This window comes from Ochlerotatus camptorhynchus, unplaced genomic scaffold, assembly GCF_037179485.1.
Source record: "Ochlerotatus camptorhynchus isolate MF236.1 unplaced genomic scaffold, CSIRO-AGI_Acam_v1.1 ptg000645l, whole genome shotgun sequence".
Lineage (NCBI taxonomy): Eukaryota > Metazoa > Arthropoda > Insecta > Diptera > Culicidae > Ochlerotatus > Ochlerotatus camptorhynchus.
This window is the reverse complement of record NW_027041124.1, coordinates 2,323-74,411: the sequence shown is the minus strand read 5'-3', so window position 1 is coordinate 74,411 and position 72,089 is coordinate 2,323. Positions and strand designations below refer to the sequence as shown.

The 72,089-nt window shown below is 38.2% G+C and overlaps 1 protein-coding gene and 1 long non-coding RNA gene across 2 annotated transcripts in view; one reads left to right on the top strand and one right to left on the bottom strand.

The window, feature by feature from the left end:
* The window catches only part of LOC135714428 (uncharacterized), a 12,592-nt gene extending 3,317 nt beyond the window's left edge, over positions 1-9,275 (top strand). The window contains exons 1-2 of the mRNA XM_065237781.1: positions 1-343; positions 9,261-9,275. The exon at positions 1-343 is cut by the window's left edge and continues 3,317 nt beyond it. Coding sequence (XP_065093853.1) covers positions 1-343; positions 9,261-9,275 — 358 coding nt within the window. The remainder of the gene's footprint in view (positions 344-9,260) is intronic.
* Positions 9,276-44,652: 35,377 nt separating this feature from the next.
* Positions 44,653-70,216, bottom strand: LOC135714429 (uncharacterized). Its single transcript, XR_010518822.1, has 3 exons — positions 70,030-70,216; positions 69,837-69,971; positions 44,653-44,812 (listed from the first exon to the last, which is right to left on the bottom strand). It is a non-coding gene; the product is annotated as an uncharacterized LOC135714429 (long non-coding RNA).
* Positions 70,217-72,089: the final 1,873 nt, after the last annotated feature.

Sequence of the window (72,089 nt, the reverse complement as noted above, 5' to 3'; positions counted from 1 at the left end):
GAAAACGCATCTGCTGAAGACCGTTGGTAACGTCAACTTAGCCTACGAGGACCTGTTGACATTGTTAGCACAAGTCGAGATGTGCCTCAACTCTCGTCCGCTTACGCCGATACCCGAGGACCCATCTGACCTAGAAGTCCTAACGCCAGGACACTTCCTTGTTGGAAGCAGCCTACAAGCGGTTCCTGAACCGAACTGGACGGATACCGCTGATAATCGCTTGGACCATTGGGAATTGACCCAGAAACGGCTGCAGGTGATCTGGTCGCGCTGGTACCCGGAGTATCTACAACAGCTACAATCTCGTGCAACTAAGGGTTGCAATCCGCCAGTCACCATCGAAGTTGGTGCCATTGTCATTATAAAGGAAGACAATGTTCCACCAACAAATTGGCCGTTGGGGAAAATTATCAAGCTTCATCCTGGAAAAGATGGTGTTGTACGAGTGGTGACTCTTCGAACAGCATCAGCTAAAGAAGTCGTGCGCCCCGTAGCACGAATCGCGTTACTTCCGTCGATGAAATCATCATCAACCTTGTGACCAGGTAGAGCAACCCATTCCGGGAAAATTTGCTCGATGCGCACCTGCACATTGCACAGGTAATTGTAGGTCCAATAAATTACACTTGCCTCGTAAGATCTACCTGTTCCTTCTCTTGTTCCCGGTCTCCGTCGAGGAATAATCATCCCACATCTACCACTGGATCAACCCGTGAACCCGTGGTTAAGCGTGCAAATGGAGAATCATGCGCAGCCGAAATTCTTGCAGTGAAAGGGAAAAGGGATGATTTTTTTGTAAATAAGTAGATTAAAGATCAGTTGAAATATTCCATATTTTCCATATTTCAAGGTGGCCGGAATGTTAGAGTTAATACATTAGAAATTTGAATTTACACATAGTAACAGTTTCAAATGACATGGATTGTAGTTTTAATTGAATTTGTGAGCACAGAGAGGGAGAGTGTATTATAACGACGATTGCCCATGGTCAACATTTGGATAGGTAGATAAGGGGTCTGCACAATTTGTAAATAATCCAGTAATAATATACACGTTGAAGAGCACAGTACGGCCGGTTTGGTGTCTCATTTTTTCTTTGGTCCTTCGATGACTGAATCGGTGTGTTTGAACGACAAAGTCCTCCCGTAAAAAGGGACTTAGAAGAATTTTGTGTGGTTAGTGAAGCATTTCTAGAGAGTGCATTTTTCGGTGCTAGTTCACGTGGCTAGTGAAGAAAGACCTTCGAGTACGGCAAGGCGAGTATCGTCATCAGCATGTTTTCTGTGTATTACCAGAATGTCAAAGGTATGCGCACAAAAATTGCTCAGCTCCGTCCAACTGTGACCAAGGAATCAAAAATATCTCCAAATGACAAAATGACAAGCGATCAACGAACCGAATAATAATGCCAGAAGTGGAAAGCAATAATGATATAATCTTCTTCCTTCTTTTTCATGACAAGCAGCCCGTGCGACACAACTCACTCGGGGCGGTAGAAGAAAACGAGAAAATTGCTGGCAAGCTGCTTCAGGAAGTAAAGCCGAAGATGATACACGTATGTTAATGGGAATTTTTTGTTATGTCTTTTCTCGATTCATATCAAGCTATGTCCTCATCCGTGTATATTGCAACAAAGCAGGCTAGCAATATATCATTATCTTTCTACCACTCGGATCGAGCTATGTTACAGAGCGAGTTTGTCGTAGCAACCGTTTTATCTGTATGGTTGGTTGCTTTATGTGTTTGGATTCGCTGGCTGTGACTATGAAGTATTTGTCTTTACGGAAACATGGCTCCGTGCTGATATTGACAGTCGTGATTACGTTTTCTTCCACTGTGATCGCAATGAGCTAACCAGTCCTAATTTGCGGGGCGGTGGAGTACTGATTGCAGCCAAAAACTACCTGTAGTGTGAATCTATTTCGATAGCTAACTGTGAAAATCTTGAGCAAATTGAAATCTCATTCGCTTTATGTAGTGGCTATCTATCTTCCACCTAAATCGAGTGCCGAGCTATATATTGCTCATGCAAGGACTGTTCAACAAGTGGCAGATCGTTTATCGGATTCTGACATAATCCTATCGATCGGTGATTTTAATCTTCCTAATCTGCGATGGCATCTTGACGAGGACATTAATGGCTTTATTTCTTCGAACGCCTTGACTGATACTGAGAGAAACTTTGCAGAAGCTATGTTTTAAAATGGGTTGAGACAGATTAATAACATTGTCAACACGAACGAAAGGCTCCATGACCTGGCGTTCACCAATCTCCCGGAGTATCTTGACCTGATTGCCGCACCTTCATCGCTGTTAACTGTTGATAATCACCACACACCAATCATCTTACTACTTGACGAGAGTGTTGTACCATCCGTACTTGACGATCAGGACAAATGTTTCAAATTTGACTATTTGGCATGCGACTTTGACTTGTTGAATTCTATTTTTATGAATATTGAGTGGGAACAGTTAGCAAGTTATGCTTCTGTAGACCAAATGTTATCAGCTTTCTACGAATCTCTCTCTGAAGTTATAAATCATCATGTACCTCGAAAGAGACAAGCACCAATTTCTGCTTTCAACAAACCGTGGTGGACTGCAGAGTTACGTACGCTTCGTAACAAGCTTCGTAAGCTGCGCAACAGGTTTTTTCAAACGAAAAATGAGTCCGATAAACCTAGACTCGTTAAGCTTGAGTAGCAGTACAAAGCCACTCTTTCTACAACACACGAAAACTATTTGTGTAGGATACAGACAACCATCAAAGAAAATCCTTCACGCTTTTGGGATTTCATTAAGAGACGCAAAGCTGGCTACGGCATCCCTGGATCGGTCAACTTCGATGGAACCACTTCTCGCTCATGCTCGGAGCCAGCTAATCTCTTTGCTGATTTCTTTGAGAGCGTATTTAGTAAAGCATAAATGCTGATGACCTAATTTTTTTTCGTGTAATAGTTTCTCCTGCTGACTGTGTTGCAGTGCAAGAAGATATAAATCGTTTGCTAGTCTCGTGCGGTGACAACGGCATGCGAGTCAACAGCACAAAATGCAAAGTGATATCCTTCACCCGCAGCAATAGAGTTATACCCCGTACAGCTCGTGGCTTATATCATGTAATATAGGCTGTCTTGCAATGAACACTCATACATCTAGTTTTCACTTGAAATCCTATGGATGAGTGCTCATTGCAAGACAACCTATATTACATGATATAAGCCATAGTCTGTACGGGGTATTACTCTTCATCCATACTGCATACTCCATCCCTAGAACGTGTAAACGCAATCTGCGATCTAGGCGTTACGATCAATTCCAGGTTAACGTTTTACGAATGCATAAGTATCGTAACTGCCAAAGCATACACTGTGCTTGGTTTCATTCGTGGTCATGCTTCTGGTTTCACCAAAGTTTATAGCCTCAAGACACTATTCTGCTCGCTGGTTCGTAGTATCTTAGAATATGCTTCCCCAGTATGGTCTCCATTTTACATTACGCATATTTATACGATTGAACGGCTTCAGAAAATTTTCATGAGGTTTGCTTTACGTCAGCTCCCATGGAATGATCCAGTCATTCTTTCCAGTTATCCAGACCGATGCATGCTGATTGATTTGGAATCTCTCTCAGCAAGGCGTATCAAATTGCAACGACTGTTCATCTTCGACCTAATCACCGGCAATGTGGACTGTCCCGAACTCCTGGAACGGATTTCATGGAACATTCCTCCTCGTAGATTTCGTAACTTCCCATTACTGGCAATTCAATTCCACAGAACTAACTTTGGATTCAATATCTGTTTTAATTCATGTTTGCGTTCCTTTAATGATGTTTGTAATTAGTTTGATTTTACCATGTCCGAAAATGTGTTTAGTAATAGAATAAGAGGGATAGATTAAACAAGTTTTAGTTTTAAGTAATCAGTCTGTACGACGTAGTCGAAGACGGTGTGCAATAAATAAATAAATATTGCTAAAAACAATTAAGTGTTGAGTATAACATCTACATCCCTTCTCGAGGTGTGGATATAGAAGGTGTGGTCTACGACGCGAGTCTGACTGTCGAGAACTTGAAACGTGCCTCGGGTGGTTTTAAAAACACGACATTCGCTACCGCGCTAGTGAAGATACTGGATGTAAGGCAACTGCATTCAGTATCTTTGCTAGACGGTACAAAAGTTTATCAGCATTCAGACTCGTTTCGGGTGACTTTCGCAGGTTCAGTTGTTTGTACAGAGGGTATACAATTGTACCAACTGCATTAGGCTGGGACATTCGGCCAGCCTTTGCGAAAACACAACTCGTTGTGGAAAATGTGGTGAAACCCACAATTAGTAAAATCAGTAAAATGCGCTTACTGTGACGAGAATCCTCACCCCTTGCAGGAGTGGCCGATGCACAAAATTGTTCATTAGAATGTGAGAATGTTAAGGTTTCGTAAGGACAGAAGTAAGAATAAAGTTCAGTTCCACTTCCATCTCCACTTGAGTACGTTCACTTATATATCACACTTCCACATTGGTGGCAGCGGTGAACCGTTTTTGCGTTAAAAAAAAAAAGTAAATTTCATAAAGGACTCAACGAGAAACAACTGTGAGTTGTTCCAATTGCTCGTTAAAGCGTCTGCTCGGAAGTGATATAATAATCAGTAACGTGACTGTGAGGTGGAATTTGTTTTAAATTGTGGAACCACCAACATCATTTTTGTGCAACAAGCAGTGTGGCAGTGGCAGCCTAATAAACAGACACTTAAAGAAGTGAGTTCTTTCACAAAGTGTCTTACGGCAATTTATTGTAAACGTTCAGAACAGTTGGAAGATAATTGAAGCTTAAGAAAACTGTTGTGACTTGGCGAAAATTCGTGAAGAGAAGCCTTACGGACCTAAATAAGGTTAAGTCGCAATTCGCCGTGTGGTGATTTTTACGGTAGTGCTTACGTTAATGGTGCCGTGAAGAAAGGCTAAAAGTGACTATCAGAACAGTGGTCAGACTCTATGCCCATTGAGTTGAACATTTCGGAGTTGTACCAGAAAAATCAACATCGTAGCGGCAGCAGTAGTAGCAAGTGACAATAAAACAAAAATTCGTGAAGGAAGACATCAGAGGAAGATATCGACATCAACAGTGATCGAGACATCGTCGCCAGCTGGAATTTCATTTACGTGGTCCTGAAGGAAAATTAAAACGCAAGTAGGTTAAAAAAAATTGTGTATTCTCATTGACTTAAATTTTAAACATTAGATTTTTTATTTGGTTTTTGTCTTTTGTGTGACGAAAACATTTTTTTTCTCAGTATTGAAATTTTATTCAATTTTCATCTTTCTGCATGAATTTTAGAAAAATCCTCGGATTAAGAGGAAGAGATATTGAATTTAATAACGAATTAAATTTGAGACCCTTGGAAGCCAATCTACTTCCAGAAAATTCAGAAGAGGAAACCGAAGAAGATTCAGATTCCTATCTTCCCTCTTTGCCTGATTCAGATTCCGATTTATCAAGTTTAAGTTCTTCTATTGGCATAATGGCCTTTGATTCGAAAGAAGCTTGCGAAGACATTCCAGAATTGATTGGAAAAAGTAATTTCCAACAATTCATGGCGATATGCCAAGATTTCAATGAAAGCCTTGGTGAAACACCAGAGACTATTTTAGTTAAAATAATAAAGCGGAAGCTTAAAAATGTAGAAGCATTTACATTATGTAGACATGCTACTACATTTGATGAAATTAAAACCATCTTATCTAATAAGTATGGTGAAAAGGCACCGCTGAATGTTTTGATCTCAGACATGGTAAATCTGAGACAAAAAGAAAATGAAGATGCTAAATCCTATGGGGATAGGGCTTTAATTCTTCACGAGAAACTGAAGCTAGTTTCTGAGGATTTGTTGAAAATTTCAACCCTCAATCGGGTGAGATCTTTTCATTTTATCTATTTAGATTCCATTTGTGTCACTGATTTATAAAATGCTCTATATTGACAAATAGAGCTTCCAAATCATTCACCCTCCCACTAACACAACTCTTTCCGTCCTGTGACACCTATGAAGGTAGTATGGGTTCCCTGCACCTTCTTAAGTAGATGTTGAATTAACTTTCCCTCCCGTCCCCTGCGATTGTAAGGATGTGGCCAGGTCTATAATGTGATGCTTGTTTTGTAGATTTTATGTTTGTGTGGGGGAAAATCACAAATCCCAAGTGATATTTTCTGCGTCAACACACGATATTTTCTGCAAAACGTATTAGTTGACCATTAAACAGCCACCCACGATTTGTACAATCGCATATGCTATGCTATGCTATGCTGCTATTTGTTGAAAATTTCAACCCTCAGATATAAAGATGTTACACCAGTTACTACATATACTCTAGGGTAATAATAGAGTATTTTATTAATGTATTAAGAACCAGTGATATAAAAAAGATTGTTAAGTCTAACAGTCGAAAAAGATTGTTAAGTCTAAGGGTATCCAAATCAAAATCGATTTCAAGTAAAAAAAGAAATAAAAACCGAACCGATTAGTTATATTAGGAGAGAACAAATGAAATGCGATTTTTGTGGCACTAATGGCCACTCAGAAGCTAATTGCTTCATACGCCAAAGGTCGCAAATAAATATATTGGAACAAAAAAACCAACAGGGCCTGACAAAGAGTGGCCCAGACATAGAGGAACTGCAACTAATGAAATCATTAGGGATTTCATAATCCCATTTATTAAATCTAGGAAAACAAATAGGCCAATTATTCCAATAAAAACGTGCCTCAATAGAGAACCGTTAACTTTTTTATTAGATGCTGGAGCAGAAGTAAGCGTTATTAAACGCAATAGTTGCATAATGAAACATCTTCTAAAGAACACAATTGAAATATCAGGTGTTACACCTGAATCAATCACAACTATTGGAACCATCATGATAACTTTTGATTTTGAACATTTCAAAAGGTTCTTTAGAATTAATGTTGTGGAAGAAAATTTTCCCATCCCGTGCGATGGAATATTGGGAAGTGATTTTTTCAATAATTATCCCTGTCAATCAATTGTTTATAGAGATAATTGTTTTAAGATTTTTCAGTCCTCCGGTTGCTATTTTATTAATGCAATGCGTGCGATAAATCTGTTAAAAATTCCTGCACGAACAGAATTGATTCAAAGGATTTTTGTTAATACTAATCATGATTTGATTTGTTTTTCTAAACAATTTAATAACAAACAAATCTACGTTGGAAATTATCTAGCAAGACCAATTAATTATTTCGCTCATGTACCTATCATTAATGCAACACACGACGAAATAGATCGATTTGAATGAATTAAATTTTGAAAAAATAGACTCCTTTGATATTTTGTCTATGAATGTCAAAGCAAACAATAGGCTTAATAATATTTTAGCAATTTAATTATTAAAAACATTAATTATAGATGTTATCGAAAAATTCAAGACGTGTTTTATTTAGATGGTGACGTATTGGACTGGCACTGATGCGACAACTCACAAAATCAATGTAAATCAAGAAAATCCAATTTTTACAAGGCAATATAGATTACCTACTTCACAAAAAGAGATTGTTGATGGTGAGGTTAAAAAAATGTTGAAGAATGGAATTATTAAAGAGAGTAACTCTCCATGGAATTCTCCTTTAATAGTAGTCCCAAAGAAAACTTCTGCAGATGGTCAGAAGAAATGGCGCGTTGTAGTTGATTTTAGAAAATTGAATGATATTACTATCAGTGACTCGTATGCATTACCATTGATAACTGATTATTTTGAACCGTTGGGAAAAGCTAGATATTTCACAAATCTAGACTTGACAAGTGGGTTCCATCAAATAAAAATGGATGCAAAGGATGCAGCAAAAACTGCATTTTCTACCTAGTATGGCCATTACGAATATTTGAAAATGCCATTTGGTTTGAAAAATGCGCCAGCCATTTTTCAAAGGCTTATGAACACAGTCTTAAGTGGTTTACAAGGAATTAAATGTTTTGTTTATATGGATGACGTTATTGTCTACGGGAATAATTTAAAGGAACACAATGAAAAATTATGTGAAGTTTTGGATTGTTTGCACCCAAACCCAAACCGACAAATGTAATTTTCTAAAGAAAGAAATCTTATTTTTAGGGCACCGGATAACTTCAGAAGGTATTTTGCCAGATGAATCGAAAACATGTGCCATTAAAAACTTTCCAGTACCCAAAAACCCAAAGGAAGTCAAATTTTTTTTAGGTTTTTTAAGTTACTATCGGAAGTTTATTCCGAATTTGGCAAATCTAGCAGAGCCTATTAATAAACTGCTGAGAAAAGGTCAGAGGTTTGTATGGAGTCAACATTGTCAACAATCTTTTGACGAGTTAAAATCGTTGTTGATAAGTTCTCCAATATTGCAATATCCTGATTTCCAAAACAACTTCGTCTTAACAACAGACGCAAGTAATGTAGCTATTGGAGCAGTTCTGACCAATGAAGGTTCATGTCTGCCCATAGCCTACGCTAGTAGAATATTAAATCCAGCCGAAAGACATTATTCTACAGTCGAAAAAGAGCTGCTCGCTATAGTATGGGCAGTAAAACACTTTAAGCCATACATATATGGTAGAGAATTCTTCGTTTATTCAGATCATAAACCATTGGTTTATTTATTCAACATAACACAATCATCCGACCGACTAATGCGGTGGCGGATTCAATTAGAAGAATATGACTTTAAAGTTAAATATATACCCGGGAAAGGCAACGTAGTAGCAGACACGTTAAGCCGAATCGATTTATGTAATCTAGACACTGCAGATCAAATTACAGAAGCAATAAGTGATGAAATAAGATCACACAAGAAAAAAATTGCAAAGCGCATAAATGTGATCACAAGAAATCAGGCGAAAAATGCCAATCAAGATCCAGACAATAATAATGAAAATGGAATAGCCGAGGATTATTCATGTTTTCTATTGTTGAAGGATCCAAGAAAAAACAAAAATGTTTGTAATAAAATAGATGCATCTAAAAACTCAATACATGTTTATATTGTACCTAAAATATTAAAAACTGATGTTGATTATGGCTTCGACAAAAATGTGTTCGATTCAAAAGATATTCAAAAATACGAATATATTTCGAATCTTGATAAACATTTTATTATCAGTAAAACTAGTCATAAAGGTAAAATTTGTATTTATGAATTTTATAAAAATCTGTGTATTTATAAAGAAAGTATAAGGTGTATAATGAACAAATCTATTAATTTTCATTTTACCTTATCAGCACGTGATGAAGTAAACTGGCTGAAATTGAAGGATATCACGGCTCATATATTTTCCAATATGAAATGTCGATTATGTTTTGTTAACAACTTGATAACTAAACTAACTACACAAGACGATATTCAGACAGTTCTGAAAGAATTTCATGATAACCCACTAGGAGGCCATGAAGGATTAGAAAGAACTACCAAACGAATTGAAGAAAGATATGTTTGGAGCACTATGAGACAAGACATAAAAAGTTATATTGAAAAATGCGAATCTTGTCAGAAAAATAAAATTCTAAGCAAAAACAAAATTCCAATGAAGATAACATCTTCAAAACCTTTTGAATAAAATTATCTGGACATTGTTGGTCCTCTGCCCACTACTAAAAATGGGAATAACTATATTTTAACAATTCAAGATGATTTGACTAAACAATTTTCGGCAAAACCCATTCCAGAAGCTACTGCTGAGATTACATGCAGAGCATTTTTGGAAGTTGCCATTTGCACATACGGCGTTCCTACGGAATTAGGTACAGACCGTGAAACTAATTTTGTTAGTAAATTATTTCAAACGCTTTGCAAATTATTGAAAGTAGAACAAATTCAAACAACTGCATACCATCCTCAGAGCAATGGTGCTCTCGAGAGATGTCATAGAACAATGAAAGAATACATTCGATCATTTGTGTGTAGTCAATTAAATGATTGGGATCATCCCACTGCGTCCTAGCAAGAAGTACGGTCGACTTGTTTCGCGCTCCGTTGTTTTGGAAGTTTTTTTTCGGTATTCGCTTGATATAAATTATCAGTTTTTTTCTCACTAAGTGACTCCTGGCATAGTTCCCGGTAAATTGATCGAAAAGTGAGTTTTTTTTAGTAGAAAGTGTCATTTTCGGAAAGATTAATCAGTGCTATTGGAAATTCGCAAACAAATTTGGGCATCATCGTTGCGTGGTCACGCATACGCGCTTACGCATACCCGCTCACGTATCATCATCATCGAGTGTGAGCACCCGTTTCTACATCTACATCGTTCATCAATCATCGTGCGCCTGTGTGCGCTGAGTGCCGCGCCTCGATCAAGTGCACCACAGTGAAGGTCATCCACGCTACGCGTCGCTTCCCAGCCATCTGTGTAAACGCCTACACATATAACGCTCGCTGGTAGTAGTATAGGATTATCAGATAAGTTTTTGTTTTTTTTTTGTTTCTTTTCCTCCCCATTAGTTAAATTTTCATTTTGTATTTCTGTGTTTGTAGTGTTTTCTGTGTATTGTGTCTGTGCGTTCAGTGAGAGAGCGTTTTGCGCTCCCACTAGTTGAACAAAATGGATGTTTTGTCAGAAGACGACATGGATGACCATTCATCTCAGAAAAATGGTGATGTCATCCCTGGTTCGTCGTCTCAGTCTGTCAATGGGCAGGCTGAGAAAAGCTCCAGATAGCGGGCCTACCCGAATGACTCGACTGGCCCATGGGTTGTCTATTTTCAGCCCAAAAACAAACCCTTGAATGTTGTTCAGATATCTGATGATCTGACAAAGCGATTCTCTGCCGTGACCGAAATAACGAAGGTTAGGCACAACAAACTTCGTGTGACCGTCGCTAACCTGAAACAGGCCAATGAAATTGCTGTTTCCCAATTTTTCACACTGGAATATAGGGTGTACATTCCAGCCTCTGATGTGGAGATCGAAGGCGTGGTCACTGAGGCGAGTCTGAACCCCGAGATACTGGAGAAGCAAGCGGTTGGCCGATTCAAGAACCCCTTGCTTCCTCCGGTAAAGATACTGGCCGTTCATAGAATGAAGTCAGTATCGCTCAGCGAGGGTAAAAAGAGTTTTACCCCCACAGACTCGTTTCGGGTGACCTTTTCTGGATCTGCCCTTCCTCAATACATCGAGCTGGGAAAACTTCGTCTTCCTGTGCGGTTGTTTGTACCTCGGGTCATGAACTGCAGGAATTGCAAGCGGTTTGGACATACGGCCTCCCACTGCGGCAACAAGGCACGCTGCTCCACATGCGGGGAGAAGCATGAGGATGGCGCTTGCGCAGCTACTGCACCAAAATGCGTGTACTGCAACGGAACTCCTCCTCATGCTCTCTCGTCGTGCCCGGCGTACAAACAGCTCGGAGACAAAATGAAACGCTCCCTTAAGGAACGTTCCAGGCGGTCTTTTGCAGAAATGCTTAAGACAGCCACGCCATCGACCACTGACAAAAATCCCTTTTCTCTTTTGTCAGATGACGAGACTGACTCTGACTTGGCTGAGGAGGGAACTTCTTTCGGTTTTCCGGAAGGTTCTGCACGGAAACGAAAGCGCATCCGTTCGCGGATTGTTGCAAACAAAGAACCCCAAATCAGCTTGCCTAAATCAAGGAGTGGTGGAAAAAAAGAGACTTCTACTCCTCCTGGATTCCGCAGAACTGACTATACCCAGGATTTTCCACCTCTTCCGGGGACATCCGAAACCCCTGATGCCCCATTTTTAAGAACAGAAACCCCTGCTTCATCTGGGTTGTTCTCATTTGATGACATTGTGGACGGTATTCTCAAATACCTCAACATTTCTGATCCTCTGAAAAGCATTGTCCTCACATTGCTTCCCACTGTGAAATCCTTCTTGAAGCAATTGACTTCAAAATGGCCCCTTCTTGCAGCTATCATCTCCTTCGATAGATAATTTTCCAAACGAGGTCGGGGATTTGATCACTGTTCTACAGTGGAATTGTCGAAGTCTAATTCAGAAATTAGATTCGTTCAAGTATTTAGTCCATAACAATAATTGCGATGCATTTGCCCTCTGTGAAACATGGCTCTCTTCAGAAATTGATCTCCCTTTTTGTGATTTTAACATTATTCGATTGGATCGTGAGGATTCACGTGGAGGAGGGGTACTTTTGGGGATCAAAAAGTGCCATTCCTTCTAAAGAGTGAATCTTCCCGAATTCCCCGGTATTGAAGTTGTCGCATGTCAGGCTACCATTAAAGGTAAGAGCCTTTGTATTGCTTCTGTATATATTGCTCCTAGAGTCTCTGTTAATCGCAAACAACTTTTCGACATATGTGCGGTACTTCCCGCTCCATGGTTGATCATGGGAGATTTTAACTCCCACGGTACAGGCTGGGGGGAGCTGTACGGTGATAACCGTTCTACTTTGATTTATGATCTCTGCGACAACTTCAACATGACAATCCTTAACAATGGAGAAGTAACACGTTTGGCTGGTCCATCCTCGAATGGTAGCAGATTAGACCTCACCTTTTGCTCCAATTCACTATCGTTGGATTGCACTTGGTATGTAATCCAGGATCCGCACGGTAGTGATCATCTGCCGCTCAAAATTTCGATTGCCAGTGGGTTCAACTCGTCAGAATCCGTTAACGTCGCGTATGATCTAACCCGTAACATCGATTGGACTAAGTTCCAATCCGTGATAGACGATACAGTATCGTCAGTGGAAGAGCTTCCGCCGTTGGAGGAATATAATTTCCTCTCTAATCTCATCGTCGACAGCGCACTTCAAGCTCAAACACGACCGGTGCCGCGATCGTCAATCCGTAAGAAAACACCATCGCTCTGGTGGGATCAACAATGCACGGAGGTTTACCGTAAAAAGTCCGACGCGTTTAAACTTTTTCGGAAACGCGGAACACGCGAGCATTTCGACGCATACACATCTCTTGAACGCGAACTCAAGAGCCTCATCAAGGCCAAAAAACGGGGCTACTGGCGGCAGTTTGTAGACGGATTGTCGCGCGAAACGTCTATGAATACGCTTTGGAGTACGGCGCGAAGAATGCGTAACCGGTCTACTAACAACGAAAGCGAGGAATGCTCGGATCAATGGATTCTTAAATTCGCGCGAAAAGTGTGTCCGGATTCCGTGCCGTCGCAGTTGATTCCTCGCGAAACCGCGAATTCGGTAGACGAAATCAGTCAGCCTTTTTCAATGGTCGAACTTTCACTCGCTCTCCTTTCGTGTGGCAATTCTGCCCCGGGATCTGATAGAATCAAGTTCAACTTGCTGAAAAACCTCCCAGACGTCGCTAAGAGGCGCATGTTGAACTTGTACAATCAGTTCTTGGAGCTCAATATTGTTCCCGACGATTGGAGACGAGTAAGGGTGATAGCCATTAAAAAGCCTGATAAACCCGCGTCGGATCACAATTCGTATCGGCCCATCGCGATGCTGTCGTGTATTCGGAAATTGATGGAGAAAATGATCCTTTTTCGCCTCGACAAATGGGTTGAGACGAACCACCTTCTTTCAGATACTCAATTTGGTTTCCGTAGGGGTAAGGGAACGAACGACTGTCTCGCGTTGCTTTCCTCGGAAATTCAGTTGGCTTTTGCTAAGAAAGAGCAAATGGCTTCTGTGTTCTTGGATATCAAGGGGGCTTTTGATTCAGTATCCGTTGAAGTTCTTTCAGAGAAACTCCACGTTTGTGGATTGTCTCCATTAATGAATAATTTTTTGTACAATTTGCTGTCAGAGAAACATATGAGCTTTTCTCATGGAAACTCTACAGCTTCTCGATTTAGTTACAGTTTAGTTACAAGACTCATGTTTAAGCCCCCTTTTGTACAATTTCTACGTTAGAGAAATTGACAATTGTCTTAGGTCACTTAATTTTCTTAGTGACAATTGCACGTTGAGACAACTTGCAGATGATGGCGTAGTGTCTATCACAGGGCCAAAAGAGGTTGACCTGCAAGGACCCTTAAAGGATACCTTGGACAATTTGTCTACTTGGGCTATCGAATTCTCCACGGAGAAAACTGAGTTGGTCGTTTTTTCTAGAAAGCATAGCCCAGCACAACCGAAGCTTCATCTTTTGGGTAAACCGATCACTCATTCCATGTCTTTTAAATATCTCGGGGTCTGGTTCGATTCCAAATGCACCTGGAGATCCCACATTGAGTATCTAAGACGAAAATGCCAACTAAGGATCAATTTCCTTCGTACAATTACCGGAACGTGGTGGGGAGCCCATCCACAAGATCTTCTGACGTTGTACCGGACAACGATTTTATCGGTTTTAGAGTACGGTAGTTTTTGCTTCCAGTCGGCAGCTAAAACGCACATCATCAAGCTGGAACGGATGTCTTCGTATCGCGTTAGGATGCATGCACTCGACTCATACTATGAGTCTCGAAGTGCTGGCGGGCATGTTGCCACTATCCGTCCGTTTTTCAGAGTTATCTCTGAGGCTCCTCACCCGTTGCGAAGTAATGAACCCACTGGTGATCGAACATTTTGAGAAGCTTCTGGAACTAAATCCTCAAACATGTTTTATGACTTTGTACTACCTATATTTAACACAGGATGTCAGCCCTTCAAGAAATATTCCCAATCGTGTAGTCTTCTCCGATTTCGGCAATTCAGTGAATTTTGATTTATCTATGACGCAGGAAATCCGCGGAATTCCAGAGCATCATCGTCCCATGATTGCTCCGTCATTATACTCTGCAAAGTTTGGCCATGTTGATTCTGCAAGAACGTTTTTCACAGATGGATCTCTAATAGAGGAGTCCGCTGGTTTTGGTGTTTTTAATGAATTTCATAGCGCCTCTCGAAAACTTGAAGCTCCTTGTTCTGTGTATGTGGCTGAACTGGCAGCAATTCACTACACTTTGGAAACTATTGCTTCACTTCTTCCACACCACTACTTTATTTTTACGGATAGTCTCAGTTCTGTCGAGGCTATCCGTTCCATTAGGCCGGTAAGGCACTTCTCGTATTTTCTCTTGAAAATACGAGAACTGCTTAGTGCTTTATGCGTGCGCTCTTTCATCATCACCTTCGCGTGGGTCCCTTCGCATTGCTCAATTTTGGGCAATGAGAAGGCGGATTCACTTGCGAAGGTGGGCGCTATGGAAGGCGACATTTATGATCGACAGATCGCCTATAGTGAATTTTTCTCTATTTATCGTCAGCAGTCGCTCGTTAGCTGGCAAAATCAATGGAGTGAAGGGAGCTTGGGACGATGGCTACATTCAATTATCCCTAAAGTGTCGAAGTTTGCATGGTTCAAAGGGTTGGACTTGAGTCGAGACTTCATACGCGTGATGTCTCGTCTCATGTCCAATCACTATTGTCTAAACGCTCACTTGTTCCGTGTGGGGTTGGGAGACAGCAATCTCTGTGAATGTGGACAAGGTTACCAGGACGCTGATCACATCCTTTGGTCTTGTGCGGAGTATCGTGGAGTCAGATCACATTTTTATGATTCCCTTCGGGCTCGAGGTAGACAACCTAATGTTCCAGTTCGGGATATTTTGGCTAGACGCGATCTGGAGTTTATGAAACTCATATATGTTTAGTTTAAGGATATTAACCTTAGATTGTAAGTTTGATTAACCTTGTGTCTAGTTTGTGTTTTGTACGTCTGGGGTTTTTTTTTCAATGTTTGTTTTCAAGATGAATAGAAATAATTTCATGCTTTATGATTAATTAAACAGTTGTATCGTAAACCACATTTAAAACCTCTTTCTTCCCTTTTCCCATCCAAAAAATTGTAAATCTCCACTAACCTCGAGACGACCGCGAGTACTCGGTCCAGTTCCTTTAACTTTAAATATAAGACAGTAATAATGTATAACGCAAAGGATAACTCGGCTCTGTAAAGTTTATTAGATTGAGCCTGTACAAATAAAGTGATTAAAAAAAAATTATTGGGACGAATACATTCCATTTTTTGCATTCACTTATAACACAACCGTCCATTCCTCAACTGGGTACACACCTCATGAATTAATGTTCGGTTATAAAGCAGAACTGGCTTCTTCGATATGCTCTGCTTATAAGGGAAAGGAAACATATTTTTCCTACATAGAAGATTTGAGGCGTAGTTTGGAATCTATGCATACAATTGCAAAGGAAAATTTATTAAACACAAAAGAAAAGAGAAAAGATAGTTACGACAAAAAGTCTAACAGTTGGGTTCCTTTATGGGGAGACAAAATTCTTCTAGAAAATGTTGCAATTGGAGTAGGCAGAAAACTACAAGGACTATATAATGGTCCTCATGAAGTAGGGTAGGATGGTGCAAAACGCACCGTTTAAGCAAAATCGTCAATTGCTGGCGAATGGAAGCTAAAATCAAGAAAAAAGTAATGGCGTTTGGTTCATTACCATGTTTTCTACGAAGATCGAGTGATTTAGAACTACAAAAGGATGATTTTCCATGACTTTCAAGGTATTTTATAAATTGTTTCCAAAATTATAGCGGGGCAAAACGCCTGATTCATGATGCAATATGCACCACAACATTGGGGCAAGACGCACGACAACAATGGCCAAAACGCAACACAACATTGGGGTAAAATGCACCCCATGGTAGACAAACAATAACCCCTGCAAGTAGATAATGCAAAGGGATGCGGTATTTTAAATGATTATTTCTTTATGTTACATCAGAAATAAGGTCTCAAAATCTCAATAGAATGTTAAACTGTGATTCATCTAGTAAAATATCTAAAAAATATACAAAAAGTAAATTCGTTAATTTTTTTTTTGTGATATATGATGTTAAAAGCTTAATTTTCAGTCGATGATTTTAACAACTGTGTCCTGTTTTGCACAAAATGCTATTTTTTTAAAGGAATCAATAGGTCAATATATGATTTTATGATCAAGAATTATTTGTGAAACCTCCAGTTGAAAACAATCACAAACCGTTATCCGGAAAACGCATCTGAGGAAAAGTTATCGATGTTTTTCAATAAGTGGGCATTTTACCCCAGGGGTGCATTATGGGCTGTTCTCCCTTAATTGCCATAGATACTCCACAAACCTGCACTATTTTGATCAAAGGAACGAATAGGAAAGTAGCAGTTCACAATGATCGTTTGAAAAGATACATTGAATAAATAAAACAGCATTTATTTTTTTTTCTCTTCGGTACATTTTAATAAGTGTAAAATTAATGAAACATTTTTTTTTTTCCTTTGTCTTTGCAGGCAATGGATAAAATATTCTGGGTCGTAATACTATTCGCAGGAATCCAAATAGTAGAAGAGGTAAGATCGGTGGAAAATATTCCATTGTATAATCATGGGATAATTTATGAAAAATTGAATGATATGAAATTTCAATTTGGAGAATGGATTTTCCATTCTGCAATAAACCTCAAGGTTTTGACGACAGAAATTCAAGTAGTTGAAATTCTTTCAAAATTATTAATGACACATGCTCAAAATTAGATGCCGATTTCGGTATTGACTGTGTACAGATATTGAATGAAATTGACTATGAAGTTAAAAGTTTTGATAGTATTAAAAACATCATAAATGCACAATGCAGTACTGATGTATCGCCTCGCACAAAAAGGCAAATAAATTTCATTGGTCACATTTTCAAGGAAATCACAGGCGTTATCGATAACGATGATTCCAAACGAGTAGACAAGGATTTGATTAAAATACATGACAATGAGCAACAATTAAGGGAACAATTGCATAGACAAACAATTGCAATTGACTCCATATTTGGAGTTACGAATCATACGATTTATTCCGTCCAAAATAAATTATTGAATTTCTCGCTTGCTATTGATGCTATTAATAAGCAGAAAAATGAAAAAAATATGAAAAATTTGGCCAGAAATCATTTATCAGATTTACAAGGCGAAATGAATTTGTTGTGCGAACAAACGAATCATTAAAAGAAAAGATTTTGTGTTAACACTAATGAGAACCGGAAAAATGGACCTAACTCCTGATTTGTTGGATCCAACAGTTTTTTTTTCGCTGAATTGAATAAAGCAAGTAACTCGCTTTCTAATGGGCTTGAATTTCCTGTTCAACTGGGTTTTAATAATATAATGAAGTTTTATAAATTCAGTAAAGTACAAACAAAATCTAATGGATGTGAATTAGTATTGAACATAATTGTCCCAATTTTTAGTAATATTCTTTTCGAAGCTTATAAAAGTACAAGTGTGCCAACAATCAGGAACAGCAAATTGTTCATCGTTGCCTTAGAAAATGATGTTATTTTGAAGGCATACAACAACAGCATGGTTAAAACTATGAAGTATGAAGAGTTTGAATCATGCATATCTTTACAACATTTTAATCTGTGTCCATTAGTTCATGTTTTCGAAACACTTAATACATCTGAAAATTGTAATGTTCAGATGTTTGTTAATCAAACAGCTAATACATGTGTGTATCAGCCTTTGAATTTAAAGCATCAATTATGGGTACAAATGGCAAATAAAAATTCCTGGATATATGCCATTTTGAATTCAACAACCATTACTGTTTTACACAATAATATAATTAGCAAGTTGGAATTATCCGGAGTTGGAAAATTAAGACTTATCAAGCCATGTCTAGTAAAAACTGGAGATATATACTTTCAATAATTTTCCAGTGGATTGTCAGATTTTGAATATGAAAACATAAAAATAGATTTTCCACAGGCTCCAAAGGAAACCAAATTAATAGATGAAAAAATTCCTGACACTTTGAAGAACAATGCTATTTCTAGATATAATGACAAAACATTGTTTGATGAGATTAATAATTTGAAATCAATGAATGCTGGGAAAATCCAACTAATGGATATTGAATTGGAAAAGCATTCATTTTCCTTTTGGAAAACGATTTTTATCACAACTTTACATTTAATTTTCATTTGGTTGATTTTCAAATTGTACAAATATTTGAAATTCAAACTTTGCCGGGGAGGAGACTCGGTAATTCCGCCTCGTACATCGGCTCCACCTCGTTTAACGGAACCTCTTGTAGTTTATACTACAAATGAGAGAGAAATCGCACCAATGAATCATCGGAGCATTAGGCCCACTAGACAAGTGCTGGGACAAATTTCGTTTTAAAAATATGGATGAAAAGGATGATGAAGTAAGCAAGGAATTGTGTTAGTTCATATGATAAATTTTGATCTTTTAAATTCCATGTCTCTAAATATTCAATCCAATATAAAAATAACAAAATTGAAAAAAAAAAGTTGTTGTGGGTGACATCTCTATCACATAGCATGCCAAAGATGAAGAAGAGTAAAAATTCGACAGATAGGATTTTGGAGGATACTCCATTTAAAATAATGTTGAAAAAATATAATAATTGTAATGAAAAATCATTTGTATGAATAAAAATTATTATGAAATCGAATAAGAGTGAAAATAGTAATAAGAAGTTATAAGATATGTGAAAAAATAAAAAGGAAGGTTAGAAATCAAATGATAATAAAAATAACAGTACAGAATGGAGGCTTAAAATAAAATCAGAAAGCAAATTCAAACACTAACTTTGTAACATTTATAAATCATACTAAAAAGCTTTTATACACAAAAATTAAATTATTTATAGAAAAATAATTTAATTTTTGTGTATAAAAGCTTTTTAGTATGATTTATAAATGTTACAAAGTTAGTGTTTGAATTTGCTTTCTGATTTTATTTTAAGCCTCCATTCTGTACTGTTATTTTTATTATCATTTGATTTCTAACCTTCCTTTTTATTTTTTCACATATCTTATAACTTCTTATTACTATTTTCACTCTTATTCGATTTCATAATAATTTTTATTCATACAAATGATTTTTCATTACAATTATTATATTTTTTCAACATTATTTTAAATGGAGTATCCTCCAAAATCCTATCTGTCCTCTAGGGGGATAGTGATGTGGTATGCGCAAGCCCATTCTACCTTCCTAGAAAATAATAGTCATAAAATAACAATCCGGCGATACGGGCCGCATTCCTGAATTCAGTATAATAAATTCTTCTAATTTATTTTATCCCAAAACGGACGCAGCTGCATATGCATCTGCGTCATCTTTATCTATTTTACTTTCCAAGCACATTTATTGTCCATCCTTTTTATTAACGAGCGCTATTCCATGAAATGCGGGGATTTAAAAACGGATCACCCAAACTAATAAAAAGCAGGAAATATTATAGATATATGCCTATTCCTAGAAGGAATAGGATGATTACCACGCTCCCACGAAAAGACGGGAACGTAAGAAAGGAATAGGTTCATTAGAATGTGAGAATGTTAAGGTTTCGTAAGGACAGAAGTAAGAATAAAGTTCAGTTCCACTTCCATCTCCACTTGAGTACGTTCACTTATATATCACACTTCCACACCAGGGATCCAATCCCTGGCTGCAGCAAGAATTTTCCGCCATCACCCAGAAAAGATAAGAAAAATAAAAAAGCTGCTCCTCAAACTTCGCATAAGAAATCCAAGTCCGAACTAGGTTTGCTAGCATTTTCAGACATTGTGTAATTCATATTAAATATGTTTAACATAAAAGACCCTCCTAGAAGCTTAATGCTTAGTTTCTGCCTTGCTTTCAACATAAGAACTGTATCTTAAGCAATTGACTGTTTCATAGCCTCTCCTTGCATCAATCATATCTTTCGATGGATAATTCATCGAACGAGGTGGAAGATATGATTACTGTGCTAGGTACAGTGTAACTTCCATAGTCTAGTGCCTAAACTAGATTCGTTCAAATTTTTACTTCACAATTCTGATTGTGATAAATTTTCTCTCTGTGAGACATGGCTTTCTTCCGATAAAGAACTCAATTTTCACGATTTTAATATTATATGCCTGGATAGAGGCAATTCTTATAGAGCAGTACTTATAGAGATCAAAACGTGCTACCCTTTCTACAAAAATTTCTCGAAATCGTTGCTTGCCAAATAAATGTGAAGAACAAAGATCTTTCCCAGTTTCAGTATGCGTTGCACCAAGAACACCAATTAGCCATAGTCAACTCTGGGATCTAATTTCGATTCTTCCATCCCCTGTATTGATTCTAAGTGATATGAACTTCCATGGTACTGGGTGGGGTGATATATACGATGACAATAGAGCGGCTTTTTTTTATGATTTATGTGACGATTTCAACTTGACTATTCCAGTGTTCAAGGTGAAGCAACATGTATAGCAAAACCTCCGGCTCGAGAAAGCCGACTCAACCTATAATTGTGTTCAAGATCGCTATCATTGGACTGTCTGTAGAAGGTTATCAATGATCCCCATGGTAGTGATGATTTGCCAATCATCGACTGGCAGACATATGCAACGGCGTTGACAATCGGTGTCGAATCAATAAATACGCCAACCAAACCTGGATGGGACGAAGAATGCACAAATTGTATGTAGAAAAATCTGATGCTTTCAAAACTTTTCGTAGACACAAAACCTCCGAATACTTCGAGGAACATTCAAAGCTTGAGACAAAACTGAATCAATTACTCAAAGAAACCTCAACACAATGAACCAACCGATGGATATTCGAATTCGCTAAAAATGTCCGCACTCAGTTTCTGCACAACATATTCTTCAAGAAGCGTCTCCGAGCGGCGGTTCTCTGGATGGACCATTAACAATGCTGGAATTCTCTATGGCTCTTCTTTCATCGAACACCTCTTCATCATGAAGCGATGTGGTTTAATTCAATCTTCTGAAAAATCTCCCAGATATCGCTAAAATATGCTTGCTTTAATTATTCAATTCCTTACTAGAAAACAACATTGTACCGCCTGAATGGAGACAGGTCAAAGTAATAGCCATTCACAAGCCTGACAGACCAAAGTTTATTTACAATTCATTCTGTCCGATTGCTATGCTTTCGTTCATTAGGAAATTGTTGGAGAAAATGATCCTTCGGAGACTCGATCACTGGGTCAAATCAAATAACTTGCTATCAAATACACAGTTTGGGTTCCGCAGTAAAAAAAACAAATGATTGTCTAGAGTTGCTTTCCACAGATATTCAACTTCAGTATTAATGGGCATTAAGGGGGCTTTTGATTCATTTTATTTTTAAAAAATTCTGTCACACAATCTGCACAGATGTGGACTTTCTGAAACTTTAAATAATTTCTTGTACAATTTGTTGTCAGAAAAGCAAATTAATTTTCCCTTGGACAACTGATAACTTCCATAATAAGTTACATGCGCCTGTCCCAAAACATTACCCAATCATTGTCTTTCGATTACCTTGGGGTACCGAGAACCATAAGACTCATGTTATGCGTTGAGTGCATGCTGCCGAGAGGAATACGGAGACAACGATATTAAATTAGTTCCAATTTTATTAGGTAACTTTTTCTTTCCGAGAGAAAGCAGAAAGAGCCAAACTCTAGAACAGAGAATTGTTATACGTTATGAGGTCTCCCGGATGAGCACCCTACCTACCCATGTTCACGTTTTCTGGAATTGTGGAGAGCATCTTCAATATATCCAACGTCTCTGACTCAACTAGGAACATTATTAATTTAGTGGTTCCATTTGTAAAAACTCTTTTGAAGCAACTAGCTTCTAGGTGGTCGTTCCTTGCATCGATCATATTCTTTGATGGATAATTTTCCGAATGAGGTCTGGGATATGATCTCTGTTCTTCAGTGGAACTGTAGAAGTCTTATACCGAAACTTGACACATTCAAATTTTTAGTTCACAACTCAGTTTGTGATGCATTTGCTCTTCGTAAAACATGGCTTTCTTCAGACACCGATCTCCCTTTCCACGATTTTAACATTATTCGCCTTGATCGAGCAGATTCGTATGGAGGGGTGCTTCTCGGGATTAATAAGCTCCATTCCTTTTATAGAATCGATCTGCCTTCCGTGACAGACATTGAAGTTGTCGCATGTCAGGTAAATATTTTAGGTAAAAGCCTTAAGTATTGCCTCAGTATATCTTCCTCCAAGAACTGCGATTTCTCGCCAAGGTCTCTCAGATATCTGCTCAGCTTTATCTGAGCCTCGGTTGTTCTCAGGAGACTTTAATTCCCACGGTACAGGCTGGGGGGAACTGTACGATGACAACCGCTTAACCCTGATATACGACCTTTGCGATAACTTCAATATGACAATTCTAAACACTGGGGAAGTAACACGAGTGGCCAAACCTCCAGCAAGATCCCTACGGTAGTGACCACTTGCCAATCAAAATTTCTATTACCAATGGTTCATCTTCCACTCGCTCGGTTGACATCGCGTACGACCTCACGAAAAACATCGACTGGCAAAAATTTGCGGCCACGCTTCTCGGTCGTATTGAACCGGTTGAGCTACTCCCTCCGCTGGATGAGAACTCCTTTTTATCGCGACTTATTTTTGACTGCGCTCTTCAAGCACAGACGAAACGCGTTTCGAGTGTTTCCGTTCGCAAACGACCTCTCACTCCGTGGTGGGATAAGTATTGCACCAACGCAAACAGCGAGAAGTCCACTGCGTTTAAACGCTTCTGCAAACACGGTAAGGTCAAGGTAAGGTTTGTCACGAGAGACTTCCATGAGAACGCTCTGGAATGTCGGCAGGAGAATGCGAAACGCGTCATCACCGGTCAACGAAGACAAGGACTACTCAGACGGTTGGATATTCAGCTTCGCGCGGAAAGTTTGCCACCGACACCGTTCCAACCAACGTTCGTGATCGTCCGTCGTGTAGTAACGAAATAGATTCCCCGTTTTTGATGGTGGAATTCTCACTTGCGCTCCTCTCATGTAACAACTCAGCTCCAGGAATGGATAGAATCAAGTTCAACTTGCCTCAAAATCTCCCAGACGTCGGGAAGAGACGCTTATTGAACTTATTCAATCAATTTCTGGAGCACAACATTGTTCCGGATGACTGGAGGCAGGTAAGAGTTATCGCCATTCGAAGACTGTCTTGCTGTATCGCCAACGAGCGACTGTCTTGCGTTGCTTTCAACTGAAATTCAACTGGCCTATGCGCAAAAACAGCAAATGGGTTCAGTTTTCTTGGACATTAAGGGGGCTTTTGATTCTGTTTGTATCGATGTCCTTTCGGATAAACTCCACTATAGTGGGCTTTCACCAATTATGAACAACTATTTGAGCAGCTTGTTGTCTGAGAAATATATGAGCTTTTCTAATGGAAACTTGAAAACTTCACGAATTAGTTACATGGGTCTCCCCCAGGGTTCATGTTTAAGCCCCCTGCTTTATAATTTTTATTGATTTGATGAAAATTGCTCGCTAAGGCAGCTTGCAGATGACGGAGTTTTGTCCGTTATAGGGTCAAGTGCACCGGACCTGCAAAGACCATTGCAAGATACCTTAGACATTTTGTCTACTTGGGCTATGGTATCGAATTCTCTCCGGAGAAAACTGAGTATGTTGTTTTTTTTTCTAGGAAGCATCATCCAGCACAATTACAGCATCAGCTAATAGGTAAAACAATCACTTAAAGTATTTCTTTTAAGTATTTAGGTGTCTGGTTCGATTCCAAATGCACATGGGGAAAACATATTGCGTATCTGAAACAAAAATGCCAGTAAAGGATTTATTTTCTTCGTACAATTATCAGAACTTGGTTGGGAGCACACCCGGAAGATCTGATCAGGTTGTTACGAACAACCATCCTTTCGGTTTTAGAGTTCGGCAGCTTTTGCTTCCAATCCTCAGCAAAACTACAGATCCTTACCAGATGGGTCAACCATAAATGTTTCCACTAGATTTGGTGTATTTAATCAATTTCATAGCGCCTCCTATAAACTGCAGAATTGGGCTCTCAGCAATTTATGTGCATGTGGCAGTGGTTATCACGATGTCGAGCATGTTGTTTGGTCATGTACCTTACACCGTGTTGCCATATCTGAGTTATCCACATCACTCAGGGCCCGAGGAAAACAACCCGCGATACCCGTTAGAAGTGTCTTGGCGAGCCGAGACCTCGACTATTTGAATTTAATTTATATATTTTTAAAATGGATAGATCTGAGAATTTAGTAGTTAGTGTCATCTTGTGTTCTCCCAAGTTGTTAACTTCCCATCGGTGTACCCCCATGTTTGTCTTTTTCACTAGAGTGTCGCTTAGTGCGAGATTAAAAGCACATTGCTCTCCAAACTTTATGTTCACAATCTCTACCCTGCCATCCATTTGTTACAATTTGTTACCCCTAACCTCGAGATAGCCGCGAGTAATCGGCCCCCGCTTTACTAACGTTAGTTTTAAGTAATTTTGTAAATGAACAAACAACAATGAACAATGAACATCGGCTCCGCAAAGCTACAGCAAATGAGCCTGGAAAAATAAACGCATTATAAAAAAAAGTTGTGATTTCATTCGTGTGATAAGTAGACTTATGTCCAGCCACTACTCGCTAGATGCTCATCTCCATAGAATAAACCTCGTGAACAGCAACATCTGTCGGTGTGGATTACGGTGACATCGATCACGCAGTATGCATGCCATGCATTATGTCTAGTAAAATAATTTAATACCTTTGTTTTTTTGTCTCTCTTTATTAGTTTTTATTTGTCTTGTCTTAATGCGTCTCATCGTTGCCCAGTGGTTACTATAGCCGGTCGAACTCCAGACGAATCTAGAACCGCACTACTGTTTATTTATTTATATGTCGTCAATCAGTATAGACCGTTTTACAATTGTTGTCTTAAGGGGAAGCTCACCGGCCCAAAAATAAAAAAAATATTTTCGGTACGTTTTTATTTTTCTAAAAATATTGGGAAAAATCATCAAAAATCCAAGAAAATCAGTTTCTTCCTTAGATTTTTGTCAAAAATTACATGAAAAAAAAATTTTCTATCCCATCATGAAAAAAAATTGGACTCTCAGAAAAACCGAAAAGTTGATGTTTTGTGGTTTTTTGAGTCCAACTTTATGCCATAATGACTTATAAAACATGTTTTTGCACGTGAATTTTCTTTAAAAAATTAGAAAAAATGGGATTTTTTTAGATTTTTGATACTTTTTTTCAATATTTTTAGAAAAATCAAAACGTAATTATTTTTTTCGAAGCGGTGAACTTCCCCTTAAGTGCTATTTTTACAATTTTGTGTTTGTTATATTTTTTTATAATATGTCTTGAGAATAAGTTAAAACATTACTTCTAGCTGACGTTATGCGAGGAATTAAAATATTGCTTTAATTTGGTTTTTGTCATTGTAAAGTCAATGTTATCGCAGTGCTTATTATATGTATCCATCATTTGGTTCAAGGGTCCAAATTTGGCATAATTCGTACGATGACGATTTGTAGCAAATATATTTCTATTTCGTAAATGCCTAGATGGTGTATATAAATTTAAGGATGACAATAGTTCTATTGAATCAATGCGATGTGATACGATATCATTTACGAATGAAATCATAGCAAATTCACGACGCTCTTTTAATGTTTGGATATTTATGAGCATACACCGAGCTGTGTAAGATGGCAGAGGAAATACAGTCCAACCTAACTTGCGAAGAGCATACAATAGAAACTGATTTTGAACGGACTATATTCTTTCTTCGTGTGTGATTTGAAAAAGGAGACCAAACTATGCTGCAATATTCTAATATCGACCTTACATAAGCAATGTACAATGTTTTTATCGTATACGAATCGTGAAAGTTATAGCAGAAACGTTTTATGAAACCAAGCATGTTGTTAGCTCTGTTAATAATTGTGTTATAATGATCGGTGAAAGTAAGTTTTGATTCCAAAATAACACCTAGATCCCTGACTCTATCACACTTTTCTACGTTCTGGTTTCCTAAAGTATTTGTTGTATCGGGTAGGATTCGTTTTCTATTAATGGTAATTGAGTTACATATTTTTATATTTCATTGTAGCAGGCTTTTATGACACCAAGTATGGAATATCTGTATTTTCTCTTTGAATGTGTTGATGTTTTTGGCATCTTTTATTTCCAGTTTAAAAGTTTAATGTCAGCAGCATGGATTAAAACTTTCATCCATTGTTATCCATTGCATTCAAGGAATAATTAATTAATTCGAGCAAATTCGTAGTTGTTGAACGGCCTTTATAGAAGCCATGTTGCATAGTAGTTATTCTGTTTTTAATTTGAAGAAAGAGTTTTTCATTTGCAATCGCCTCGAAAAGTTTCGGAATGCAAGAGATAATAGCTATACCACGATAATTACGTATGTTAGATTTTTTGCCCGATTTTAAGATAGGCACTAAAAACGAGTTTTTCCATATTTTAGGGAAGTTTCCGGATTCCAGTGACATATTGAAAATCCAAAATAATGAAGCAGTAAGTTCAGTTGCTAAAGTTTTCATAAAAGCTGGCGGAACACCGTCAGGGCCAGGACCGTTAGATGCATCTAAATTGTTTACACCCTTTAAGATATCATGAACCTTGATTTAACTTACGTCTATATTGTGTATCACTTGAAAATTCTGGATAAGATCTAAAATATTCACGGCAAGGTCCTCTTCTGAAAACGTAGTAGAGATTTCTTGGAAGAAGTTTGCAAACACATTGCATATATCATCCGAGTTCTCACCTACCTTATCGTCCAAATGCATCTTTGATGGAAAATTATCAGATTTTAATTAGGATTTCACATAATTGAAGAAGTTCCTTGGACAAGATTTTATTTCAAGTTAAGTTTTTAAATTATACTCTTCAAATGCCATGTTCACGGGCTATTATTAAGCTGATCGCAAATGTCTAAATAGTATGCCAAAGTTTCTTCACTATTATATGTTTTATACAATTTATGCGCTTTTGCCTTCGATTTTTTTTTATTTTTTTAGTTTAGTAGTTTTCCATGACTCTGACGTCTTCTTTTTTTAGTTGGTACTTCTTCAAGTATTATTTCAAACAACACATTGTAGAATACGTCAAATGCACATTCAACATTTCCTGCAACAAATTCCATTTAAGTAAATCAAAAAGTAATTGATGATACTCAGCTCAACTGTTGAATTTCATACTGTACTGGAAACACTTCAGCATGTAAGGATGCACAACAAAAATGAGCTGTGTTTGTTCACATCGACTGATACTGAGTGGTTGCGGTACAAGCATATATCGTCGATAATAGACGATTGTTGTGTAGAACGCTTGCGCAAAAAGACTAGGGTGGGAAACGGATTCGAAACTCAAATGTCATTAGCCAAATACATCCATAGACCATAGGCGGTGGGTTCGAATCCCACCGGTGCCCTAAGATTGTATCGCAATTTTTCTCAAACACACGTCTCTTACCGATGATATGTGCTAACCTCTCAGTATGTTCAAACTTTCTTACAAATATGTAATTTTACTAGACAAAATTTCTTCCGCTTTTCCAAAAAAACTTATCATACGAGTCCTTATGAGCATTGTTTGGAGGAAAGTATACCGAAGCAAAGACATGTGATTCGTCTGCTACTTGCGCTTTTACCCATACATATTCTAATTCTTTAAATTTAGTAGCCATAATGATTTCTTTTAGATTGACATTCGGTGTCTGGTAGTCGAGCAACGCGAACGCGTCGGGAAATGTCTCTTGAACATTACGATTTCGGCGGGTTCAATCAAGTGAAAACAGTGCTATTTGGTGAAAATTGGCAAAATCTTATTTGCAGAAGAAGTGGAAGTGTCTTGCTATCACAGCGAGGAAGAAATTTAATTCAAGGCCAGTAATTGGAATAATAAAAGTGTTGCACAGTGCGGAAACGAGCGTAATTATGCACGTTTTTTTTTTCTTTTTTGTGAGGTCTCTGGCTGGTGCCACCCAGTGGCTCAAAAAATATGTAGGCAAAATTTCCTTCTTGACGGAAGAAGGCAGCAGTGGATAACCTGTAAAGTGTTTATTTTGCTACAAATTAGTGAAATTTTCTAAATTTTTCCGGCGCCATTTTGACGGCGATAGAATTCTCTCAAAGGAAGGGAAAATAGGAAAAAACGGAGTGAGTGATTTACAACGTTCATACGCACACACACACGAATAGAGAGTGTAAAATCTACAGCAAGTGAAGTGTGGAGGAAGCGAATGAACGAAAAAAAATCGTTTCCACCAATACAGAAAAGAGTGCTCAGGCCAAGAAGTTTCCATAGTGCGAGGAGGGTCGAAATAGTAAGAATAACACAGAAAAGAAAAATATGCTCACAGTGGTAGTGTGATTGATTCATGGTTCTTGGAAAGCGCTGTTATTTGGCGTGTGCAGTCGTAAAAAAGAGAGAAAAAAAAAAGAGCGAGAAAAGCGAATCAATTTCTACGAACGTACACACGCCTAGCAGTGTTCGAATGGTTCTAGCGGTGCTTGCGCTGCGTAGAGATTCTGGAGCGGAGAGGGCCGAGATAACGAGAGAGAGAGAGAGAGGGGAAATACGTGTAGCAGACAAAGAGAACACTCTTAGTGGAACCCTAAGCTGGAGCTTAGGAATACAGATAAAAGGCATTCTGTGTGATTGTGTGACTGCGAGTTTTCTGTATGCGAAAGTGAAAAACGTGAGAATGAATGTATGGAATGGAAGCGAATTGAGTATCTAGGGTAAGATACGTTTACTGGACTATTTGGATTACGAGGAACTATGGTAAGTGATTTTAATTTAATCTTACGCTGTTTCTTTTATGATTAGCGCTATCACTCTGCCTCCCGGACGTTTATACGTGTGTGATTGGGTCGCTTGCAAAAAAAAAAGTTTTTTCGAACGAAATTGTTTTGTGTCCCGGGCGCGATAATTTGACTTGAACAGCGCTGATCTTTTGTTTACTATGTGCATTGATTTGGTGCACAAAGTGACTAGAAAAAGAAAAGTCCCGTCTTGGGCCGCGGCCGGAGTGAACGCGACGCGACCAATTGAAGAGAATCTTATTATTTTTTTATTAACGTCGTGTAAGAATAGAATTTAATGAGGGAATGGGCGCTTTTTTGTTTCCAGGTTTGAAGGATCGTTGGTGGTAGAGGCTTGTTCTTGTGTGGGGGGCCCCGCCGTGGAGTTTGAGTTTGAATGGATCCCGAAACTATTATATTATTATTATATATTCAATAATACATATTCAAAACAGGACCAAAACAAACTGGAAGAAGCAAAGTAACATTGTTTGATTTTCTCTAATGTATGCATACCGTTTATAGTGCAATTAACCTTTCTATTTTTCCTTTCTAGGAGACAAAATTACATTACTTGTTGATATATTTATTGGTATACTTGTAAATACTTATTTAATCAGATTCGGAATATGAGTGATGAGGAAACTTATTGTGTTCGCGAACCCTCCGTTTAGGCTGGATTTATTGATTTAAATCCTTAAGTTTATTTTCAACTCTTCGATGATGGAACATTTTTAAATTAATATTATAATGATTCACTTTTATCAGCCTTCGTTAAGGAAAATACAGAAACATTGTAATGCATGATTACAATTGCATGATAACTGTAAACTGTCCAAATAACCTTGATTTTTGTGACTATTGATTCTTTATTAAAGCTTACCAATATTTAAAAAAAAAAGCATTCCATATTGCGTTAAACCATTCCATGGTGCATAATAAAGAGTTTGTTCAATTCCAATAAAATATCAAAAATAATAATAAAAAATGTACTGCGGTTAACTAAAATTGAACTTATGTGTATTTTGTAATACTTGTTTATTTTACATTCATTATATTTTATATATTACATGACTAGTAAATTATTTTTATTTCACATATTTAAAATCTCATTATATCATTATAACTATAATTTTCATTTACAGAAAATAGTTGTCCTACAAATACTGATGGTGTATCAAATAGCAAATCATTGTTATTTACATTTTATTTTATTACTATATAATATGATCTATGGTTTTCAGAATTTGGACTACCCAGAGAATAAATTGAATATCATCATACATTAGGCCAATGTTTTTAATTTGTTTTACTTTTGCAGAATTTTGCTCTTTCAAGAATTATTCATTGATACTTTTTTTTATAAATCTTGTATGCTCAAATATCCTTGACTATGTAGCAAATTGAGTCTTTATTTAAATTGTGGATTAATTAAATAGGTAAAGTTGAGTTCAATCATACCACGGCCAATGATTATAAATAACAAAACTTGTTTATTTTTTTATATGTTGCATTTCACTACATATATTATATAAATTATACATTGCATGATGTACTATTACTATTAGCTTAATATTCCAGTTACCCAAGCAAGTCATCGAAATTAATATGAAGCTGATGAAGCAGAGGAAATAACAACATTAAATAAGATTATATTTTTCGTCTGTTAGTTATTAATCACAATTTTTAGCATTATTGTTAGTACCATTCGAGCAAAATATATTTAATTGCCTTATATACCCTATACATTTCAGTGCTGCATCCACCTGCCATTGTAAGCTGAAAAGGTATAGAGCTGCATCTTATTATATGTAAAATACTTCTTCATTGCAGTAGCAACTATATTATCCATATAAATGTATTTCATTATGTCATATTTTAATGTTCTGATATATTTCATTTCTCCATTGCATATATTTTCATTATATAAATAAATACTGGGTTGGGAGGGAGCATCAGGGTATCATTCAAACTGAAACTGGACGATGGTATGATTGACAGCTGGAGTCTAGGAGAGAATAAACACTATCATTTTCTTTATCCTACCGATTCGATTGTGGTGATGTGAATTCTACTCCAACAGTTTCAGGGCGATTGACGCGCCCTTCTTAACAAACCATCCAGTAGGAAGCTTAATAAGTATTGCGAATTGTGTTATTCGATTTGTTGGAGCGTATCGTTGGAAGGAGATTCTTAAATTCCCGTGGATTTCGCGTAAGTGTCTCTGCTTACGGGTCCACCCTTCCGTTTTTGGCCCTTCATACAGCGATATAGTGAATTCAGATCGGTAGCTCAAATTGATCTTGTTATTAAGTGGAGCTGCATCCAAGACAAGTCTTGAAAGGATGGTGGCTACCTTACATACATACATACATAATGATTTCTTTTAGATTGAATTCAATTGGGTCGAAATTACTATTAACACTTCCCGATTTTTTTTCCAGACCATTGAAAATTGCGGTCCTCGTTATAATTGTTACCAAAACTTCTTCACTTCTCACACTATCATCCCAACTTGTTTCATTAGCCATTATGACAGCGTAAGTAGAACTTAATATATTTTTGTTGATTTCATTCATTTTGCCGGCGCTTCTCATGCGGTTAACATTTTGACATATATCAAAATTTCTGTAGTAGTCTGAAGATTAGGTGAAGAAGTTGATGGTAGCCTGTCATTCATAAAACTATTATCAAAATTATTTACACCTGATCCATGTTCCGAATTGGTATCGTTCTGCGAAGTGTCGTGATTTTCGTTATTTTCTTCCTCTATGAAGCGTTTCAGTTTCGTAGAAAACACGAGTGCATCTCCTTTTTTGTCTTAAATCTAGAGTTAAAGGAATTGAACCGATTACTCGCGGTCGTCTCGAGGTTAGTGGAGATTTACAATTTTTTGGATGGGGAAAGGGAGAAGGAGGTTTGAAATATGATTTATTATACAAATATTTAATTAATCCTAAAACATGAACTTATTTCTATTCATCTTAAAAACAAACATTAAAAAAAAACTACACGCACAATACACAAACTAAACACAAGGTTAATCAAACTTACAATCTAAGGTTAATATTCTTAAAGTAAACATATATGAGTTTCATAAACTCCAGATCACGTCTAGCCAAAATATCCCGAACTGGAACATTAGGTTGTCTACCTCGAGCCCGAAGGGAATCGCACAGCTCAGATCTGACTCCACGATGCTCAGCACAAGACCAAAGGATGTGATCGGCGTCTTGGTAACCTTGTCCACATTCACAGAGATTGCTGTCTCCCAGCCCAACACGAAACAAGTGAGCGTTTAACGAATAGTGATTGGACATGAGGCGAGACATCAGACGAATGAAGTCTCGGCCCACATCCAACCCCTTGAACCAAGGACTCTTCGACACCTTAGGGATGATCGAGAATAGCCATCGTCCCAAACTCCCTTCACTCCATTTATTTTGCCAGCTGGCGAGCGACTGTTGACGATAAATGAAGAAAAATTCATTGTAGGCGATTTGTCGATCGTAAATATCGCCTTGCATAGCGCCCACCTTAGCAAGTGAGTCCGCCTTCTCATTGCCCGGAATCGAGCAATGAGATGGGACCCATGCAAAGGTGATGACAAAAGATCTTAAAGATGCTTTACCGGCCTCATGGATCGAATAGCCTCGACAGAACTAAGACTATCCGTAAAAATAAAATATTGATCTGGTGCAAGTGAGGCGATCGTTTCTAGCGTATAATGTATTGCCGCCAGTTCAGCAACATATACGGAACATGAAGCATTCGAGAGGCGCTATGAAATTCGTTATAAATACCAAAACCTGCGGACGCCTCTATTAGTGATCCATCTGTGAAGAACGATCTAGCAAAATCAACTTGGCCAAACTTTGCAGCGAAAATTGACGGAGCAATCATGGGACGATGATGCTCTGGGATTCCGCGAATCTCTTGCGTCATGGATAAATCAAATAGAACAGAATTGTCGAAGTCGGAGAAGCAAACACGATAGGGATTATGCTGCGAAGGGCTGACATCCTGTGTTATGTACACGTAGTACAATGACATAAAACGAGTTTGAGGGTTTAGCTCAAGAAGCTTCTCAAAGTTTGCAATCACCAGTGGGTTCATTACTTCGCAACGGGTGAGGAGCCTGAGGGATAATTCCGAAAACCAATCAGAGAGTGGCAACATGCCCGCTAACACTTCGAGACTCATCGTATGAGTCGAGTGCATGCATCCTAACGCGATACGAAGACAGCGATACTGGATCCGTTCCAGTTTGATGATGCGCGTTTTAGCCACCGACTGGAAGCAAAAACTACCGTACTCTAAAACCGATAAAATCGTTGTCCGGTACAACGTTAGAAGATCTTGCGGATGGGCTCCCCACCACGTTCCGGTAATTGTTCGAAGAAAATTGATCCTTTGTTGGCATTTCCGCTTCAGATACTCAATGTGGGATCTCCAGGTGCATTTGGAATCGAACCAGACCCCAAGATATTTGAAAGACATGGAATGAGTGATCGGCTTACCCAAAAGTTGAAGCTTTGGTTGTGCTGGGCTATGCTTCCTAGAAAAAACGACCAAGTCAGTTTTCTCCGTGGAGAATTCGATACCTAGCTGGATAGCCCAAGTAGACAAATTGTCTAAGGTATCCTGTAAGGGTCCTTGCAGGTCGGCCTCTCTGGGTCCTGTCATAGACACTACTCCGTCATCTGCAAGTTGTCTCAACGTGCAGTTGTCCCTTAGACAATTGTCAATTTCTCTGACGTAGAAATTATACAGAAGGGGGCTTAAACATGAGCCCTGGGGGAGGCCCATGTAGCTAAATCGTGAAGCTGTAGAGTTTCCATGAGAAAAGCTCATATGTTTCTCTGACAGCAAATTGTACAAAAAGTTATTAATTAATGGAGAAAGGCCACAAGCGTGGAGTTTGTCTGAAAGGACTTCAACCGATACTGAATCAAAAGCCTCCTTAATATCCAAGAAGACAGAAGCCATTTGCTCTTTATTAGCAAAAGCCAACTGAATTTCAGTGGAAAGCAACGCGAGACAGTCGTTCGTTCCCTTGCCCCTACGGAAACCAAATTGAGTATCTGAGAGTAGGTGGTTCAACTCAACCCATTTGTCCAGGCGAAAAAGGATCATTTTCTCCAACAATTTTCGAATACACGATAACATTGCAATGGGACGATACGAATTGTGATCTGACGCGGGTTTTCCAGGCTTTTTAATGGCTATAACTCTCACCCGCCTCCAATCATCCGGAACAATATTAAGCTCCAAGAACTGACCAAACAAGTTCAACATGCGCCTCTTAGCGACGTCTGGGAGGTTCTTCAACAAGTTGAACTTGATTCTATCAGCCCCCGGAGCCGAATTGCCACACGAAAGGAGCGCGAATGAGAGCTCCAGCATTGAAAAAGGCTGGCTTATCTCGTCTACCGAATTCGTCGTTTCGCGAGGAATCATCGCGAGGAATCATCATCTCAGAAGCAGGACATACTTTTCGCGCGAACTTCCAACTATCCGAGTACTCCTCACTCTCGTTGTGTGAAGACCGGTTACGCATCCTTCGCGCCGCATTCCAAAGCGTATTCATCGACGTTTCGCGCGATAATACGTCCACAAATTGTGGAAGATTCACTCTATAGAAGGAATGGCACTTTTTGATCTCCAAAAGTACTCCTCCTCCACGCGAATCCTCACGATCCAGTCGAATAATGTTAAAATCATAAAAAGGAAGATCGATATCTGAAGAGAGCCAAGTTTCACAAACAGCAAATGCATCACAATCATTATTGTGAACTAAAAACTTAAAAGAATCTAATTTAGGAATGACACTTCGGCAATTCCACTGTAGAATAGTGATCAAATCCCCGACCTCGTTTGGAAAATAATCCATCGAAGGAAATGATTGCTGCAATGAGGGGCCACTTCAATGTCAATTGCTTCAAGAGGGTCTTCACAGAAGGAAGCATTGCCAGAACAATGCTTTTGAGAGGATCAGAAATATTGAGGTACTTGAGAATATCGTCCACAATTTTATCAAATGAGAACAACCCGGATGAAGAAGGGGCTTCTGTTCTTAAAAATGGGCCATCAGGGGTTTTTGATGTCCCCGGGAGAGATGGAAAGTTCTGGTTATAGTCAGTTCTGCGAAAACCAGGAGGAGTTGAAACTTCCTTTTTTCCATCACTCCTTGATTTGGGCAAGCTGATTTGGGGTTCCTTATCTGCAACTTTCCGCGAACGGATGCGTTTTCGTTTCCGTGCAGAACCTTCCGGAAAACTGAAAGAAACTCCCTCCTCAGCAAAGGGATTTTTGTCGTTGGTTGATGTTGTGGCTGTCTTTAGCATTGCTGCAAAAGACTGCCTGGAACGCTCCTTAGAGAGCGTTCTAGTTTCTCCCCGCGTTGTTTGTACGCCGGGCACGACGAGAGACCATGAGGAGTTCCCTTACAGTACAAGCATTTTGGGGCAGTGACTGTGCAGGCGCCATCCTCGTGCTTCTCCCCGCATTTGGAACAGCGTGCCTTGCTGCCACAGTGAGAGGCCGTATGTCCCAACTGTTTGCAGTTTTGGCAGTTCATGACCCGATGAACAAACAAACGCACAGGTAGCCGAAGTTTTCCCAACTCGATGTAGTGAGGAAGGGCTGAACCAGAAAAGGTCACCCGAACCCTCGCTGAAAGATACTGAGTTCAGCTTCTGGACTTCCAGTATCTCAACCGTGGGAAGCAAGGGGTTCTTGAAACGGCCAACCGCTTGCTTCGCCAAGATCTCGGGGGTCAGACTCGCTTCGGTGACCACACCTTCAATCTCCACATTACGAGCTGGGATGTACACTCTATACTCGAGTGTAAAGAGCTGGGAGGCAGCAATCTCGTTAGCTTGTTTCAGGTTAGAGACGACAACGCGAAGTTTATTGTACCTCACCTTCGAGATTTCGGTCACGGCCGAGAACCGCTTCGTCAGATCAAAAAACAACCCATGGGCCAGTCGAGTCTTCTGGGTAGGCTCGCGATCGGGGGTTTATCTGTCCCTGTACATTACCAGACTGAGATGACGAAGCAGGGGTGGCATCATCTGATTTCTGGGATGACAGACGTTTTCGACCCTTCTTGCTATCGCGTGGAAAAGTGGTGTCATCTTCCGACAAAACGTCCATTTCGTCTTCCGACAAAATGTCCATTTTGCCGTACTAGTGGGAGCGAAAAATGCTCTACCACTGCAACGATAAACAAAATTACTCGGACACAATACACGAAGAAAAAAAAAATACTAACACAGAAACACAAACTTAAAATTCAATAGATGGGAGAAAGAAAGAAACAAGAACAAAAACTTATCTGATAATCCTATATGTACTACTATCACCGAGCGTTTACACAGCAGCAGCGGAGCGACGCGCAGCTTTGATGATCTTCGATCCGCGTGTGCGGGCGGTCTTCGTTGATGTGTGTTTGTATGAAGCTCGGCACTCAGCTGCACACACGATGATGGATGAGCGGTTTGAATGTGGAGGCAGATGCTGACACTCGTTGACGATGATCCGTGATATATGCGTGACCACGCACCGATGGTGCGCAAAATGATTGGCGAATTGCCAATCGCAAAAACAATTTCCGATGATGCCGAAAACACACTTTCTTCTCAGAAAAAAAACTCACTTTTTGATAAATTTATCGGGAATTATGCCAGGAATCACTAAGCGAGAAAAACTGATTATTTACGTCAGATAATAGCGAGAAAACTTCCAAATTAACGGAGCGCGTAACAAGTCGACCGTACTTCTTGCAATGACGCAGTGGTGTGTACGTTGCACTAGTTGGGCATTTTTTTTCCTCTGATGGTTTGTCTGCTTTGCGTGTCTGCTTTTGTAGTCAGCTGATGTTTGACAATTCATTATCACGATTCACCAGTTTTTCCGTTTCTCCTGCTTGCTGTTGTTCATTACAGTTTGGATAATAGTTGCACATTTTATAGTTCGTGCTCACTTTTGGGCCTCTCATCTAGTAGCGGATTTGTCGGTCAACTTATAATGCACTTGGACCGATTTTTTTTGCTCCCTGCGGTTCACGACAGTTTATTAGTAATTTCACATCTTCTGCGGTTATGGCACTAAACCTGGCTGACATCGTTCATGATTTTAGCGTGTTTAAACGCACGCTTGCGTTCCCGGCGATGCAATATCGTGTACAACGTAATCAGTAGTTGTACGGCTACTATTGATAGGATTATGTACAATACAAACGCGTTATTGTTAAACTGCTCACTATGCAGCTCCTGGGAATCAATTATTCTGACCTGTGGGTCAGCACTATGCTGTACTGCAGATTTAGACGCACTTTTCCCCATGATTAGGGTTTATTTTTCACTGGTTTCACTTTAGGCCAAGTTCCATCACTTTAACTAGTTTCGGGCCAAGTCCCGGTTTGCACAACACTTTGACTATTTTCAAGCCAAGTCACGGTTTGCCATCTAATCCCTGCGCTTCGGTCAGAGAGCGTATAGGGCGTCGTTGTGCCAATTTGGTCGTGGCACATTTCGAGTATGAGAGAGTAATTGCAGTTAGATCAAAAGTGCCTGAGAAAAATGCAAGTACTTTCGCAGATTACCCGAAGTTGCGATAGTGAAGGCACAGACAAACAGACATAACACTCGCAATTTGTTCATCGAATATGCATTTAACGGTCAATTTAAAAGTATCGTAGTTGGTAGTATCGCCACCTGTGGCGGGCATAGTCAATAACCTTGCGTTTGACGTTTACACACTACAACCATCTGTTGAGTGTATTGCCCATCAAAGTATATACGACAGATGGCGGTAGGGTTTACAATTATAAATGTTCAATGTGTTGTGTCTGCTTGTCTATGATATAACATTGAGGTAACGTTAGGATAAATTCAAAACATTGAGAAATATTACGCATCACTTTCAGAAATACTTCACTTCGCAACCGATGAACCATTCTGACGGCCATATGAGTACCCAAGTAACCATATAGTCGCAATATAGCTTGTATATTCTTACTTTGCTTGAGTATGGTTAGTTGGGGAATCTGATGAAACTGTCACTTCTTGAAACTGAAACTAAATACATGCCAGGGTTGAAAAGAATATTTTCGAACCTGGAAGTGTGTATGTATCACCAATATCCATTTGATAACGGTGATGCATACATGCGGGGCTTATTGTGAGTGAAAGTAACCTCGGAATGGGCGTGACTCTCCAGACATTCTGAAATGGGTTGCTGGATCTGCAATAGAGCTGTCACCTTCTAACTCCCGGACTAAAGCTGTTTACAATGACCATAAATGCGACATTGTAGAGAGAGTTCTTCCATAATAACACTGCCGTCCAGTGTGGGTTAGAGGGAATACACACACACACACACACACACACACACACACACGCACACACACACACACACACACACACACGCACACACACACACACACACACACACACACACACACACACACACACACACACACACACACACACACACACACACACACACACACACACACACACACACACACACACACACCAGCAGATGAATCAGGAGGTATTCGAAACAAAATTGATAAGAAATGTCCATTCAAATCGATTTAATACAGTTGAACAAATTTCAAAACTATATACGTGCCAGATTTGGAAATAATATTTTTTGAATCTGGAAGTGTGTTTATGATACCATTATCCATTTGATAAAGGTAGAGTGAACATGCGGGGCTTATTGTAAGTAAAAGTGACCTCGGAGTGATCGTGAATTACCACGCATTCTGAAATGGGTCACTGGAGCTGCAATAGAGCTAACACCTTCTAACTCCCGGACTAAACCTGCTTTAATTTAAGGGTAATAAAAAGCAGTTTTCTTCCATAATAACACTGCCGGACAGTGGGGGTTAGATTGTACACACACACACACACAGACACACGCACACACACACACACACACACACACACACACAAACACACACACACACACACACACACACACACACACACACACACACACACACACACACACACACACACACACACATACACACACACACACACACACACACACACACACACACACACACACACACACACACACACACACACACACACACACGCACACACGCACACACACACACACTCACACACGCACACACACACACACACACACACAAGTCACGGTTTGTCATCTAATGGCCGTGATATAGAGTCTCTTCTTCAATTGTCAAAATAAGAATGAATCGGGTCTTTAGGGGTCGTCCATTAATTATGTCACACATTTAGGGGGGAGGGGGGTTTTCAAAACTGTGACGAGCCATACAAAAAAAAACAAGGTTCATACAAAAAATGTGACAAAGGGGGTGTGGGGGGGTTTTTGAAAATGGGCCAAATTTGCGTGACATAATTAATGGACCATCCCTTATTACTGTTTTTAGTATCGGTACAGTTTTCTACGAGAGGCTCTTGGAGTTGTACTTAGACAGATAGTGTGAGAGAGATAGCCTAGCAAAGGAGAAGGCAATTAAGGCACGTGCAGTTAAGGAAAACGCCTTTGAATAAATGCAATATGATCCTGACACGTTTGTGTCAAGTCAGGCTAATTTATGGCATGAGAACGATTGGTTTCTCATGGTGTGGCGTGCACATGTTACAAATGTATGAAAGTAGATCTGTCAAAATGAGTTTGACATCGATTTGTTATGTATTTTCCTCGGTTATGCACTAACACGCTCTCATATATCCTACCAATACAACCAGACGTGAAAACCTCTATATGAATGTGAAACGTCATTTCAAATATAAGGGCCGTACACAAATAATGATACAATTTGAAAGGGACCGAGATAATAACAAATTACGTCCCCACGGTAACTGAAATAATCACGAGTGCTGACCGGTTGGGTTAATCTATGACGAACTTCACTAACAAAGCTTTTTTAACTGGCATACACGGTATTTACTAAGAAAAAATAACTGCATTGTCAGTTAAATGCCAAGAAAACAATGTTCGCATTTACTGCACAGATAAAAATTCTGAATTTTCACGTAGACTTGTATTTCATTTCACGCAACCAAGCAACTTGCAAACAATGTTGTTTACAAAGATGGGCTCTTGTATACAATATTTGCTACATTGCATGAAATGTGTCAGAACTATACATGATATATAATGTAAACGTATATGATATGTGACGCTCCATTTATGATGATGCATTGAACAGAAATTTACACTACTTTTTCGAACTGTGTGGGTTTACCAGTTAATATAGCCGAATGCAACTCGAATGAATTACCAAACGTACAGTACACACTTAGAAAAATTCATGTAAATTTAGGTGCTCTGAGAGTGTCATATACAAGCGTCAATTTTAACATAAATTTGAGTAATAACAGACGCGAAATATAACTCAATCAAACGTACTTTTTGTCGAGCAACGAACTTTTCAGTCTCGGAGCACTTAATGTTACATGACATGTTTGTTTACATTTAATATTTTAGGTCAAAGATGGATTCCGTCACGTGTAAAATTAGTTATTTCTAAGTGTGTAGTTTTTGACAGTTTGACTTAGGCTAGTGACAGTTCGGTAACGAAAATTAATGCTGTGGCAATTACTGCTTCTTCTTTCTTCTTATTCGCATTTCAAGCTTATTGCTTAGCGCATATTAGCTTATTGCGTGCTCTCAACTTAGTGTTCTAAATGCACTTCCACAGTTATTAATTGAGAGCTTTCGATGCCAATACCAATGCATGAATTTGTATATTGCGTGGCAAGCACAATGATACTCTATGCCCAGGGAAGTCGAGAAAATGTCCAACCCGAAAAATTCCATCGACCGGACCGGGAATCGAACCCGCCGCCTCCGGCTTGGTAATACCGTGCCTTTATTGACTAGGCTATGAGGCCCCACATGAGGCAATTACTGCGTGATTCGCAAATCAAAAACCCAGTAAAATTTTACTGACTTCGGTAATCTAAACCACCATCAAGATAGCGCTATAACATGTTATAACTCTGTAGTCTGACTGGTGTGCTGAAGGTGTGCCAATGTATTTTTTATGCAGAATATGCAAAATTTGAGGGACTTCAAATGTTAATCCTCCCTCACCCACCAAATGTTACAGAGTGTCATCAAAATACATGGAATGTTGAGATAAAGGGTGATACGGTCAAAATTTGGTCAATATCAACTTGACGTATTTCTTTCAATTTTGCATTTAAAAAACCTGAACACCCCTCATTTTGAAGGTGTGTGTGTGTAGAATGTTGCTCCTATTTTGATTTTGGAATTCACTCTACAGTTGTCAAAATGCCGTCCAAGCAAGAAGAGCAGCGTATCAAAATTTTGCTCGCGCATCGCTAAAATCCGAGCTACTCGCACGCAAAGTTGGCAAAATCGCTAAAAGTTGCCAAATCAACCGTTACAAATGTAATTAAAGTGTTTGGGGAACGTTTGTCGACAGCCAGGAAGTCTGGATCGGGGGGAAATCGAAAACCGGAAACCGCTGAGACGACAAAGAGAGTTGCCGGTAGTTTCAAGCGAAACCCTAACCTCTCTCTCCGAGATGCCGCAAATAAGCTGGGTGTATCGTCTACAACCGTGCATCGAGCCAATAAAACGAGCCGGACTACCGACTTACAAGAAGGTACCCAACTAACAATTTTAGCTGCAGATTAGCTTATACAGCCAAAAATTGGCTTATACAGCTAATTTTTGCCTGTATAAGCTAGTCTGCAGCTAAAATTGTTTGTTGGGTAGTGACTCCAAATCGCGATGATAAACAAAATACGACGGCCAAAGCGCGATCCCGGAGGCTGTACACGACGATGCTGACGAAGTTTGACTGCGTGGTAATGGACGACGAAACCTACGTCAAAGCCGACTACAAGCAACTTCCGGGACAGGAGTTTTATACGGCAAAAGGAAGGGGAAAGGTAGCAGATGTTTTCAAGCACATGAAACTGTCAAAGTTCGCAAAGAAATATCTGGTTTGGCAAGCCATCTGTACCTGTGGCTTGAAAAGCAGCATTTTCATAGCTTCCGGGACTGTCAACCAAGAAATTTACGTGAAAGAGTGTTTGAATAAACGTCTGCTGCCTTTCCTGAAGAAACACGGTTGTTCCGTACTGTTTTGGCCGGATTTGGCATCTTGCCATTACGGTAAAAAGGCCATGGAGTGGTACGCCGCCAACAACGTGCAGGTGGTTCCCAAGGACAAGAACCCTCCCAACACGCCAGAGCTCCGCCCAATTGAGAAATACTGGGCTATTGTCAAGCGGAACCTAAAGAAGACCAAAAAAACTGCTAAGGGCGAGCAGCAGTTCAAGGCAAACTAGCTTTCTGCGGCGAAGAAGGTGGACAAGGTGGCTGTACAAAATCTGATGGCAGGGGTCAAGCGTAAGGCCCGACAATTCGGATTTGGAAAAGCGGAAGCCTAACTGAATATTTTTCCTGAATTTTATACTAATTGAACTTGAAAAATAAATTTAATTTGATTTTTTAAATAAACGATTTCACCGATTTACACGCGTTTTCCCTTGACCAAATTTTGACCGTATCACCCTTTAACTGAACGACAAAGTCCATAAACGATTTCTTTAGGTTGTTGTCAACTTTTATTTGGAAAGCTATGTGGAATTCACATGGATTTCATGCATTACAAATGTGATATATTTTTTGAGTGTATCCCCTGTTTCCATGTTTGGTTATAAGATTACAACTCTGGAGAGCATTTTCTGTGGTCGTTGGGAGCGTGTGGTTCTGAATATGGCGATGAGTGTGCAAAATATTACGCAATTCCATCCTCCCTATTTGCACGTGCCCGAGTATCGGAGGCAAATGCCACTTCGACTTGTTTCGTCTACTTACTACTATCTGACGACTGTGCAGGGGAAGCAGCATATGCATGTAGGTAATTGATGAATTTGTTAGTTAATTTGACGCTTTTGGACAATGCTGGACATTTACCAGTTTTTCAATAGTATGTTGTTAGCGATGCGTAGGTGATAAAATTATTGAAATTGGACCAAGGGCAGCTGAGTTATTAACGTTTAAAATCTTTCCTAATTTGTTACATGTTTCATTTTCGGTTTTCAAAAAGTGTACCCGCATATAGAAATCAAAGAAGTAGTCCTACGTCAAAATAATCGATTAGTTGTTAATCGAGTAATTAAAAAATGGGACATCTCTGATTTTGGTGTGATTGTTTTGAAAAAAAGTGCGCAAAAGTTCATCTCTACCGAGGGGGCAGTAAAGCCACAAAATTACCTTGCATACGGGGGGTATTCATTGGATGAAAGGGACCGTGAAAGAGGACACTAATGTCGTTTTCGTTTTTGCGGTGTAGCTACACCGGTGCTACACTGCCGTACACCGAAATATTTTAGGATGTAGATATAGGATGCACCTTGCACCACCAAACAAATGATGTTGAGCTGTCAAAGACTCGCACTTATTCCTGCTTACACTACACCAGTGCTACACCGCAAAAACGAAAACGACATAAAATAGATAGTTTTTCTTCCGACATTTTCATCTTAGTATTCTTCTTGGGTTTTACGATTTGTAAGTGCTCACTACGAATCATGACGTAGCTTTTTGTGACGCTCTTAGAGCGAAGTTGACACACAATCGAAAAATGCGCGGCGAGTTCGATTCCCTGTCCTGGCAATACATTTTTCGGAATGTAAATTTCTCGACTTGCCACATATATGATAGCATAAATATTACAAGGCTAGAGCGCTCTCATTTTATAACTGTGCATGTTCTCAAAAGAGTTGAGAGCAGACACAAAGGTTCAATTGGAACGTGGAAGCCAAAGAATAAGAAGATGTCACTGTACAATGTACACGACATGCATGAGTAACTGTCACTCATGCATGACTAAATGTCACTCAAATGTGACATTTACTCGTATTTGAGTAAAAAATTTTCTCAGTTTATGAATGAAATACGTTTTTGCGAATTTGAATAAATGGAACTCAAATATGCGTCAGACTCAACGGCCGTACAGATCATGGTCAGAACACAAAAAATATAAAATAATAGTGATACATATTTACCTCTAAACATTGCTTACCTGGAACGATATGAGGATACCACATATAACTAATTGTGAGTGTGGACTAATGAATGAAGGTCGCTTTGCAGATTTCGTGCTTGCATTGAATATTCGCGCGATTCTGTTGGTTTTTGTCAAAAGTGCTGCATAAACTACAGTGAAAGAAAAGCCGGACCAAAATCTGTGAATATAAAAATGCATATGAATGGGTATGGATCTTCCTACTGTAATGTCATATTAAATAAAAGCCAATATTCTCGTTTGCGTGTGTATGTTTATATGGAAATGTTGCGAACGAACCCGAGAATATTGGTTGGTCGAAACAGATCGCAACAAAGTTCGTTCTATTTTTTGGCGTTCATACAGCCGATCCAACCTACTTTGAGTTGTTTGTACTGGTGTTCATACAGCCAAAACACTAACGAATGCGATGTGGTTGAAACAGCTCGCACTATGCTAGTAGTAAGTTCTAACAGGTCGAACTCGGTTTCGATTTTGACATATTTTTTTTTTTTATAATTACTTTATTTGTACAGGCTCAATCGATTAAACTTTACAGAGCCGAGTTATCTTTTGCGTTATACATTATTACTGTCTTAAATTTAAAGTTAAAGGAACTGGACCGAGTACTCGCGGTTGTCTCGAGGTTAGTGGAGATTTACAATTTTTTGGATGGGAAAAGGGAAGAAGGATGTTTGAAATGTGGTTTACGATACAACTATTTAATTAATCATAAAGCATGAAATTATTTCTATTCATCTTGAAAACAAACATTGAAAAAAAAACCCACACGTACAAAATACAAACTAAACACAAGGTTAATCAAACTTACAATCTAAGGTTAATATCCTTAAAGTAAACATATATGAGTTTCATAAACTCCAGATCGCGTCTAGCCAAAATATCCCGAACTGGAACATTAGGTTGTCTACCTCGAGCCCGAAGGGAATCATAAAAATGTGATCTGACTCCACGATACTCCGCACAAGACCAAAGGATGTGATCAGCGTCCTGGTAACCTTGTCCACATTCACAGAGATTGCTGTCTCCCAACCCCACACGGAACAAGTGAGCGTTTAGGCAATAGTGATTGGACATGAGACGAGACATCACGCGTATGAAGTCTCGACTCAAGTCCAACCCTTTGAACCATGCAAACTTCGACACCTTAGGGATAATTGAATGTAGCCATCGTACCAAGCTTCCTTCACTCCATTGATGTTGCCAGCTAACGAGCGACTGCTGACGATAAATAGAGAAAAATTCACTATAGGCGATTTGTCGATCATAAATGTCGCCTTTCATAGCGCCCACCTTCGCAAGTGAATCCGCCTTCTCATTGCCCAAAATTGAGCAATGCGAAGGGACCCACGCAAAGGTGATCATGAAAGAGCGCACGGATAAAGCACTAAGCAGTTCTCGTATTTTCAAGAGAAAATACGAGAAGTGCTTTACCGGCGTAATGGAACGGATAGCCTCGACAGAACTGAGACTATCCGTAAAAATAAAGTAGTGGTGTGGAAGAAGTGAAGCAATAGTTTCCAAAGTGTAGTGAATTGCTGCCAGTTCAGCCACATACACAGAACAAGGAGCTTCAAGTTTTCGAGAGGCGCTATGAAATTCATTAAAAACACCAAAACCAGCGGACTCCTCTATTAGAGATCCATCTGTGAAAAACGTTCTTGCAGAATCAACATGGCCAAACTTTGCAGCGTATAATGACGGAGCAATCATAGGACGATGATGCTCTGGAATTCCGCGGATTTCCTGCGTCATAGATAAATCAAAATTCACTGAATTGCCGAAATCGGAGAAGACTACACGATTGGGAATATTTCTTGAAGGGCTAACATCCTGTGTTAAATATAGGTAGTACAAAGTCATAAAACATGTTTGAGGATTTAGCCCCAGAAGCTTCTCAAAATTTTCGATCACCAGTGGGTTCATTACTTCGCAACGGGTGAGGAGCCTCAGAGATAACTCTGAAAAACGGACGGATAGTGGCAACATGCCCGCCAGCACTTCGAGACTCATAGTATAAGTCGAGTGCATGCATCCTAACGCGATACGAAGACATCCGTTCCAGCTTGATGATGTGCGTTTTAGCTGCCGACTGGAAGCAAAAACTACCGTACTCTAAAACCGATAAAATCGTTGTCCGGTACAACGTCAGAAGATCTTGTGGATGGGCTCCCCACCACGTTCCGGTAATTGATCGAAGGAAATTGATCCTTAGTTGGCATTTTCGTCTCAGATACTCAATGTGGGATCTCCAGGTGCATTTGGAATCGAACCAGACCCCGAGATATTTAAAAGACATGGAATGAGTGATCGGTTTACCCAAAAGATGAAGCTTCGGTTGTGCTGGGCTATGCTTCCTAGAAAAAACGACCAACTCAGTTTTCTCCGTGGAGAATTCGATACCTAGCTGAATAGCCCAAGTAGACAAATTGTCCAAGGTATCCTGTAAGGGTCCTTGCAGGTCAACCTCTTTTGGCCCTGTGATAGACACTACGCCGTCATCAGCAAGTTGTCTCAACGTGCAATTGTCACTAAGACAGACATCAATTTCTCTAACGTAGAAATTGTACAAAAGGGGGCTTAAACATGAGCCTTGGGGGAGACCCATGTAGCTAAATCGAAAAGCTGTAGAGTTTCCATGAGAAAAGCTCATATGTTTTTCTGACAGCAAATTGTACAAAAAATATTCATTAATGGAGACAATCCACAAGCGTGGAGTTTCTCTGAAAGAACTTCAACGGATACTGAATCAAAAGCCCCCTTGATATCCAAGAACACAGAAGCCATTTTCTCTTTCTTAGCAAAAGCTAACTGAATTTCCGAGGAAAGCAACGCGAGACAGTCGTTCGTTCCCTTACCCCTACGGAAACCAAATTGAGTATCTGAAAGAAGGTGGTTCGTCTCAACCCATTCGTCGAGGCGAAAAAGGATCATTTTCTCCATCAATTTCCGAATACACGACAGCATCGCGATGGGCCGATACGAATTGTGATCCGACGCGGGTTTATCAGGCTTTTTAATGGCTATCACCCTTACTCGTCTCCAATCGTCGGGAACAATATTGAGCTCCAAGAACTGATTGTACAAGTTCAACATGCGCCTCTTAGCGACGTCTGGGAGGTTTTTCAGCAAGTTGGTTCTATCAGATTCCGGGGCAGAATTGCCACACGAAAGGAGAGCGAGAGAAAGTTCCACCATTGAAAAAGGCTGACTGGATCCGGACACACTTTTCGCGCGAATTTAAGAATCCATTGATCCGAGCATTCCTCGCTTTCGTTGTTAATAGACCGGTTACGCATTCTTCGCGCCGTACTCCAAAGCGTATTCATAGACGTTTCGCGCGACAATCCGTCTACAAACTGCCACCAGTAACCCCGTTTTTTGGCCTTGATGAGGCTCTTGAGTTCGCGTTCAAGAGATGTGTATGCGTCGAAATGCTCGCGTGTTCCGCGTTTCCAAAAAAGTTTAAACGCGTCGGACTTTTTACGGTAAACCTCCGTGCATTGTTGATCCCACCAGAGCGATGGTATTTTCTTACGGATTGACGATCGCGGCACCGGTCGTGTTTGAGCTTGAAGTGCGCTGTCGACGATGAGATTAGAGAGGAAATTATATTCCTCCAACGGCGGAAGCTCTTCCACTGACGATACTGTATCGTCTATCGCGGATTGGAACTTAGTCCAATCGATGTTACGGGTTAGATCATACGCGACGTTAACGGATTCTGACGAGTTGAACCCACTGGCAATTGAAATTTTGATCGGCAAATGATCACTACCGTGCGGATCCTGGATTACATGCCAAGTGCAATCCAACGATAGTGAATTGGAGCAAAAGGTGAGGTCTAATCTGCTACCATTCGAGGATGGACCAGCCAAACGTGTTACTTCTCCATTGTTAAGTATTGTCATGTTGAAGTTGTCGCAGAGATCGATTTTGACATATGACCACGATGATTTCAGAGAAGAACAAGAAGAAACGAATCTTCTTCCAATTAGAATTTTGCACTGCACAAATAAAGAAAATTGCAAATCGCTTCAAAAGGGTGTTCATTGAGACAAGCAGGTCGAACAAGTTCGTAGTCGCTCTAGGTAGGTTTGACACAGGGGGAATGGCACATCCTCATCCCACATCGATTTTATCCTCAAATCCGCATTAGCATCCACATCAACGAAAAAAAATTAGATTGTTCTATTTTTATGCATTCCCTATTGTTTTTTTTCAAGACATCCTGAACATCCCTGTTTATCCTTTTGTCTAATCCGATCTATAGACGAGTGCACGGATGGATTTGAGTTCACTCACTCGACAAAAAGTGACATAACAGCGGGGCCCTGTTTACTAAAAATGAACACATGAATAATACTCACGTAACATTTGAAACCGGCCTATCAACTTTCGTACACAAAACTTGTTAAGCCTTTTTCGCGCGAACCGAATACGCCCACGCAAACTAACATCACCATCGGGTAGGGGAAATTCCCCCCTTTCCGATAGTGCTCTTGGTTTACGTGGACGTATTCGGTTCTCGTGGAAAGGAGCTAGCAAATTATTTACAAAAGTTGATAGGCCCTTTTCAAATGTTACGTGAGCATTATTCATGTGTTCATTTTTAGTAAACAGGGCCCCGCTGTTGTGTCAAATTTTTTTTCAGTAGATGAACAAAAGTTCACCCGTGCACTCGTCTATTCTTTCCATCCACTCTCACGCCAAGTCTTTTTTGAAATATAATGCATCTGAATGAGTGTCGTTCCCCCTAATTTGACAGTTATTTTTAACAGATAGTAAGTCCGAGCAACTTCGAGCGAGTGCGAACTATAGTCGCTATATTTATAGTCTGGCGGATAGAATTTCGAAGCGGAACCAATTCAATATATTGAAGATCAATATTTAAAAAGGTGCCATCAACTTTTATAGACAAAACATGGATACTTCTATCATCGCCAACCGAACGCAAATTAACAACTTCATCAGATAGGGGAAACTTTCCTAGCCGCTGATGGTGTTGGTTTGCGTATCTGAGCCTTGAGTCACGAGAAAACGGTTTCCGAATTTTTGTTCGTAAAAGCTGAAATGCTCTTTTCTCTTGTTGATCGTGATGTGCTCGATTGGTTCCGCTATTTGTCAGCTCAATTGGTTCCCGAAATTCTATCCGCCAGACTATAAATATAGCGACTATAGGGAGCTGAACCGTCGGGTTAACCTAAACTTTTTTCGACATCTGGCAGTGGTTTGTTTACATGGACTTAGAAAAAAAAAATTAAAAAAATTATTAAACATTTTTTTAGATTTATTGGAGAGGAATATTTTTCAAGCGAACATACGGATATCATATCTATTAATTCTTTTCATTTAAAACCTCAAATCCACTTGAATTGACTTACAAGCAAAGGTAAACAAACCACCACTGGATGTCAAACTGATGAATGCGGGTTCATCGCGTTCATTCGTGACGTCAGCGTGCAGCATCCTATAGTACGACTGTTTCATTAAACACAGCTAGTGTATGCATGTCCAATGAGAATTTGCGTTTACGGCGTTATTATAGCTCTTTACTTCCATTGGCGTTGACGGCACCGTCCAAACACCGTTTCTTGATTGACATGATTGAGATTGACAGTTTCTTATACGAATTTTTGGTGGAGTGAAAGGATAGTACCAGGTCCACCATGTTTCACGCGCAGTCTGAGGTTTTCTTATGGATTTTATCATAGGAATAAAGAGCTACAGACACAGAGTCGCCGTCAATGCCAATGGGAAAATCTCACAAACAACTGTCATTCTAAAGGGGGGCGACCCCGGCGTAGTGGTTAACATCCATACCACTCAAGCCATAGTCAGGAGTACAAATCTCACCCGGACGAATCACGAATGACCCAAGAGCGTTAAAGTGACTACTGTCATTCTGTGCGTGAAACACGGTGGTCTATTCCTTAAGTGAACCCTACACGATTGCATTTATCGACAATAATCGTATGGTTAATGCATCATATTTTGACATCAATACATTGATATTGACAAAATTTATGTATTCACATCATTAATATTATTGTCAATAATTCTCCTTCGTGTTAATAAATATCGTTTTGTTCGATAAAGGTACACTGAACACTGGGGCCGAATGGTACTTTTGTTGAACAAAAATCGTCGTGCTGCACCATTGCACCTTAGTGGTTTGGTGTCTTCGGCAAAGTTGCTCAGGTGGATCTTTTGACATCACTAGTATAGTTCTGAATCACGGCCTCACATATCCTAGTCGATAAAGACATGGTATTTACATAGTTGAAGATGCTAATTTCAAATAACAGACTGTAGTGGTAATTTTTATACGATAGATGGAGTAGATGAAAGCATAGAGTTGATAGTTCCGTTAGAGTACGGCAGTGTGAAGATTGTATATAGATATTAGAATAGCGAACTAGGACAACTTTTAAGGAAGGTACAAATCGGTTTTTTCATCTCTCTTTACCAAACTCCCCCTTTGGAGAGGGATGGTGAGGGGTGTCCTTTCATCTACTCCATCTATCGTATAAAAATTACCACTACAGTCTGTTATTTGAAATTAGCATCTTCAACTATGTAAATCGTTGACTTCACGTAGAAGTAATACTAAAAACATATAGTCAAAGTACATAACTCTGGATGGGAGCATACCATCAATTACTGTCAATGGTCGAAAGGTACAGTAGCAACACCTACCCCACCCGTGTCCCCTCGAGATCGTCAAGTCGACGATGACAGGAGCACATATCGTGGTAGGGGTAAACAATAGTTGCAATTTCCAAACCTACGACTGGATGCCTTCCTTCAAATAACAATTGAAGTGCGGTAAAAATCGGTAGAACTGTTTCAAACACACAGTTGGTACTTGAACGGGTCGGTTTTCATCTCTTTTTGCCAGTGGTGGCGGGGGGGGGGGGACACCCCTCACCATCCCTCTCCAAAGGGGGAGTTTGGTAAAGAGAGATGAAAAAAACGATTTGTACCTTCCTTAAAAGTTGTCCTAGTTCGCTATTCTAATATCTATATACAATCTTCACACTGCCGTACTCTAACGGAACTATCGTATAAAAATTACCACTACAGTCTGTTATTTGAAATTAGCATCTTCAACTATGTAAATCGTTGACTTCACGTAGAAGTAATACTAAAAACATATAGTCAAAGGACATGGTATTACCAACAATCAATACGAAACTAACGATTTTAAATTGGCTCACTACTTGACTAGCCTATTGGTCCCAAGCAAACGATTAACGTACCCCATTCTAGTCGAAATTCTAGTACTACGCAATGTTTGTTTTGATTCGCTATGAAAGTTTGACAGATAAAATGAGGGGTTATGGGTTTTTCCTATGTTTCGAGGGGTGATTCGATTAGCTTGGGACCGAAGAGAGTACCAGAGCTGAGCCAAAAAGTTGAGCACGTTATTTCGGGACCTTCTAGTCTTAGAGTTACCTATATGGTATTACCAACCGGTGGAAATTAACGATTTTAAATTGGCTCACTACTTGACTAGCATATTGGTCCCAAGCAAATCGATTAACGTACCCCATTACTGATGGAATTCTAATACTACACTATGTTTGTTTTGATTATCTATGAAAGTTTGACAGATAAAATGAGGGATTCGTGGATTTTCCTATGCTTTGAGGGGTGCATCTATTAGCTTGGGACCGAAGATAGTACCAGATCTGAACCAAAAATTTGAGCACATTTCTTCGGGACCTTCTAGTCTTAGAGTTACCTCTATGGTATTACCAACAACCAATACGAAACTAGCGATTTTAAATTGGCTAATTACTTGACTAGCCCGTTGGTCCATGGGAGGTGACGTGCTATTAAATCAGCCTACTCATCATTCTTGTATGAAATTGGTTCCAAACTTAAACAAACCATGTAGGTTTTGTATGAATTGTTTATGTTTGGAACCAGGTATGCAAGGTAGGCGACGATATTTCGTATTTGATAGCCACATGCTCCCCCTCGTTGGTCCCAAGTACATCTATAAGCGTACCTCATTCTCGTACTGGAACCTGACAAAGTTTTTTTTTATTCGCCTTATAAATTTTACATGGTATTATGAGGGGTTTGGAGGGTGCTTCAATTAGCTTGGACCGAAGGTCTGGTACTTCCTGAGCATAAAAATAAAGCATTTCTCTTCAGGACTCCCTGGCCTTAGTGTTAGTCAATGGTATTACCAAGTCGGAGGCGGTGGGTTCAATTCTCAGTCCGGTCAAGGAAACCTTTAAGGCGGGAAATGTTCAATGCTTCTCTGAGTATAGATTATCATTGCGTTTGCTACACAATATACAAATCCATGGAGATACAAAGAGAAAGTCGACGAAGAGAATCTGTCAATGTTACTTAGGACCTAATGCAATGTTCAGCTTGAATTGTGTGCGTGTGAAGAGATGAACTAGCCTACGGCTAAAAATCTCTGTAATAAAGTATTTTAAAAAAATATGTGCGTTTATAAACACCTCTTCGTTCAATTTTTTTGTATGTTACTTTATGCGCGAAGTTTGCGATTTTCAGAGTTGGTTGGAAATGCTATCTTACATGAAGCTTTAGATTTATTATTTATTTATTTATTTATTTATTTATTTATTTATTTATTTATTTATTTATTTATTTATTTATTTATTTATTTATTTATTTATTTATTTATTTATTTATTTATTTATTTATTTATTTATTTATTTATTTATTTATTTATTTATTTATTTATTTATTTATTTATTTATTTATTTATTTATTTATTTATTTATTTATTTATTTATTTATTTATTTATTTATTTATTTATTTATTTATTTATTTATTTATTTATTTATTTATTTATTTATTTATTTATTTATTTATTTATTTATTTATTTATTTATTTATTTATTTATTTATTTATTTATTTATTTATTTATTTATTTATTTATTTATTTATTTATTTATTTATTTATTTATTTATTTATTTATTTATTTATTTATTTATTTATTTATTTATTTATTTATTTATTTATTTATTTATTTATTTATTTATTTATTTATTTATTTATTTATTTATTTATTTATTTATTTATTTATTTATTTATTTATTTATTTATTTATTTATTTATTTATTTATTTATTTATTTATTTATTTATTTATTTATTTATTTATTTATTTATTTATTTATTTATTTATTTATTTATTTATTTATTTATTTATTTATTTATTTATTTATTTATTTATTTATTTATTTATTTATTTATTTATTTATTTATTTATTTATTTATTTATTTATTTATTTATTTATTTATTTATTTATTTATTTATTTATTTATTTATTTATTTATTTATTTATTTATTTATTTATTTATTTATTTATTTATTTATTTATTTATTTATTTATTTATTTATTTATTTATTTATTTATTTATTTATTTATTTATTTATTTATTTATTTATTTGGTTGTTCGACTGGTTTTTTGGAGATTTCGTTTTTATGGCTTTCTCAGTCTAGGGTAATTCAAACAGTTAGTTTTGCATTACCGAACTACATTTACTACTCAACTTAAATGCTCAATACATCCTCTCTTAAATGCTGTTAACGAATTTACATTAGTTAGCCTATTGGGTAAAGAATTCCAGTGAACTACACCTCGCACGAAAAAAAGAGTTCCCGTACTTTGACGTGCGATGTCTTGGCAAAATATATTTAATGGACCGATTGCTTTGTGAAGTTTGCAATTTTCTGTGTAGATAACCGGGTTGTTTTGTTCTCGACAGACTATGCAAAAATAAACAACAACGTAGCTTGCCAAAGTTTACCAAAGGGCATCTTATTAGATGATGTTGCAGGTGAGAAACTCTAGCATATCTACTTAATTTAAAAACATATTGAACACATGAATTAAGAGCCACCTTAAGTTTATTGAACGTACCAGCGGATACATCATCGAGGAGAAAATCACATGCTAAAAAATACGGAAGAAGAAGGCTTTTGAATAGTTTAATTTTAACTTCAGTTCTAAGAAATGATGATGTTATGGGAAGTGAACGTAAACAAGCATACATTTTTCCACATTGTGACAACACATATTTATCCCATCCAAAATTGGATTGAATACGGTAGCATTATCGACGTATTTAATTGTTTCATTGTCTAAAAGCAATGAAAGTTTTAATATATTTTGAAAAGAACTATTTGTAATAAAAATTGCATTTGTTTTCTTGGAGTTCAAGCTAAGCATATTCTTTACAGACCAATCTAGGATCCTCTTCAAGTCTTCATTTTTTTTTTTGAAAAAATTCAGCAACAGAATTACTTGTACAGTCAAAGTATAGCTGAGCATCATCGGCAAACAGATGAAATTTACAATTCGTTATTACTTCAGGGAGATCACTGATGTACAATGAGAATATAATTGGCCCCAGAATAGAATCCTGTGGAACCCCAGATGTTATGGAAATAAATTGAGAAAAAACTCCATTATTAAATACGACCTGTGTACGCATACTTAAATAAGAATTAATCAAGTTTACGGCATGATCGGACAAAACAAAATTTGATCTCAGTTTTTGACATAAAATTTTATGCGACTCAGTATCAAACGCTTTAGAAAAATCTAATAGTATTAGAACAACCGGGAGACCCTTGTCTGCTACTAGACCTATATCATCAATTATTTTGAGCATAGCTGTTTTAGTACTATGTTTCGAACGATAACCTGACTGCAATTGATTCAGAAGATTGTGTCTATTGATGTTATCGCAAATGTTTATCTTAACAATTTTTTCAAATACTTTTGATAATTCGCAAAGGATGCTAATAGGTCGCAAGTTTTCTAACGTGTTAAAATTAGCCTTTTTCTTAATTGGTATAATTTTTGATTTCTTCCAAGCATCTGGAAATACATTTGTAGTTACAACAGTGTTAAATAAGTGTGTTATAGTCTCAGTTAATAGAGGACAAATAGCCTTTAAGAATTTCATTGGTAGCATGTCGACTCCAAGAGCATTTGATTTGATGGAGTACATGGCATTTATGACATCTACTTGGTTTATTCTATCAAAATAGAAAGCATCGTGGTTAACCATTTGAACCCGTGGAACTAAAACTTCGAATATTATTGTCGGAAAAATAATTGCTAAAGTTACGGTTTATTTCATCAGCCGTAAAGCTGTTCGATGATTGTTCATTTGCTTGACCGAATCCAAGTGCCCTTCCACAATTCCTTAGGAGAAACCTTTGGATCAAGACGAGAAGCAAAATAATTTTGTTTTGCTGTGCGTATCATCTTATTTGCGTGGTTTCGTTCTCTTTTAAGCTCATGGTGATCAACCACGTTGTTACTTAATTTCCATTGTTTGCATAATAAATCACGATTAACGATGGCCCTACATATGCTAGAATTGAACCAATGATTATCCTTGTTTTTACAAATAGTAGTTCGGATTGGAACGAAAGCGTTATGGAGATCCGTCAAAACATTGTTAAAAAATTCTAGTAAGTAACACATAAAACATCTTTTTGAAAAATAATTAGAACAAAATGTATTATAAGTGATGCAGAAAACATCCCACGTTATGTATGAGGTTTAAAGATGTTTTCTTCATACTTCCTTGATTCAACATTTTCCAAAATAGTTTTCTTTTGCTTTTATCTTTAAATATTATTTAAACGTGCATCTTAATGTTTTAATACCACTATAAAACTTGTCGTATGCAAAATCAATCTTAGTAGAATTTATAAAGTTTTTGAAGAGATTCTGAATTTTCCAGATTGACGTAAACATTGACGGCGCCATTGAGCCGGACTTGTCTCTTCACGCAGTGATTGACAGTTTCTTATGAGGTATTCGGAGGTTTGTTATAAAGAAAGTTGAAAACACTTGTTTATGACATCTCATAAATTAATATAACTGAAAATGTGCAGGTTATCTTATAAGGAGTTGAAAATACTTAGAATAACACTCTGGCAATTAGATGTACGCTTTGCTGCTAACAAAACATCTTTATGACGGATCGAAAGCGTGTTGAACGAGAATATAATTTTCATGCCATTGGCAAGAACATGATAGATACTTATAACAAACCTCTCATCAAGCGGAGTTGGTCAAGTTAGGAAGTAATAAGTCTACCACGCCAAGGACCAGTGTTCAAATCCCATGCTCAAGTTTTTGTTAATGTTTTTTTTGCCGCTGGTTTTTATGATGTTTCCAAAACATGTTATAAGACCAGTATTTAGTTGTATAAGCTCCGCGTCTTGCGCTTTTTAGGTTATCTTCTTCTTCTTCTTCTTCGCATTTCAAGCTTATTGCATATCGCATATTAGCTTATTGCGTGCTCTCAACTTAGTGTTCTAGATGCACTTCCACAGTTATTAAATGAGAGCTTTCGATGCCTGTACCATTTTTGCATTTGTATAATTGTGTGGCAAGTCCAATCATACTTCTATGCCCAGGGAAGTCGAGAAATTTTCCAACCCGAAAAATTCCTAGACCGGACCGGGAATTGAACCCAGCCACCTCCAGCATGGTCTTGCTTTGTAGCTGCGCCTTTACCGACTGAGCTAAGGGAGGCCTCGCTTTTTAGGTTATATAAATGTATTAAATGACGTATATTACAGTATTATTGATTCATTACGTAAGTCATTAAAAAGTATTTTCAACTTCTTTATGACAAGCCGTGTTGCTTGGGTATTGACTTTACTCAAATACTTCCTGCGGCTGTGGAACATTCGACTCGACCTATTTGTCTAGACGAAAAATAATCATTTTCTCGAAAACTGTGAAGATATCCGATAGACTCTGACGAGAAATTGCAGTTCTCGGTGGAAGATATACTGAGGCATCTACTTGGAATGTTAATCTGACATGCAATAACTGCAATGCCTGTCACCGAAGGCAGATCGATTATATAAAAGGAATGGAGCTTGTTGTTCCCGAGAAGCAACCCTGAATCTGCACGGTCAAGGCGAATAATGTTGAAATCGTGGAAAGCAAGTCGTTGTCTGAAGTGAGCCATTCTTCACAAAGGAAAAATGCATCAGAGAGTGAGTTGTGAACTAAAAATTTAAATGCGTCAAGTTTTGATATAAGACTTCTACAGTTCCACTGAAGAAAAGAGATCATATCCCCGACCTCATTCCGAGAATTATCCATCAAAGGATATGATCGATGCAAGGAAGCACCACCTAGAAGCTAGTTGCTGCAAAAGAGTTTTCACAATTGGCAGCACTAAATTAAAAAAATGCTCCTCGTTGAGTCAGAGATATTGAATATACTGAAGAAGCTATCCACAATACCAGAAAACGATTTTCTGGTCGAAAACTGGGACATCTGGGTTGTTTTAGATGATCCTGGAAGTGACGGAAGTCCTTGTCATAATTACATGGTTTTAAGCCCGGTGGAATGGATTTCGGTGCATTTCCGTTACCTCTTGATTTTTCTAAGAGGGTAGGGTGGTCCATACGAGTTGTCTTACGAAGCTTTTCGGTGGTGTGTTTTTTGGCTCGCTTTCTCGTATTGCCTTTAAAAATAATCGGACTACCCTCACCACCCTCTGAGTCAGAGTCTAGATCATCAACTGGCAAAATGGAGAAAGTGTTACTGCTTTTTGAAGTGGTCTGAGAAGATGAAGCGGTATTCTTCTAGAGTTCTGCTATTGTTCACTAGGAGCAAGCTTGCAGAGACCGGTTAATGTTGTCTTCCTGCAGTTCATACCTCGGCAGTCAGTCAGGGTATGCAGACTCTCCTTGCAGCACACGCATTTTGGAGGGGCACTGCAAGGATGCTGCTCGCCACACTGATCGTAGCGTGGTTTGTTTGAGCAGTAGTCCGATGTGTGACCAAGTTGATTACATTTCGAGCAGTTCATTACCCGAGGTACAAACAGACGTACAGGTAGCTGAACTTTGCCAATAGCTACGTAGTGAGGTAACGCTGAACCCGTAAAGGTTACACGAAACGAGTTTGACAAGGAATAAGATTTGCTGGAGAACGAGTCAACTGGAACGTCAAGGGTATCCATTTCAACAACTTTCGTGTGAGGGGACCTTAAGAGTCTCGTCGTCTGAGATAGAAAGCGACCATCCTCCGCCTTTATCATGTTTATGCATTGCGTTTAAATATTGCCGCAATGGTGTTTTAGGTAAATGGTTAACAAATAATTACAGTAATTTCAAATAATATTCAAACTAGAAAAAATAAAAATGTATATTCAAAGAAAAGAAGGTCATCTCTGCTTCGAGAAGTGAAAAAAATCGCTGTACTTTTCAGTGCTACCTAGCGGTGGTAAGTAAGCTTTTCACACGGAAAATATTGGTAGCATTATACCTGTTTCAATGACAGGTATAAGTACAGCTTGGTTGTTTTATAGCGGTTTTATAAAAAAATAAATATTTTTCTACCAATAAAATTTATTTGTATAGTAAGTATACGGTAAAGTATAAAACCGAAAATTCCGACACGGGCCAATTGGTTTTACTCTTGATCTGTATGTAAAACATAAAGTCGAACAAAATTCGCCGTATTCGCACAACGGTGTAATTGTACAATCTATCAAATTGAAACATGCTTATGGTGGTAACCCTCAACCGGTATTGTCGTTCCACTTGGAAGCTGTAAATTAGAGTCGCGAAAAATGTTTTATTATTTTTTTTATTTATACGTTCAACCTAACGTATAGTGCGCTGTCATTGGGTGATTACAAACAACAACAAAAATTTCGCTAGTCTGATTTTCCAGCTTTCAAGTGGAACGATAATATTATACATGGATTCAATCCCGATCTCAAATGTCAAGTTGATTTGGTATCGACGATGATGTTAATCAATATAATCATTAACAAGCATTCAGCAGATTTTCCATGCCCATGCTAACGATAACGACAATTTTGTAAAATTGAAGTGCTGGAGGAAATATTCGAAGCAAGCTGTTTCGAATCTTGTTGAGAGAAGCGTGGATTTTCCATTCGTGGCCGGTAACTTAGATGAATCTACAGCTGTTCTTAATAACGCTTTGAAAACGTGTACTAATCAACTAGTTGAGCAAAAGTATGAAGAACTCGAACAGCTGGTACAATTTGAATCTTTTGCATCTTAAACGGAAAGGGACAAATGGTACAAAAAGTTTTGTAGATCAAATAATGACATTCATTGGAATAGGTACACAATCGCGCGTAATAAGTATTCACAATCGATAAAGAAAACTCGTTGTGAATATGTTCAAAGGAAGATTGATCAGCATCAAAACAACAGCAAAGAATTATGGAAAATTTTGAAATCTTTATTTAAACCTGGTAATTGCAAACCGCGGTCCATAACTTAAAATGGCACGTTAGAACAATCAGAACAAGTAATTGCAGCTAAGTTTAATGATTATTTTGTAGACAGTGTTTCATTGATCAATCCATTGAATTGGTCGATGAACCTGACGAAATAAAACAGCCAGTTAATAGTAGTTGTAGATTTGAAGTTTTTCACCCAATTACATTAGATGAACTTAGAGTTATTTGTTTTTCATTAGGAAAATCGGCTGGAGTAGATAATGTTAATGCTAGAGTTATTCAAGATTGCTTTCATGTCATTGGCCACATCTTGCTGCACCTTATTAATGAATCATTACAAACTGGACATGTGCCACAAATTTGGAAGGAATCCTTAGTGGTCCCTATTCAAAAAGTTGCTGGAACGATTAAAGCCGAAGATTTTCGTCCCATCAACATTGTTAAAGGCCAGCTGCTTGGAGTATTTAAATAGTAATAGTTTGTTGATACTAGAACAATCGGGATATCGGGAAGGTCATTCTTGAGAAACCGCGTTGAATTTGGTATTAGCGAAGTGGAAAAATAACTTGGAGTGTAAAGATACGATTGTTGCTGTTTTTTTGGATCTTAAACGCGTTTTTGAAACAGTTTCTAGGCCCTTCTTGTTAAGATCTAGGATTTTTATTCCGTTTCGCCAAAAGCTTCAAGGACGTGTATTGCCTGAAGGCTTGATACTGTTCCCTGGTTCGACCTATACTGGAATACTCTGCCGTTGTTTGGTCGCCATTCTATCAGAATGCCATCCATAGAATTGAAGCTGTTCAGCGAAAGTTTATTCGCTTTGCGTTGCGACACCTTCGTTGGCGCGACCCGCGTAACTTGCCGAGCTATGAAAGTCGCTGTAACCTCATCGACCTGGAGCTCTTGGAAGGAAGGCGTAATGTGGCGAAGGCTTGTTTCGTTGCGGATCTTCTGCAAGGGAACGTCGACTGCTCCACACTTCTCAGTCTTCTTGACATCAACACTCAACGACGGGACCTCCGGCTGCATGCGTTCTTCAACAACCAGCGTTCGAGGACCAACTATGGCGTACACGAACCAATGTTGAGTATGTGCCGCGTTTTCAATAGTTGTTATTATGTGTTCGATTTTAATGTGTCCCGCGAGAAAAATAAGCGTAGCTTTAAGAGATGTTTGCGTTAATTTTGTGTTTGAAGCAGTTTTGATGTTTAGATATAGAAAATTGTCATTAGGGTAACTATTTTATCTGTTGACAAGTAGAAATAAATAAATAAATAAATAAAGATCAATCAAGCGCTTTGGAATTACGAGTACTGCATATAAATGGTTTGAAAACTATTTGTCTGACAGAACTCAACGGATTGTTTTTAATGATTTTGTTTCCAGTCCCGTGGGGAATAACCTTGGAGTGCCCCAGGGAAGTTTATTAGGGCCCCTGTTATTTATTTTGTATATTAATGACTTGCGACGTGTTTTATGATTTTGCGACATTAATCTTTTTGCAGATGATACTGTGTTATTCATTGCAGCTAAGGATGATGCCGTTTTACACATGAATGAAGATTTGCGTTCTCTAAGAAGTATGAGCAATTGAAATTGAATACAAGTAAAACTAAATTTATGGTTTTTTCGTGGAATCGAGTAAATAAGAACGTCTTTGTTGTAATTGATGATGAGACTATTGATCGCGTTCGGGAGATTAAATATCTTGGCGTGATTATTGATGACACACTTAAGTTCAACTTTCACATTGACAATGTCATCAAGAAAATTGCCAAGAAGTATGGAATTCTATGTCGACTGAAAATACGATTTAACTGTTGTCAGTAAAATACAACTATACAAATCAATCCTCGCTCCCCATCTAGACTTTTGCCCTTCCATTTTATTTCTGGCCAATGTAACACAGATATCGAGATTACAGCGCTTGCAGAGTAAAATAATGCGTTTGATTTTGAAATGTAATAGATTCACTTCCTCAACTTTGATGCTAGGCGCCTTACAATGGTTGTCGGTGAAGCATAGAATTGTATATTTGACTATGGTGTTCATTTTTAAAGTAGGTATCGGTTTGCTGCCTCGATATTTGTGTGATCGAATTGAAAGAGGAAGTGACTTTCATAGATATAATACTAGAAACGTGGTTGAAATAAGAACACCACATTCTTGACTTGTGCTTCACAAAATTCATTAAATTATAAAGGAATAAATGTTTTCAATTCGATGGCTAGACATATAAAACGTTCAGCAACACTTACAGAATTTAAAAGACACACGTTAAAACTGTCTTTTGAACAGTTATCCAGTGATTTTATTTTTATGAATTGACAAATTATGTATCTTGACGAAGTTATCTCTAACGGATTATTTTATATGGATAGCTGTCATAATGACTTTTTTTTTTTAATAATTATTGTAGCACTGCAAAAACTATTTCTGTGCGCCACGATGGTGATGATGGAATATTAATATTTGATTTAATAGTACACGGACAGAAAATTGTTTGCATTGAACCAAAAAAAACTTTATTTGTATTTACACAAACAATTCCGGTTGAAATTATATTGCATTTTATTGTTTCGATAATATTTATTCAAATAAATTCAAAATAAGATTCTTTTTGTTTTCATAAGCCACTCTTCCACTGCAACTATTGTAAAAATAACAATATTCTTTTATCAAGCCAACAATAGTTAATTTTAATTTAACATTTATTTGTTGTGTCAATTCCCCGGGCCATGAATGCAAAAATAACTACCAACCATTCCCTCGTGAAAACCCGGACAAAAATGTAAACAATAACAAAAAAAATCTCGTTTGATTCAGCTCTAGAGGTAAGTAAGTATTCTGCTGTTGCAAAAAATAAGCAGTTTTTCTTTTTTTCCTTGATTTTTTCCGTCGATCTTATTTTCAGTACTGAGTACCAATGCTCCCAACGCCAGGAAGGCCGCTCCCACACCTGGACCCTACCTATCGACCCATTAGCTCATGAACCGGAGAGATTTTATGCCTCAGAAAGTTTTTTTTTTTAAATTTAATTGTAATTCTGTTGGTAACAAATAGAAAACAAAACATAAAAATAATCGCAAATTATTAAAAACTGAATCAATAAACATATTTTTATTTCTACTGCGTATATTTTTAGGCTTAATAAAATAAATATGATTGAATCAACAAGAAATCTCTTTTAAAAACAAACATATTTTTTGTTGACCCAGCTGCCAAATTTGACAGCTTACGTCAAAACCATAAAAGCTCTTGTAAATTCAAAAAGATTTTCTTTTTGATTTAACAATCCATGGGTTTTTAAAAACAAAGATACTGGATTGTTGAAATAATAATGATTTCATTTTGCAGCCAAAACAAAATGAAATTCTTATTAAATTTACGTCAAATATTATTACGTTTAAAATATTTTTTTCTGCGTGTAGCTAAATAAAAAAAGTAGTCTACAAAGGTTTGAGCCTCGTGCACGTATTACGGATATAGAGGACTGAATTTAATATTTGGCAAGGTTGCAAATACTCATTTCAGCTAAAACAATGTTTTTTTTTAATTATGAAATAATTAGATGCCATGATCATATTTTGAATTGGTACGATACAAGAAGACGTTGCAAAGAATGTGTTTGACATATTAAACCTGTTTATTTCACTTCATGAGAGTCACAATCACTCACTCACTCACTCGCTCACTCACTCACTCACTCACTCACTCACTCACTCACTCACTCACTCACTCACTCACTCACTCACTCAGCGATCAGCAAATCGCTGATTGTGACTCATAGAAAGCATAATTTACAGATTTTATGTTTCAAACGCATACTTTGTAACCTCTTCTTGCAAGTTATTATCGTTTCAGTTGAAAACCGGAAAACCCCACACCCGCCAATTGAATTTACTCTTGTTCTGTACGTTAAACATAACGTCGGACATAGTGCGCTGTATTTGCACAATGATGCGCTATTCAGCGCACTATGTCCGACGTTATGTTTAACGTACAGAACGAGGGTAAAATCGAATGTCGCGTGTGGGTTTTCCAGTGTCCAACTTGAACGACAATACAAGTAAAACATGCCATCATACCATCTTTTGGTTTTATTATTCCGAAAAACATTATTTATGCTGAAATGAGTATTTGCAACCTTGTTATTTGGAAGATACCTTGAGTTAGTTGTAAGTTTTCTGGCAAATGTTGGGGGTTCGTGAGCATTCCTGACATTGCTGAAAACTATGATAGCATCAGATTGCGGGGTTGCTAGTGTAATAGGATGCTTTGTTGATTGTTCACTAACTCTTGTTGCTTGTAATACTTATGAATATTTTAGGTGGACAAAAAGGCGAACTAAGAGGTGGACGCCTGAGCTTTTCCACATTTATATCGCTGTGAAGCAACTGTAAACTCTAGAGGGAATTTGTATCTGTAACTGAAACCAGTTCGATTTTGCTTGCCAACCTGGTTAAAATGTCATATATAATTATCTTAAAGATAAATCGTCCAGCTCAAACCTTTGTAGGGGTAAGAGGTGGGACCATCATCATCATCATCATCATCACCAAACAGGGGCGGTATTAAAGGTAAATCCGGGTTGGAGTTTACCGCCATTAATGCACCAAGTTTGAAATCCTGGTTACCAATTCCGTTAGTTAGCTCTGTAATAAAAAATCTTAGTTCCAAAAGTTTGATGATATCTTCATTTAGAATTTATGGAAAATTAATCATTAAATTATTTTTTACAATGCGATTAAATTTAATTATTACGTTTAAAAATGTACATTATCTGTGTCCGAGTCTTCTTTATACAGCAATATTGTAAAGCAATTTAATGATATCCAATAATGGAGCTAGAAAACATTTATAAGACGTCTAATAAAACATTTTATTAAATAAATTGAAAACAGTCGAATTAAAGCGTCAATGTGTGCACAAATTACACTTATTCAGTTTGTTATCAGATCAAACTTCTGATTCTGAATCAAGAAGACAGTCAACGTTTATAAAGCTTTTAATAAGTAAATTAATCATATCAGAGCAAACAGCGGAATAAAGGCGCATCGATCGATCTCAATGAGCTTTTTCAGCACACACGGTAAGAAAAAAGAGCCCAACGACAAGTTCACTTTTACCTACTTTTGACTAGTTTGTCTCCTTTTCTCCTTTTGATGTTGACTAAAACGGAGGAGCAAAACCACCCAACAGGGGTAGTAAAGTGTGGAAACCCAACGTTGAGTATAATCATATTTACCTAGTTTTGGGTACAACTAACTTACTTTTGGGTAGAAAGCTAGAGGAAAATTCCATACGAATTGTACACAAGTGAATGAAAACTACTTTGGCCCGCTTTACCTACTTTTAAGTTCCTGCACTATAGTGCCGAGATGAGTGAAAAGAACTTACTTTTGGGTACTTTTTTCTTACCGTGCATAATTCAACACCCTGTTTTATTCAGCATTGTACACTGTTAAACAGTATTTATTCAATATGTATGCTTGTTTGTGATTTTGAATTGTTTGTTGGATTGTCAACCCATAAAATTTTGTATGGATCGTCACAGTTTCCAGACCCCCTCCCACCTCCTCGTTAAAAGTCGGACATAGATAATGTACGTTTTCAAACGTAATAATTAATCGCATTGTAAAAAATTTCAATGATTAATTTTCCATAAATTCTAAATGAAGATATCATCAAACTTTTGGAACAAAGATTTTTTTCCAGGGCTAACCAACGGATTCCAAATTGGTAACCAGGATTTCAAACTTGGTACATTAATGGCGGTTAACTCCAACCCGGATTAACCTTTAATACCGCCCAAGGAGTGATATTTAAAATACCTCGTAGTGATTTAAATACTTTGAGGCCGGGTATAATTTGATTTTAAATACTTTTAGCGGTATTGAAAGTAATCAACATATAATTAAGGTTCAATTTACTTTGATGCATTTTCGAAAAAATCAAAAGCAGTTTTTTCGACGCATTATTTCAGATTGCTAAAAGCTCGCGTCATTTTGTGTAGAATAGCAAAAGGAATCGAATAGTGCGAGCATTTTGCAATCTGAACTAATGCGTTGAAAAAAACTGCTCTTGAATTTTTCGAAAAAGCATCAAAGTAAATTGAACCTTAACGATAATTAATGTAATGGCAAATAATTTGAATGCATTGAAAATAATTTAAGTATCAAATATTGTCAGTATTGAAAGTATTTAATGTACAGTGTATTTGAAGTAATGAAATGACACGATTTTTAATATTTGGTCAGTAGGCTGCCTAGTAATGAAAGACTAGTGCGCGCCCCTCGATACCGCCCCTGTTTGGAAAATCTGCTGAATGCTTGTTAATGATTATATTGATTAAGACTCGTTGGAGGCGAACCAGCCTAAGGCTGAAAGCCTCCTAAATAAAGCTAAATAATAATAATTGATTAACACCATCGTTGATACCAAATCAACTTGACATTTGAGATCGGGATTGAATCCATGTATAATATTGTCGTTCCACTTGAAAGCTGGAAAATCAGACTAGCGAAAAACGATTTTTTGTTGTTGTTTGTAATCACCCAATGACAGTGCACTATACGTTAGGTTGAACGTATAAATCAAAAAAAACTAATCAAACATTTTTCGCGACTCTAATTTACAGCTTCCAAGTAGAACGACAATACCGGTTGAGGGTTACCACCATAAGCACACACTTAAACAGAGACCCTGAGTTCGGTAAAAAAAATTACCGTCTTAGATCGGTAATGCTAAAAATTACAGATATTTCGGTATTTTCTCGCTTTATTGCTGAAAACTGTAAATGAAATGACCGAATTTCGGTAATTTCATTTTAATTTACCGAAAACGGTAAACATTTTTACCGGCAGGTCTGTAAATCAGCTTCATCACTGACTTCGGTGAAATATTTTACTGAAGTTTCGGTAAACAAAGCGTTCCATTACTGAGTTCGGTAATGGTCTAGGTAAACGTCAAATCCACCATATGCGTTCGTGCTTGTGAAAAATAAAAAGGTCCAAGTTCCATTCCCGTTGACGACGATCTGAAAACAGCATTTGGAATATTCTTCCAAAGCTTCCTTGTTTTCAGTGTAGCGCCGAATCCTTCCGTCGAAAACGGGTTTGTTCATTGGTGGTGCAATTTGCAACACTAACTTATTGATCATGACAGCTGCCAAATTTTTACATGGGTTGCAGTGACCGCCACCTTGAAACAATATTAAAGCAAATTACAGTTGAGTCGGTTACCTTTTTATAAAATTACAGATCTCTCGGTTATTTTCAATTTGCATATCGTCCTCAAAATTACAGTTCTCCGGTAAAGTCGACTACAAATCAAGCAATGCACATCGGTAAACGTTACCGATCGTTCGGTAAATTTGACAGTTAATTTTGCTGATCCAGTTTACAGATTTTTCGGTAATGTTCTCGATTACCGAAAACATTACCGACCGTTCAGCTGTTGAGAATTCGGTAAATGAATTACCGAAGTCGGTGATTTTTTCTAAGTGTGCATGTTTCAATTTGACAGATTGTTCAAATACACCGTTGTGCGAATTCAGCGAATTTTGTTCGACTTTATTTTTACATACAGATCAAGAGCCCGTGTCGGAATTTTCTGTGTTCTACTTTACTGTACACTTACCATACGAATGAATTGTAGTGGTAGAAAAATATTTAATTTTTGATAAAACCGCTATGAAGCAGCCAAGCTGTACTTGTACCTGTCATTGAAATTGGTATAATGCTACCAATATTTTCCGTGTGAAAAGCTTACTTTCCACCGCCAGGTGGCACTGAAAAGTACAGTGATTTTTATTCACTTCTCGATGCAGAGATGTCCTTCCTTTCTTTGCTCTACTGCAGATTCAGCAACCCATTTCAGAATGCCTGGTAATTCTTGTCCATTCCGAGGTTACTTTCACATACAATAAGCCCCGCATGTAAACACTACCGTTATTATATGAGTAATGGTACTGCAAACACACTTCCAGATTTCGAAATCTGGCGCGTATATAGTGATATATGAATATATGCATTTATGATTGATTTATTATCAGATGGATCTCACCATACTCTGCCTCCAAAAAAGCACCGGTTTGTTCACTCGCAATGATCGAAAAAATCTCCGAGTTTTTTTTACAACCGGACACAACATTTTGAATCACATGCAAAGGCAGAACGCCAGCACAAAGAAAGGAAAAAAACGCGGTACAATCAATACGAAACTAACGATTTTAAATTGGCTCACTACTTGACTAGCCTATTGGTCCCAAGGAAATCGATTTCGTACCCCTTTCTAGTTAAAATTCTAGTACTACACTAAGTTTGTTTTGATTCGCTATGAAAGTTTGACAGATAAAATGAGGGGTTAGTGGATTTTCCTATGTTTCGAGGGGTGAATCGATTAGCTTGGGACCGAAGATAGTACCAGAGCTGAGCCAAATAATTGTGCACGTTTCTTCGGGACCTACTAGTCTTAGAGTTCTATGGTAAAACTCTTCTTGTGAGGAAGGCAACGCACCAAAAAGCCAGCGAAAAGAAAAAACGATCAACGTGACACCAAAGCCTCGACCAAAGCAGCACAGCTACTCGAAACAAATTCTTATATCAGAGTTTTCACGTTAATTACAATATCACTAAAAAGCTTCTTGAAACGTGATAGATCTTAATTTACACTTATCCACACGCAAAAACTAATATTTTTTTTGACTTGGTACAATCAAAAAATATGCGGAAAACAGATGAAATCATCGCCAGCGAAAACAAAACCAGCCGTTCGTGGACAGAGCCTACTGCCTTTTTTTATTGTTTGACCCAACGCCGGTTGGGTCAATAGCCTCGTAGCTGGTGTGCCTCGGTCGACTCGGTAGGCAATTTTTCACACTTTCGTCTTAGCTATCGTGTGCAAATAGTGGTGATGATTTTGCTGATGTTGATGGTACGATAATGATGTTACGATTATGATGAGTTAAAGCTGGACCGTAATCAATGCGCTCGGCGTATGATTAACGGCTTCCTCACTCGCGCACTAGTTTAACACTATGTCAACTAACTTAGGTGAGAAAAAATCTTCGCGTGGGGAAAAACCTAAAAGATAACAAAAAATAGTTGCGTACAAGGAGACCAGTGCGCCTTGATCGGTTCAGCGTGCGAAACGGAATGACAAGAGGTTTATTTAAAAAATAAATTATAAATATTGAAAGTATGCTTTTTGAGATATTCCTGTTTTTAACACTTTTTTAATTGTTTTGTCAACATTACTAAAATACAATTAACCTGTATATTTTTCCCAAAATTAATTTACTTTTCTTAAAAACTTTGCGTCAAACGTCATTTCAATCAAAAGTGACGGTTATGTGCTAAAATTTATTGAAAAATGTCAAAGACAACTTTTTGAAAACAATTACAAATGGCCGATTTTTTTTTGCAAAAAGTGCTTAATTAGGCTCTGCGCAGAATCACGGTACTGCTTCTTATGATGACAATTTCTAAAAAAAATATGAAAGAACAAGTCATGGCCAAAAGAAAGGTAATTCGAAACGATTATTTTTCCTACTTTTGATCATGAGCTGTTCTTCCATATTCCATTGAATAACCATTTATCTTCTGCATCAGGACTCCTCATCGACTTCGATATGGCTGATGATGGTGGCGCTCTAATATTATTACACTCTTTTTTCAAAACATGAAAAAACAGCTCATGCCAATACATGATTTTGGTGTCTTTATTCCTATAGAGATTGATGATTTTTCCTTATTTTGATTATAAGGTAAGCTACATCATTTTTTGAGACTTTTCATTTTTTATGGAGAAGGTCTACATTTAAAGGCGAAGTAAATAAAGTCTTATCAAGATGGAAAGTCATAATAAAATCATAAGTATGAAAAACGGAAAGATCTATTACATACACATACACACCTTTGCACGCCACATACAATATCATTCGGTTTGAAAACCAATGCATATGTGACACCATAGCACAGGAGTATTCCACTTAATAGAACGTAACTTAGCTCGCGACCAGAGGCTCGAACTATAGGTGTATCGTTGTTCCTAAAAATAAAATAAGCAAAATTTATATATATTTGTCACACTGCTAGAGTGATACTACTTTAGGAAAACTCCAACCACAAAAAGTGTCATCACTATTCCCAGGCTACTGAAAGTCATAGCACCTATGGCATATAAAGATTCCGGTTTTAAATAGTCCTCTGGAATGTGCTGACAGTTTTCATGGTAAATATCTGGTATAGTTCCTCTGGGACAATTTATGCAGTGAGTTTCATCTGCTGGGTTCCGAATCTATGGAGGAGTAGAAAAAAAAAGGATTAAGCATTTATAAACAAAGTGTATGTGTGTGTGTGTGTGTGTGTGTATGTGTGTGTGTGTGTGTGTGTGTGTGTGTGTGTGTGTGTGTGTGTGTGTGTGTGTGTGTGTGTGTGTGTGTGTGTGTGTGTGTGTGTGTGTGTGTGTGTGTGTGTGTGTGTGTGTGTGTGTGTGTGTGTGTGTGTGTGTGTGTGTGTGTGTGTGTGTGTGTGTGTGTGTGTGTGTGTGTGTGTGTGTGTGTGTGTGTGTGTGTGTGTGTGTGTGTGTGTGTGTGTGTGTGTGTGTGTGTGTGTGTGTGTGTGTGTGTGTGTGTGTGTGTGTGTGTGTGTGTGTGTGTGTGTGTGTGTGTGTGTGTGTGTGTGTGTGTGTGTGTGAGTGTGTGTGTGTGTGAGTGTGTATATGTGTGTGTGTGTGTGTGTGCTTTTTTTTTTCATAGTAAGGAGGAAACCGTCAAAAGGCTGACCGGTAGTGTTATAATATGTATCCATATACAGGGTGCGTGACGAGTTTTTGCAGTAAATGGCATATTTGAGAAAAAATACACCAGTTAGTTATTCAAGCAATGAATTTTGTGCGATTTATTTTCTTTCGCAACATATGGAAGTTGTAAGTAAATTTATTAAAAAAAAATTGCCTTCCCTTTCGACAACTGTAAATAGACGCTTCCGGAAACTGCAGTATGCACGTTTTAAAATGTTTCGATCCATAGATGTCATCACTGCCTTGATTTTAGCTTTTAGCGACTTAAGTGTGGTGTGAGGGGTTCTATTGGTATCCTGTTGGACGACGCCCTATACAAAATAATCCAACGGATTGATATCGGGACTGCTTGGGGGCCAAATTTCTTCCTCCCAAATTTACGAAATATTTTCTGTAAGCCATTTCTGTGCTTTATTAGCAGTATGAGCAGGTGCTCCGTCTTATCACTTTCCCAAGCCTTTTTTAATATTATACACTGTTCTTTCAGACACATTTACCGACCGAATTATTTCTTTCATGCATACTCCGGCGCGCAACAAAGCGACAACGGCTGACAGATTGCTCTCTTGTTTTGACATCTTTACGTTTACTCAACATTGTTTGTTTAAATCTTACACCTAACAGTATAAGCTATCCAGTGCTGCCAAATATATCTAAATCATGATGCACAAGCATGATAAATTACTATTTGAAATTTACTGCAAAAATTCGTCACGCACCCTGTATGTTACCCCCTGGCACAGTGTGGTATTCACTAGTCGCCTAATGCCTTCCCACTACACCTCCTTACTCTCTCCTCTAGCCTGGATGCTCATGCACCTTTTATAATCTCAGCGCAAGCTGGTGTTGATGGGTTGATATGTATGGTCAGTGTGGGAGCTGCCTCCCTGGCGTAGGTAGCATTGATACTCAGTACGGAACACAAGATCGACGGAAAACAACTCAAGGAAAAAAAAAAGGAACTGCGTCAGGTGGAAGTTTTTACCTCTCCATGTTTCCTGTTAAAACCAAGTCGAAACAATCTGATTTACTCAATGAGTCCATCTGCCGTTCTCCGCCGAGTTCCACAATCATCTCTGTGTGTAATTGGCGTTGACGAAAAATTTGCTCTTCCAGCAATATTTGACAGATTCTTATGGGAATTTTCGGTGGAGTGAAAGGATAGTACAAAGTGCGCCATGTTTCACGCACAGTCTGACGTTTGCTTATGGATTTCCTCATAGGAGTAAAGAGCTACAGAGTTGCCGTCAACGCCAATGGCGAGCGTTATAGTTTATTTCACAGTGCTGTGATAAATATACAGGGTGTTTGGTTCCGGGTTTTACATATTTTCAGGGTAGATAGGGCTCCTAAAGTTATGAAAAA